Genomic DNA, 72,089 nt, shown 5'->3' on the forward strand with positions numbered 1-72,089 from the left:
AAGTGAGGTTGTTTTTCCTTATACTGACTATATAAGAGAACAAACGCCTCTGTTATTATGGATGCTTGTCCTCCTAATCCAGATATAATAACAGGCACTTACGTGCATTGTACATTACTTTAAATCATCAATGAGTGAGATTCATTGGTAAATCAACAAACTCGATGGATTGGGTAATGACATTGTATGTAAGGTGTGCTGTTGATTATAGAAAGAATCCGTGTCCCGTAAGAAGTCGGGTTGATGATGTCCCCTTGAGGAGCTCAAAAAGATTGTCATGTAAACCCTGCAGGTGGATTTATTCCGACATGACAATGAGGTTGAGTGGTACTACTCAAGGACATAAGAAGTTGATTAATGTAGTTATCAGTAACTTGACTTAATCAACGGACATTCGATATCTTAAACACGGGGAGATCAACAAGCACATAATATGGAGCCCATAAACGCTGACACAAAATTTGGGATTAGGGCGGTAGTGCAATAATGGCCTTTAGTGGAATAAGCCATTTGTTGACGGACTTGGGCCGTGTGTTCGGGGCGAACATGGGAAACCCAAGCCCGTCAGGAGGCCCAACCCTAATTTCTCCTCATGGTCTCTGTTGTAGCCTATAAATAGAATACTCTTTTTCTCTGGCCAAAATTCACTATTCACTGGTTCTGAAAAAGAGGCAAGAAAAGTATATCTGAATTTGTTTCTGATCTTGAGAGAAAGAAGGGGATTGGTAGATTGTTGCCCACACAACGTCCAATATGTTCCAAAGGAATACAACAGAAGATCAAGGGGATGATTTCAGATTCATAAAGCTTGGATTCTCAGAGTTATCAAAACCGGATCTCAAAGGTATGTTTTCCAATCACAAATCGTGGACACCCATTAATTCCGTTGCGCGTGGTGTTCGCGGTTTGTAAAAATAGTCATTATGAAATAACGGTTCCTACATTGGGAACATGGCAGCACAAGCCAAGGTACTCCAGACCAAGCGGGTAATGATGTAAGAAATATAAATGCTAGCAGAGATCAATTTGTTGGCAGAGAAGGTTGTGGTGTCAATGTTATCGGAAGAATAGAAATGACTGCTCATAGTGAGGGCGTTCTGATTCCCATGAATGTCAGAAGAAAGCATGGGTGTAGCAGCGAGAGTACTAGTGTCAAATATGGTCCCGCTGATGGTGCAAGAGAAGGGATACCGACAATGGGAAAGAGGCAGCGGGGGCCAAGGTATAAAAAAAATGTAGTTGAGGAAGGTCATGTGTAGTACGCTGGTCAAACAGAATTGGAAGAGAACATTCTGCTTTCCGTGGGCATGACATTCCCCAAATGGGATTTTTTCGTGCTCCACATGAAGAACTACGCGATTCAAAATAACTTTGAACTGCTGAAGGTGAAAAAGGATTGGGAAAGGATCCAATATGCATGCAAAGGTTCTGATTTGAGTAGCCTTGGGTCAAGTTGTCCATTTCATATATACTGCAACATGACTAAATGATCTTATGATTGGACTATTAAGACACTATTTGACAGTCACAAATGCGATTGTAATACGGCGGGAGTGTATAACTGCGAGGCAAACAGTGACTATGTCGCCATGATTTGTAGAGGGATGTTGTAGGATAAAAAAACTATAAATGCAAGCAAGGTGAAGGCCATTGTTAAAAACTGGAAACACGTTAAAGTATCGTACAAAGTTGCGTGGAGGGGAAGCGCAAAGGCACTGGCACAGGTGAACCGAATAACCCAATAACATTTAGCTTTACCATAACAATTTAATTGTGTAAGCCATTATAATGATTACAAGTACGTGCATGTACTCTGTTATGGTATCCTGAATAAATAATATTGTATAAGACAAGGTGATATATGTGACGTACAGTACATCTATAGGTAATACCCATACCTGCATATAATCTCCTAGGGCATTCTAAATGCCTTATGAGAGATAAGACAAGGCGATATATGTATACGACATTATAATGAGTACCCACATATATATACTTTCTTGTCCCCAACTAAACAGTGCAATATAGATGTGCAGATCCATGGGAGTTATGGGCAGTCATGGGCAGTCATACCAGCTACTATCAAGTTGTTCCAACGAGCTGAAGAAAGTTAATCCAGGTTCTTATACTGAGCTGAAGAAAGTTAATCCAGGTTCCAACGAGCTGAAGAAAGTTGTTTCAACCCCAGATGTGAAGAGGTACGGTATCATTTACACCAACCACGTCGAGAGTTGGAACAAAATGATTAAGGAAATGCGGTCGTGGCCCATACAAGCTATGGTGGAGGAAATCAGGCGAAATTTGACTGTACATTTATGCAAGTACAAGATATTGCGAGTGAGTGGGCATTGAGGTCAGCTGCCAGTACCTTTTGCAGCTGAGATGTTGGCGTATAACATGAAGAAGTCGAGGGAAATGTACGAGTTGCGGTCTTCAAGGACATATTTTACGATTATGACCAAGGAAGGGGGCTGCCACTCTGTGAATCTGGAGAGCGGGGATTGTACGTGTATATGGTTCCAACACTTGGGTATACCATGTCCCCACGCATGCTTGGCTATTAGCGTTGCTGGCCTGTGCCACATTTCATATGTTGATGAGTACTACACAACAAAGAACTGGTTTCGTACATATGAGGAGGTTTGGATTGGTATTCCCAGCAAGGAACAGTAGGAAATAAACAAAAAGGATGACCGCATTCTTTCTCCTGAACTGAGGCACTAACCAGGTCGTCCCCCGATAGAGAGAATCAGGATCCCACCACCCCGGAAGGGTCCAAAACAGAGGAGGTGCTGCATGCTATGCAACCAACGAACATGGCCACAACAGAAGCATTTGCAAGTACTTTATTGATGACAGGGGGGCTAGTAAACATCCTGCGAACCAGGAGATTGTCGACAAATGATTTAATATCTGAGTTTCAAGTAGCTCATACTATATTTTGGGTTTCACTATTTCTGTTGTCACACAAAAAATAAGCCAAAATTTAACTACATCATTGTATTTGTTTTGACTATGGCTACAACATGATTTAGAAACATATTTTGAAGGCATAATCATATAGTGAAAAATGATATCCAGACAGCAGTGTTATGTTGTCTTACACCTACGTGTTAGTGTCGCCTTATGCACACTTTTAATTACTGCGATTGTACATGTTTACTAAAACCGTTACTAAAAGTTACAAGTTAGGAATTCAACGAGTTTACCACCACCTCTTTCTGACGTTACTTGCAATTGCCCCACCTAATTTATTGAACTTTGGGGTGAGTTTTGAGTGGTCATTCTTTGCTTTTGAAAACACTTTTCCTTACCCCTAAATCCCCAAGGGATCCGAATCCCCAATTGGATGCAATGCTGCATTCTTCCTCCTAATCCCTAACAAACCGAAACTAATCATGAATTATGATAGAAGGTTGGTTTGTTGAGAAAGTTCCAGACCCCAAACTGGAGCAAAGTGTGGTTGTTTTTGTGCTGGGTTTGTCCATCAAGAAGGGACTCTAACTCAACAAATTGACTAACTGCAGTACGAGATAGAAACGAAGTGCTCTTCGGTTTAGGGAAGTGGAAGTGGTGAACAATTTCAGAGGAGAACAAATTGACGAAGAGGAAACATTCATTGGTTTAGACTAACTGCAAATGTTTGGGTTTTCATACAAAGTTGCAATCTTTAGTGTTGTTTGTCCTATGTGGTGTACTGGTTGTGCCTATAATGCAAGTTAGCTACCTTATCCATATCTGTTTTACTATCTTATCTTGGGATGTGGGATGATAAAGTTGAATCGTGCTCCTAAAGATTCAGACCAGTCTTTCGCGGTAAGTTTTGGTGGTGTCATTCAGAATCTTCCATGACACACTGTACAATTACAAGATATATATGATACTATCTTTCTCTACTCCAATAGAAGTTTGTCTCATAGTTTTAAGCAGAAATTTAGGTTAGATAACACAATGGAAATATCAAGTACTTCTGGGTCATCTTTTCCACCAAATCGGTGTGTGCAAACTTTAGAAGAAATATTGTTGTCTATCACTAAGTTGAAGAAGGAAATGAGTCTGGAAGACAAGATGGAGTTAGATATTCTCTATAGCAAGTTGGATATATTTGTTTGTGAATACGATATGATGCTGAAAAGAATAGAGGCGGCGGCAGAGTTGGCCCTTGCACAACAACGCCAAAGAATGAGGCGGGTGGTTTTGCGCTATTGTAAGCAGAAGCGCAAATTAAAACAGCTAAAAAATGTTATACTATATTTATCAGACGACATTTAATCAGATAGTTCGTCTTGAAAATATGTAACATGGCAGCCTCTTCGGTGCCATTAGAAAGAAAAGAATTCAATTTAGTTGTGGGGTTCTGTTGCTTGTTTGTTTAATGTTAGGATATTTGTAGATGTGATGGTTAATGTCGTTATCATCTTACTAGTTTATGTAAGTGTTAATGTTTCGGAACCCTAGCTTAATGTTTTGGGTCCGTAATGTTTTTCCTTAATGTTTTTCATAATGTAAATGAGTGCTTTGGAATGTATGCATGTGCTTAGGGTTGAATGCAGTGGAATAATCTTTAATTTCTATGTAGGAGTTCATTTCACTCGTCAACAAGCACTAGGCATTGAATATGTTACTATTGTAGTCCAATGTAGTGAAATAGGGAATCTCACCACTCCACAGCATGCATTGCAATCTAGTGACACTTTAGAATGTCTGACTACTTCCATAAGATGTTGTAAGGAAATTGTCCATTACAAATAAGAGATGCCATAGTACAAAAATGAAATGAAAACCCACAGAAGATTGGAGACATGCTATGAAGAGAGATGACAAGTGATTCCCATTGTGCCCAAGTTTTCCTCCAATCAAATGAGGGTTCTCTGTGGAGCAATTGGTAGCGGCATCTCCCTGTCGGACATAATCGTAAGAATATCTTGTGTGCCTAGCGTTGGGATTTCTTTGTCTGATATTATCTCCCTGGTACCTAAATTGAACTGCATGATGTTCCTATCACTATTAAGTGAACAAAGTTTGGAGAGGGTATAATACTGCATAAATGATGGCTGCGAAAGTTATGATATTTTCAAACCTATTACTCGTTGTTAAGTAACCAAGAAATCATATTCAAGGCGTACTTGGCTAGAAACAAATGTTTATTGGGTCCGATGTTTATTCGCAAGACTTGCCCATTGATGACATAGTTTCTTGGACTTGTGATGAAAGGATAGTGGAGCAAGAGTAAGAATGTTTCTCACCATTTCTGTTGGAAGGTACTTATTGTTCTTGTGCTTTCCTTCCAAAGAAGAGGCTTCCATTGTAGAGTTATTGGTTGAAGGATGTCTTGTCATAAGTTCATAGTCCATGTATTTTGTTTATAATATGTATGGTAGGTCATGATATATGTAACTACTTTGAAATGTTGTTGATGTCTGAAAGGGACAATAAGTTGTCTTAAACAAGATAATTATAAAAGTCTAGGTAAAGCAGAAGTAACTAATGACAGTCTAGTACAATGGAATTATTTTGTCCATCCCTGACAGTACACTACCCAATGGTTGTTGCTAAAATTTGCGCATGGTGAACACACATTCTACCAGCGTTTTTTCTCTACATTCTCAAATTGGGATTGGGTCAACCCACATTCTATAAAGTATTTGGCCACCCTATTTCTTAACATGGCCCTAGACCGGCTGAATGTTGGGGCATCATCTCGGAGTAACTGATCGGCATAAGCCAGTACGAAAACCCCAGTGTCCCTAGGATCCTTCTGCTTCTTACAGTCTTGGTATTTGATAATCCACTTTCTATGTAGTTGTGATTGAGGTACACAGTCTTTGTTGTGCATTAAGAGTGCGTACGGAAGTAGGGTACAAATGTTTTCCAGCCGGGGTGTAGGGTCGGCAATAACGTCCGCTAGCGAATCGTAAATCAAGGAAGTCCAAGTGTGGAAGCAAAAGATGACCATTATCCAAAGGTGGTTTGAGAGATCGAAGGCCATCATCAACCCCTTGGACCTGGTGATGTACGGGATGCGTGTGTTTGTGTGTTTTCTTCGAGCAATTCTTTGAAGGTCAACCTTAGGGACCATGACATGTTGGAAGCAAGTACATAAATCTTTTCTTCTGTAGTCAGGCTTCAAACAGTGAGAGTCTCCCCAATAGTGGCATACAAAGACTCCATGTATACCTACATAGTTTTTGAAACCATAATTATTCGGAGCATTGTTGACAAATCTCAGAATAAGTTAGAGAAAAGAAGTGGGTTTTGGGAGACATTACCAGCATCTGTGTATCTGGGATGATAGCGTAGTATTCTAACGGTTCAAGTATTGCCACGGAATCCTCATACCGTGCAAGTCTATTGTAGCGCCTGTCCAGAAGGGTCATGTACACCGAAATAATCTTGACCAGGAAAAAAAGGGTAAAAAAACAAGACAAATTGACTAGTTAGACGATACGGTAAGTTAAATATTGTGGGAAAGGCCAAAATGTAGCAAGTAGCATTCTACAAACCTCGTGATTTAGCCATTGGTACTGTCTAAGCAATTGGTAGGTGCTCAAGTTTATGGACAACTCCCGACCATGACCCTGACGGTTAGATCAGCAACATGCCCAGTCTTGAGAGTTTGGTCATACAACCACCAATACACCTATGCAAAGACTTTTGACTCTGTGCTTTGCGCGGGATTTGGAGGCAGACTATGTCTAGGAGTGATGGTGGGATTTCGCATTATTAATAGCAAACCCACCGACATAACTTCTAGAAGCTTATTAAGACACACTTCAGCGGTCCTCTCCTCCCTAGTATTTAATTTATTACAGTCCTTCAACTGCTCAACTTCTAGTAGACTGTCAAGCGTCTTTATTTGCACATGTCAGGCTCCACTTCCATGGTGTCTAGTTGCAAAACATCAGCCACAAAATTAAGGTCAATAGTGGGCTCAGTCTAACATTGTCATTGGTAACCTACGCCAAAGATCACAATTGTATTAGTCAGTAACTATGACGTCCCAGTAGGGGAACCTAATGCCCCAGTCCAAATTCTTTACGACATTCGCATATGGGACATATTATTTTAAGGGCCCGTTATTTTAATTTGTCCATATTTGGCCATACTTTATATTTATATATGATGACATCTTAATCCCAAAAGCACCCTGCAGAAGAATAGATTAGAACTCCCAAAACACATATGATGACTTTGAATAGTGACATAATGTCCCAGAGTTGTAACAGAGTTTTAGCCAGAGTCTGCAGGATCCACCTCCACGACACCAATTGGTGCATTTTGAACTTCAGCAACTATTCGCCCACCACCAGCTTCTTCTCCCGCCCCCATCAAAGTCCAAACTCCGACCAACTTTCCTCTGACAATACTCTTCGTTAGATATGCCACACTCTAACAGGTCCTTTGCTATTATTTGCCTTATATACAATTGCCTTTTTGCTGGGAAGATTGGTGACATATTTCGCGGTAGGCTGTCAGCAAAGACAAGTATAAATGCACAGTACTACAGCTGTTGGCATCGCCTTGTTTGCTGCAAACCAGAAACTCAACACTCCACTGACAACCCAATTTGGCAATGTTTATGCATTCTCCATCCTAGCTCAACAGTGCATAAGGGAGCACTGTCAATAACTTTTTCACCAGTGGTGTTGGGTCAAGAGGCCAGGGGCGATCATCGTTTGGATTCTCCAATGAGTTGTAGATTTAAACACTCCACGTCACAAAATTGACAATGATGAGGATCCAATGCACTCCTTCAGCATTGACCGTCATCATCAAACCATAGCAGTTACTTAAGTCTGGTTTCGAACTATCATGCCTAACCAATTCTATGATTCGACGTTTTAATGAACCCGCAACTTGCTGTTTTGCTTGATGAAGCTTCTCTCCAACCATCATGTTATTCTCTTCTAATATTGCTCCCAATATTCCGTATATCATACAGGTAACGCTGTCACAAAAACTAAATAATAAGAAACAAGGGAAGAAGAAATAAACCTAAAAAATAATGAAAGATAATATATACGGATGCGCGACTTTACCGAGAAGCTTGATTCTTCAACTACAACATACATATCCTCCATTACAGCATAGACATGTCCTACGACAGTATACCACCGACTGAGCAAGTACATGTACGAATCTAGTACCTTGGAATCCAAAAACATAAAACAAGCAGATGCTAAAGGCTATCTATATATATATATTTTCGTATATATATTAGTGTCAAGAAAACGTATAATTGAAAGAGACAACCACATCATTCATCCAGCCTCCCTTGTACAATCCATAGAAGCTGCTCATGTCAATATGAAAACCATTTCCATAGTGCCTAAGAATGTCACAGCGACTGGATTCCTCAACATCATGCTTCTTTCAGTAATACAAAACTTGGAAATTGGAGGTAGTCATCTTAGTTAAGTCAGTCCCAACCTTTTGGAAACTTACAATACCATGCTCTCTTTCTAGCAATCCATTTTCTTTCTTGTTTAAAACAACAAGAATTAAGTCTTGGCAAACATCAGCCACTTCATCCTCCAATTGATTGGATTTGATTACAGAAACAAATGTTTTGGATCTTCTTGCCATATCATCTTGCATAACATATGCAGCAACAGAATTGGGTCCCTCTTCTGCATCGTCAATCACTTTCCTTATCAATATTTTGACCACCATCGGTAACATCTATACTTTCAGTAGGCTGATTCAAAAATCATGTTGTATGAGCAATTGAGAATGAATTTGCAATAGAGGCAATTAATGTCTTAGTCCAATTACAGTATGAACATGGTGTCGGTGACATAAGTGTACCTTATGGTAAGGTTGGACTTCCTAATCAGAAATTGATAAGGATTTAATAGTACCACTAGCAATCCCACAAGCATCCTACGTACAAATTTAATAGAACTCAAAAACTAACTATAATGGCTCACAACTTGAACATAATGTCTAACGAAGATACTTCAGAAAAGGGTAGTCTTGCTGTGGTTTTTATAGAATAGACTTATTGGACTTCCTCTTCATGTAGTTCCCTGTCAAAAATAGGAAGAAATTCGACTGGACTACTTGTAATTTGACACACATACTACACCAAAATTGATTAGAACTAAACACGTTTCTATGATGTCTCAGAGCGTACACACAATGTCCCCTCTCATATCACAAACTTTTAATCCATATTAAGAACATAACTAAGTGTTTGTCATGTATTCAAATTTACCTCTTCCCCATCGATACTGGGTAACATTTTTTGCGAGCGATAATTCCTTGACAACCGTTCACCTGCCCTAACAGTTGACTTGGGTTGACTTTGATCACCAGTGCTCGAATTAATGACTAGAGCAATGTCCATAACAGTTTTTTGGGCCCCTATATTAGATAGGACAATATGAGTCTCTTCAACAGGTGATTGGTGATCAGTGGCCGGTGCTGGGTCTTCAGACTCCACGGGAATTTCATTAAAATTCCGATCCTGATTTAGATCAAACACAAAAACTGACTTTATTTTTTCATACTGTGCCTTTAAACTCTTGAAGGAGGGCCTTCATAATTTATCTCCCATTATCCTCGCAGCATTTTGCACTTGACTTACCGCCCGTCTGGACGCTGACAGTCTCTCTTCTGCAGCAGCCTCTTCCTCTGGTAGGTCACGGTTGACCAGTCCTGCTAGCTTTGCTAGGCCCATATAGTTATCCAGTTTGGGGCATTCAAGTTCGTCACAACCTGATAGAGGGTATGATTCAATACCCCTAACCCTCTAAGTTTTAATATCAATTTTGGCTACCCTCGACTTTTCTTTACTTTTTCTTTCTCGACAGGTAGAAACACGTAAGGTGTTGGACTTGGTGGTTTCTTTTGAAGTTGTCGACCGCGGTGACCTCCTAATGGCAGCAGTAGCAGACTCTCTCTCTAGTACTGGGTCCTTGGTCCCACAATTTGTTTGTGAAGGGGGAGATGGGGCTGTTTTGTTTTTAGAAGCTGTTGCTTTTTTTGTCGAAGGTGGTTCTTTGTTCTTCAAAGGTGGTGATGGTTGGGCTGGTTTGTTCTTCAACTGTGGGGTCGGTCTGTTCTTGGATAGTGGGGCTGCTTTGTTCTTCAATGGTGGTGGTCTGATCTTCGATGGTTGGCTGGTTTGTTCTTCAACTGTGGGGCTGGTCTATTCTTGGATAATGGGGCTGCTTTGTTCTTCAATGGTGGTGCTCGTTTGTTGCGGACATCCTAGCTTGCCTATGGGGGACTTAGTTTGCAGTGTAGAGGAACGTCACACCCTTTTCGCAGAGGTTTGTTGGGACTCATCTTCACTGCTATGCTCGTGTTCCTCTTTGTTCTCTTTTTTTTCTCCAATATCTTCTTTCACAAGACTAAGTTTGAGTTCTCTCTTCAAATAGCTTCTTAAACCTGTTTTGCCTCCCCTGGGACCATAAAGAAGGAAGTCCTGGATGACCTGCATTATCACCTGAAATGACATAACATTTCCCAAACATAAATTAGAACTAACAAACTAAATTGCCCATATGTTAAAGAGACAACCTAGGCGAGAAAACTCAAAACCGTGAAAATTATACCGCTACTGTCTCCCGGGCTACAAGTTGATTTTTCGTGATGATATTGTATGACTGGCTAGGATCGTTCCTCTCCCGCTTTCATAATAAGCACATAAAAATATAGGAAAATTGTCAATAATATACTAAAAAACTGTACAAGCAGTAATGACCTCATAAATACGAACCTCCAAAGCATATCTAACTATGACTTTCTCCCTAACCTCATGGGGAATACAGAAGGGAGTGATAACTTGTAGTTTCTTCAAGTCACTCAACTTTTTCTCCCACGTACTACCCCGACAACTTTTTTCGGGAACTTTCACCCCACCTTGTGAACCATGGGAAACTGTTTGGTTCTAACCTTGTCGCTTCTAGAGACGGCACGTGGAGGAATATCCACAGGGTGAATGCTAGGGCACAACCATGGAGGGTGCCAGTATACGGGTGGGTGGCCAGCCTTATACTCGTTATGTTTACCGATGCCGTCATATAGTGACTCCAACTTCTGCTTAAGCAGCTCATACGCAAGATATCCCCAAGGAAAACTATCAAACTTGTTCAAATTTTCGGCAATGTCAACCCATATGACATCGACTCCTTTCGACCCAGTTGGTAAAAGAAAAGCTCCAAGCACGTATAGCCTATTGAGGCGATGGATATCATTAGCCATATTTGCATCAAGTAATGCATTTTCCTTCACTTCCTCCCTAGCTCGCATAATATCTGTTAGTCAAATTTGACCACGTACGGAACTACGAGTGCTCGTAAAATATCTCTTTTTGAAATCACTGATGTTCTTGGGCTTCATTCTGTAATACCATTCCGGTGGAGAGTCTATGGAAAGCCCGGTGAGTAGTGCCACATCGGACATCTTGAAGCTTAAGAATTTGTCTCCAATTTGGTAAGTAACGGGAGCTATTAGCTTTTTCATAACCTCTACAACCAGTTGGGGTGGGTAAAATAAGTGTAGGACGTGCTGTTTGGATTCGTAGCGTCTGTATTTCCAACGACACTCCACAGAAACCCAAACGGAGATGACTTAAACCTTTCTTTTTCCTCGGCATCAAATACTGAGAACAGCTTCTCGCAAAGCATTTTTAGACAACAGCGGGAAGTTATCTTTGTGGCTGGCCCAGCAGTAGCTTAAGGCCACTTCTTCTTACCACTACTCAGAATAGAACAAACCAATGTGTAAACATACTAATACCCTTTAATCATAACCACATATATTCTACATATTTCATAACAACTAAGACAGTTATTGCCATTTGAAGTTGCACTTTAATATCACAACAGTGCAATCCGGTAGTGACTGATAAACGTAAAATGAATAGTTTTACCTACGAATAAACGATTCAACTCTAAACGCAAGTAAAACTAAAACTGAACTTGTACTTATTTATCAACATTTATTCTACTCTCAAATCTATCGAAATAGAGTGGAGTAAAAGATTCGTTCCACTCCTAGTTCTTTATCATTCAATGTTTTCTAATATTATTGGTCCTAGCCAAAGTTAATGAGAGTAATGTGGGAATTATACTACGATGTCAAGTCAAATACTAAATAAGATACGAATAACGAAATGACAGAAATACCAAGGTGTGAATCTAGATAAAGAATTAGGGGGGATTGAATCCACCTTGAATCCAGCTTATTAATAAACTAGTATAGATTGTTGTAATCCAAATCTTACGTTCTTACGATAAGAATTGGTCGTTCTAATCCCTAATCAATCATGACAATCTCTACCAAATAATGACTAGCATGTGAAAAGTTCAACCCATTCTCATGGAGAATCAACTACCTTCTAGAGTGGAATAGACTCTTACAACTAGTCCTACACTACACAATCAAGTTTTCATCAAGGCTTCATCAAACCCCTCTAATGGAGGTTTAGCCTTGATTCATCAAACTATCATTTCCAATCGAATTCAAACAAGACATAATATAAAGATTCTAACTTTAATAATATAAAGATTCTAATCAATAATTCAAAACTAAACTAATAACTATGAAATGATTAACAACTAAGATCGAAATTAATTCTAATGAATTTGATAATTAAACTAGATTATGATTAACTAATTATGAAATAAAGACAACTAATTTATAAATTTAATAATACTAAAACTAATAAGAATTTAATTAATAAACTAAATTGAGATGAAAATGAATACTTTATTATGAACTAATATTTGATTCTAAAATAATAATCTACTTGTTCTAATACTAATTAATTGAAAAGTAAAACTAGATCTAAAATAATAATTGAAAACTAATTAATGGAATAAAAAAACTCAAAACTAGATCTAGATTATCCTCTAATGGCTACTTTCTATCTAAACTAATTGATATTTAAGAGTTCAGTCTTGTGTGTTGAAATGGAGGAGACCAGATCCACATTTTCGTGCATGGGCTGAGGAGGCATGTTTTGGGGCGAAAAATCAAGCCTAAAACCCAATCTCTTCAGTCCACAGGGCCCTTTTCAATTGGATCTGACTTCAGCAAGATTTTTGTCTACTTTTGCTTCTTTGATTGGGTCAAGGTTTGGACCATTGGAAAGCTCTTTCTGAGCTGGTCGTTTTGACATAAGGTAGGCCCAATTCTGAGGCCTGAGTCCAAAGATATGATCTTTGGAAGTTCTGCTGACTTTTATGTGCTGTTTCTATGCCCGCGTTGACTTTAACTTTTCAGCTTTTGACCGGGCTTTATAAAGGCTTTTTCTCCTTGAATCTTGGCCTTTAATCATAGAACTTCTTAGCAACCAACTCTTGCTCCTTTATCTCGCTAAAGTGGCACATTTCTGCACATAATTGACTTCAATGCCTGAAATACATAAAAGTACGTAATCAACATTAACTCTTATTTATTACTCGCATAATTGGTCTAAATGTATTATTGTTAAGGGGTTAAAACTACAGTTTTGGGCTCTTATCGGTGACTAAATAATATCAAACAGAAACAAATGAAAATATTCTCAGCAAATATAACTTACCAAACAATTGGTTATGCAATAAATAAATATTAGAGTCAATATTATTGGATTACTTAAATCCAACTCAAGTACTGTAATAATACTCACCAATTTCATATGTATATAAGAAACATACATTTTAGGGTTTCTCATGATATGCAGGAATCTGAATAAATATGTGGACGACTAAATTGACGACAAAATTTGGTCACAGTGATATACAATGACTGAAATGAGGGGGAGATATTGTCAGATTATAGATAGGAGAAGAGGAAGTAGAAGTTGAGGTAAAACTGAAAGGGCTCCCATCCCAGTTCCCAAACTTGTTTCCCCCCAAAACTGAACGTAACTGATTTGGTACACCGGGACCTATTACAGAGAAATTATTGTCACGGTCGATGTTAGCCATGTGTCACAATCAAAATCGACTGATACACATAACCCATATAAGACATCATATAAGGCCCTAAAGACAATATATATGGCATGGAATAACAAAATAGAACAACCATTATTCTTTTCACTAAACAGATGGGTAACCATTTTTAACGCAGAAATGCTTGATGTGTTAGATATAGATATAAGGTTACACATAACTATTTTAACATTTTTTATCGGGTGGTACCTGGAATGTGATTTGCCCATTTGGTCAATGAAGAGACGACAAGTGATTCCTTAGGTCGGCCTAGGGATTTTCCCATTTGGCCAATGAAATGCAGTTGATACATATTTATTCATAAAACTAAATGTATTCATAAAACTATCAAATGCAGTTGATAGATATTTATTCATAAAACAATATGTATTCATTCTATGACAACACATTAATTTAGTCAAAATAAATAACAGACACACGAATTAGTAGTTAAATTGAGTTGCGGCGAAGTCAGACTTGAATGGAAAACAGAGTGAAGGCCACTTGTTGGGATTTGATATTCTGATAGAACTTTCTTGTCTATGAAGTTGTATCATATGATCCTGTTGTTCCAACTGAAAACAATGCCATTGTCTGTTGAGAGTAGATCTACGGATTTTAAGGACGCCATGACTGACGTGTCATACTGTTTGAAGTGCATAGTATTGCCTGGAATTGGTGCATTGTTTGCAATGCTGGATGCATAAGATATTGTGGATTCCCATTTCTTTTCCGTATTATAAATGGAACCGAGAAATGATCTCATTTTCAACTCTTGCTTATTTATGAAGTGGAGTACGTTTGACAATCACTTCATACATTTCCAGGGGAATGTCATATCCTTTGTTGTTATTGTTGGTGTCAATTATTGAAGAGGATGCCGCCTTTGTTTGTTTTTGGTTTCAGCTGGTATTTAATTGGTTTCCAAGGAAGTATTCATGACATCCTTTACTATGTTTCAGATTTTATTTATAACTGTTGAATGGTGTCTCCATGAGAAAGTTTGAACTTACCAAATAAGTTGGATAACTGCATTTGAACTTGAATATACCCGTTTAGCAAAATAAAAAATAGTTTGATATATTTGAAATTTAAATCTAACTGCTTAATGAACACAAAAAAAGATTTTTTATTTAGACCTATTAAGGCTAACTATAATGGCTTATAATTTTGTTATTTTGTCATAGAATGGACATGTACATTTGGTCTAACTCTGATTTCAATCTAACCGCTTACTTTATGAACAGAAAATTCATTTTCTATATTGACCTAAGAGGAGAACTAGTAATGTCATATAGCCTAGTTATATTGTCATAGCATACTGTTATTGGTTATTCCTTGAATTGTAATATGATGCAGACACTTGATTAATGGGGACTTTGCTAGAACTTTGTTTATCTAGTGAGCGGAGCGAACGTTCTGGGCTGAGGGGGTTTATGTGGCCAAAAAAATGATTTGGTTGGTTTCTATCTGTCCTAATTTTTCTTCTCTCCCTCTCCACGCCCTCCTCCCTCTCCAATTCTTCATCTCCAACCCTTCATCTCTAGTTATCTGATTCTCCGCTGACTCCCCCATTGCTATACAGTATACTAGTTATGTCTCCGGTTATTATTTTTAACCCTTATTTTTATTTTCTCTGTTGAATTTAAAGTGTATTTCACTTGTCACCTAAAATTTAACTGCCACCGTTTGATGGAGTTTTAATTCTTATTTTATCATCTAGGATTAAGACACGTGTACTCATTTGTACACATCCCCAACTTAAATGCACCTTTATGGCATTTCTGGAAATCTAATTTCATGCAGACACGTGGTCAACTGATAACTGCCCACCACTTCACTTATAGTCTGTCTGGTGTAGCAGAGCACTTAATTTTTGCAATTTTTAGGGGGAAAGTTTTGTGAACCGGAATTTGCATTGGAAACATTAAGCTCAATTTCAACTGACGTTCACTTCTCACATCTGATTTCTCACCTTATAAACTCTAACATCTAAGTTCTCATCCCAAATTAAGACGAAATACTAGACCTTTTCATTACTTTCCTTAATCATTCACCCAATTTAAGCAAGGGTTTGAGCAATCTATCTGTTGTTGCCATAACTTTGCTCCATTTTTTTTTCGCCCTTTTTTTTTAGGATCCCCGCTACAATGCCAAACCCTAAAAGGTGTGTTTTTTATATACGGAAATTTATTGGTTTAGTATGATTGACAATGTTAAGTTGAACTATTGCACAGTGAAAATTGCACAAATTTTAAGATTAAAATAAGGCTGTTAAAATAAGGGTAATATTTGGTTGCCTTTTCCAGGATTTCATACAATTTCAGTTAGTGATATTGTAATAAGGGAAATGTGTTTGATAATGTAACCAGTTGATAAGAAATTCCTTTGTTCTGATGTATGCTTTACCAGTAACTGTAGAATTAATCGTCTATGCTCTCTAGGATGTTTCAAAGTTGTTTGTTGTCTATTTATTAGTGATGTTGTCTAATTTGCTTACAAAATGTCTTGATGTGTGCAGTAGTTCCAAGAGGAAGGGAAAGAAAGTTGAACATCTAGCGGGACCTGAAGTAAGGATTACTTCTCGCTGCTGTCCTGGAAAGCTTCGAGAGCAGCTGTTTGATTTATTTGATAATGATGAAAGAGAACATTTTCAAACTTCTTCATTTGGTTTTCTTCTGAAGGTTGATGGGACTGTGGACTTTAGGGATTTTGAAAAAACCCGCGTACAATCATTTTAGCCACCCTAAATTGGTTTAAGAGTTGCTGAAAATGAGAATTGCTCCAGGAACTTTCAGTGTTGGTGGCAAGTACATCTCATTCAAGTCGTTGGATATGGCACTGCTAATCGGGCTTTTGACCAAACGTCCACCTAGCTGGTATTATGAAATGAACGAGAACGAGCCGAGTGATTTCCGGATGAGGTATTTTCCCTTGACAGAAGCTCGTGCTTCATTACGTGGTCAAATTAAATGTGAAGATATTCTCAAGGCTAGAGAGACAACCAAGTATAATGCCTTAATTGATCCAAACACGGCTGATGATATCTTAACAGGCTTTTCTGTCTTGGTGCTTTCCTGATCCCGACTGGGTCAAAAGGGGTCAGAGTCCAATGGATTGACATTGTTACTGATTTGGAGAAGTTTGATTATTTTCCTTGGGGTTATCTTGCCTACGAACTGGTATACAAGGGAGTTGAGTCGTTGTATGAGAAGATGAATGCCAACTTTGCAGCGTTTCCTACCCGCCCTTATACCGGGACGCTCCATGGTTGTGTCCTAGCGTTCAACCTCTGGGTATTCCTCCACCTTTCGTCGCTGGGGGCAAGACGGTTGGATCCTCTCGACTTCCCGTGGTTTAAAGGGTGGGTGAAAATTCCTGGATAGAGTTGTCAGGCCATTGGGTGGGAATCAAAGCTGACTAAGAGGGGAAGAGTGGATGTTGTGGTTCTCGATCGCCTAGATATTCCAGAGGACATTAGGAATAAGGAAGTGGTCAGATCTGCTTTGGCGGTTTGGATCTCTTTGCTTAACCATTCACGGTGTTCTACTATTTTATGTGTACTTTTTTGAGAGCAGCTTGTTTTATGATTTTCATGCTTTGTTATGACAACGAGAGTTGCTCGATATGTCTAAGGATTACGATCTCCTGGCGCAAAGAAGAAATTCGGAGCAGGATACGTTATTGGTATAACTATGAGGGGTTCTTATATTCTACTCGTTTTTCAATACGAATTAGACATTTTGGTCTACTATTTTGACATCTAAGTTGTTTCATTTTAGGTGATGAAGAAGACGGCAGAAGATATCCTCGCTCTTGCTCACGGCCGAGCGAAAAGGTATGTGAGAAGAGAACTGACTCCGGTGGAAGAGGAACTAGATAGTGATGAGGAAGAAGATGAAGAGGGAGAAGAAGTTGTTAGTAGTGAAGGTGAGTCCAAAAAAGTGCATACCAGGAAACGTACAAGATGTGAGTTTGTTCCCCAAAGAAAGGTTGTAAAAGTAGAAGCTATTAGAAAGAAACAACCTACCCTTGTTAAAGAGAAACAAGCTGTCGTTGTTAAAAAAAAACACCTCGACCTTCCACTAGGAAACTACCCCAACTTCCAAAGATGAAAGAACGTACCCCTCCAAGAAATAATCCTACTACCATAACCCGAGAAGTACAGACAGTGCTTGGCACCAGAGCCGTTAGAAGGGCAACACGATCGTCGGCCCCCCTTGGAGTAAGTGTTGTGCCCCCCCTCAACTTATGGGAGGAAGAGAAAAGCTGTGTCTGAACAACTCCAGGATTCGTCAAACTATACCGTGTCTGATAGCTTGCCTCTTTCTAAGTACCCCAAACACAAACATAGCGCTAAATCCCAGGCTGGAGAAACTGGAGTTATTATCCAGCGTGTTAGGGGGAATGAAGCAGAGCCTTTATCAGTCACGGAGGAAGATGAATAGTACCCTATTAAATATGCAGAAAGGCCACTTAATCTGGCAAGACTGATCAACAATCAACAATTGGAGGAGGAGGCTGTTGCAAACAAGAGAATGTCATCCTCAGCACATGTGGTGAGTCGAGTCCTAGTGGCTACAATGAAAAAAGGAGATCATTTTTTGGGTTTATTTGCAGCGACCTTTGATGCCTCGGTGGCTGAGTATGAAAAAAATAACCTCCTCACTTTGTGGGTTTGATCTAAATTAGGATTTGTATGACATTTCGAAGGAGTCTGAAGCGGGTCATAGCACTGACAACCAAGTACCTACTGAATTGGTATGTACTTTTTCATTTGTTATGGCAACAGTTATTGCAAAATTGGAAGGATACAAATTCGCAACTCTATCTCCCTCTCCCTCTCGTGTTGTGCTGTGCAGGTCTTTCAAGAGACTCACAACCCCAGTGTTATTGAGCCCCACCTATTTGTTGTGGAGACTGCGCAATATATTAACCTTATCCCCCCTAAACAAATGGATTGGTTGTTCGACAAGTAGCATGCAGTTGTCTGGGAGTTAGCCTGATGTTACTGATAGAGGAGGAGAAGACTTGCTGAAAGATGTTTCGGCTGAAGAATTTAACAAGTGTTATACTGAGCAGAGTCAACTTGAGCTGGCTGTTAGGGCATGTGAACACCTGAGGGGGAGCATGAGTGACATGGAAGTCAACCAATCGTATGTGTCAAGGAATCAGCAATTGCAAATAGAGGTAGTGGGGTAATGAGAAGACGCTTCTTGAGATTGAGACGACGGGTATCGATAGGGAACATGCTCATCAAGAGAAAAATTTATGTAATGAAATTGTACAAATTTCGGCTGTGGATGTCGTAAGTGCATCCAAGGTAATTGAAATTGAAATGTGTCCCTATCACTTATTTATCTTCTTAGTGGGGATTAAATGTTTTGTAAATAAGTGGGATATTATGTGGCTTCTTTGAGACATCATAGCTACTTTATGAGCTTTTATCTAGTTTTATGCAGGTTGTCTGTGTGACTCCTAGTGATGGTGAAGTAGAAATATTTCCAAATTGTGAGGACAACTTAGAAGATGGGGAACTAGAACTTGATCCTAACGAACAATACACTGATGATTTTGCATTTGATATGGTAATACCGATGTTTGTGCTTCACTATTAATTACTTTTTTTTTTAAATATTGTCGTGTCTATAGGTTATTATTATGTTTTTTAAAGCTACTATTTTCAAGGAATTGGGGATGCAAGACAAAGAAATATGCCCTATGCTTGCTGTGAGTGTTCAGGGTGGTGGTGCTAATGTAGTAGAAGGTGTTATTTCAGAACAAAAATCTGTTTGTGGGAACACTATTTCAGAAATTCAAATTGCACCAACTGCTCCTGTAGAAGGGGAAAATGCAGTCAAGGTACATTATTTTATTTTAATTACCTCCCAAATTACTCTTAAGTTATCTTCTAAATATAGATTAAAAGATTGTTATTTTAGTGGGATATTATGTTCCTGCTGTGTGACATCATAGATGTCTTCTGACTTCATTCCGTTCTGACACAGGATGCTTGTGGACATCCATTGTGGATGATCGTGGTGATGGAATTTCTAAGAATGGGGTGGAAGGCTGCCTCCTGATTGTTGATACATAGCACTTACAACCACTTCCAACCATTCCTAGTCGTGGTCGTTTTGAGAGTAAATACGCCTTCTATTCAACTACATAAGATTTGAACACAAAACAACATAAACATACAACAATAACTTTTCCTTTCCTTATATATCAAATACTATTATATATTTCAAAACCATATTTATTACATTTTTTTTCCCTTGGATATCCATGGATGCTTGGCATGGTAGTGGAAATGGCAGTGCTTCTGGGCGTGGTGGTCTTTCAGAAACATCATAGTCTTTTGGACTTTCAAATTTGCCTAGGAACTGAAGCGCATAAACCACGCTTGGGAATAGAATAAACCTCATTTCTTTGGCCTTTTTTGCATTGGCGTAAAACATAGTGTTATAGTTGCATCCCATCTCATACAGATACCTACCTATGAAATTTACATCGAAACGCTAATTCCTGAGCAAGTCTATGTCTGAAACTAACTTGTGAAATTCTCGTTTCACCACCACCTCCATATTGAGCTCGAAGTTGTACAACTTGTTAATTGTCACCACGAAAATCTCCATCAAATGGGCCAAAGTCTCTAGATCCAGACAGTGAGGGGTCTGGGGATAGTAACTATGAAAATGAAGGTATCCATCATTGTTACATATAGCCACAACTGCTTCTAGTCTCTTGTCAATAATTCAGTACTCGTCAAATGACCCATCTCTACATGACTTTTCCACCAATAGTGGGCTTTCATTCTATAATAATTCCTCTCTTGAGTATTTTCAGAATCACCATCATGGTATAATTCAGAAGGACTTTGATATGCTTTAGTGACCATGGTTGAAACAAAAACCCAAAACACATCTATATAAGTTCATTTTAGAGAGTGTATGTAACGCCCGTATTTAAAATACTTATTTATTTATTAATTAATTAATTAATTAATTAATTAGTTTAAAATTCTTTGGACTGGATTTGGGGATATGTGGGCCTGGTTTCTGGGCCCGAGTCTGTGTTGGGATTTGGTTTCAAACCCAGATATATATTCATATTGTTATGGAGAATAGGGTTCGGAGATAATAAAATAATAAAAATGGAAGCGACTTGTTTGCTCGAGCGTTGGAGCGCGACGACTCGGACTAGGAGGAATTCGTCAAGCTGTTAATTAAGGTGAGTAGTTAGTTTTCTTTTCTCGTATATACACCCAGATAACCTTACTGTAGAAACACGTTTCGTTCATTTTTTCATGCCTGCTCATTTCTGTTCAACCATGGTTATTCTCTGTAAGGTTTAAACTCATTAGATTTGTTATTTGTTAGGACTGTTGAAACCTCTAGGTGGTTGTAAAGGGAGGCGCGAGCCCCCAAACCTCCTCCCTTGTAAATATTCATTACTGTGATACTGAGGGCTTGGATTTTTATTTGTAATTTTCGTTGTTGTGAACTGTTTTGGTTGTGTTGCGAGTTGTTGGTTTAATCAATGGTGGTAGTGGGGAGTGTGTGGGGGTAGTGAATCTTTGAGGGAGGCGTTAATGGCGTCCCCTATCATACTGTGGTTTGAACTTTTGTAGTTTTGATTGGTTGGAATTTGTTGGTTTGATGGGTTGTGGGTTAATGTCGGAGGAGTTAGGGATGGATACTTGGTTGTTGTTTGGAGAGTGGGGGCTGTTGGGAGCCTTGAACAGGCGTCAATGGCAGTTGGGGTTGAGTTTTTGAAGTGTGAGGGTATCGAGTTTTTATTGTATTGAAATATTGGGTTTTTCATCCGGGTCAAAACCGCTGGATCGAGAGAGGAGGACGAGTGGTGGCCGGCGCACGAGCTGGCGGTGGAGAAGAGCTGCTGGTAAGCTGATGGAGAAGACGACTTGGTTGGACTTGGGCTTGGGCTTGGGTCGGGACCAAGTGGGTCAGTTTTGTTTGGGCCCGATTCTATTTTGTTTAGTGATGGGCCGATATTAATCTTTTTGGTTGGGGCCTGTTCTAATTTTTATGTACATGGACCGGTTCTCTTTTATTTTTGTGGGATGGGCCATTATTGTTTTAAGTGGATCTGTTCCCTCTAGATACTTCTAGTTGGGCTAAGTCTATTGTCGGGCCGGTTTCTAGTTTGGTTTTTATGTTGGATCCAGCTAACATTATTTGAATCCTTTGGTTGAGTCATAGGCTTGGCTAGTTGGGTCCGAACCATTACCTTAGTTATGACCCTATGAGCCATGCACCTTTGCCCTTAGCCATGAACCACGGTTATGACCCTGAACCTGTTGAACATGGAAACGACAGTTTGACTTTGACAATAACAATTTGACTTTGACAATGATGTGTTGACTTTGACAATGACGTGTTGACTTTGACATTGACCATTGACCGTTGACTGTGGAATGTTGACTTTTTTTTCCAGTTTTTTCACATATTTAATTATATGGACAAATCAAATGATAGAATGTTGTAGAAGCTTGTATAAACTTGGTTGTCATTATCTAAGACAGATGTGACGTGGATAGTTTGTCTTTTTGACCTGGGACAAGAGTGAAATTTTAGGAGATATAATATTCCTAAAGCGATATAAAAATGTTATGCGATATGTTTGGAGCTATTGTGACGTTAGGGGGTATGTTGAAATTGTTGTTCTGTTAAAGGATATCATATGATAGGATATCGATTAAATGCAATATCTTTGAGAAATTTATATAAGCGCTCCATTATTATATATGTGAGATGCTACTATGAAGTAGTATAGTATTGGTGAATATTTTTCCACGGGATTGTGTCTTAGTGCAATAATATATTGGCACGTGAAAGAATGAAAGGTGTTATGAGATGTATTGAGATATTTCTAAATAGTGTGGCTTAGTGCAATAATTAATTGGCATGCACGTGATATAGTGAAAGGATTATGAGATATAAATGTATGACACTTGAATAAATTACGTAACAAAAATCCTAAAACCTAGCTACCACAACTCATATGATTTGGCCTTTGTGATGGGCGTATGTGATATAATTGGCCCTTCGGGCGTTTCAGTGAATCTGAATGGCCCTTCTGGCGTAAGTAATGTGATTAGCCCTTCTGGCGTTCCAGTAAAGCTGAATGGCCCTTCTGGCGTTTCAGTGAAGCTAAATGGCCCTTCTGGCGTAGCCGAATGGTGGCTTGATTATTCCGTTCGCAAAATTAGAACGAGACGCGCAATATTTTATGCCGAATAATGGCAGTACTTACATAATGACTTTCGTGTGAGGGTTACCTGGTGTGCGGCATCCCGCTCAGGGTTGTTACACACGGAGTGATTCATTATGTAAGGGGAGGCATGTGGATGTACATGTTCGGCGTTGGGAAGCGATTGTGGTAGCCAGGAAAACTAGGTAAGACATAGATACGACGTGATTTTAGAGACACGCAAATAAAGCCTTAAATAATTTAATTATGGTAATGTGTTCGTTAATGATGTATCTTTAGATAGATGATTGTATATGGTTTTGCAGAAGTGTGGGTCAAACTAATTACTTAGGTAGAGACGACCCACTCTATAATTGAGCATAAAATGCGGTAAGTATAGAATATGCTTGGCTGGTTATTAGTTTAGTTAAAACCTAAGGCGCCTCGTGGAGGAACTAAATGCCTTTTATTATGCGTATGGTTTGTTGTGTGGTTAGTGGGAAGTTAAAGGCCTCCGATGGAGGAACTACCTACTATACCTTACTTATTGTAGTTAAGAATGTTGTATTAGTTGTTGGAAGTTAAGGCGCCTCGGTGGAGGAACTAACTGCCTTATGGATTGTGTATGTATATGTATAAATATATGTTGTATTTTAGAGCTACTCACACCAAAGCATTTTTATAATGTCACCGATTTGCATGTTTGCTTATCGGGTGTGTTCATTAAATGAACATAGTTGATAAGTCTTGACAGGTTTAGTGTTGAAGAAGGTTGGTTGCTGCTTGTGGTTTGCGTTAGCGTTGCATTTCAAGATATGTTTTGTCTTCCCTTGAGGTGATATAGATTTTCAGTTGAGACAAGGTTATATTTATTTTCATTTGTAAATTTAAATAAAGAGTTATTGAAAAGAGATTTGTAACCTAATCTTATTTGTAAATTTTTATAATGAAGAGAACTTTTGTTTAAGTTAAAATTTTTATTGGTTTTTAATTATCCGCATATTTAAACTGTTTATGGGTTTTTTGGAGTTGAGAGTGGGTCACACCTCGAAGATCGAAGAGTCGGGAACAAATATTGTTTTTCCGAATTCTGTCGAAATTCGGGGTGTGACAGCGTACTACAGTTTAACTGAATTAAACATGATCATATTAAGACAACTTATCTCCTACCTACGACACCATATAAGTCCACTTTAGACAACATACTACAGTTTACCTGAACTAAACAAGATCATATTACGACATCTTATCTCCCAAGTAAGACACTATATTTGTCTACTTTAGACAGCGTACTACTGTTTACCTGAATTGAACTTGATCATATCAAGACATCTTATCTCCTAAGTACGACACTATATAAGTCCACTTTAGACAGCGTACTATAGTTTACTTGAACTGAACATGATCATATTAAGACATTTTATCTCCCAAGTACGACACTATATTAGTTTACTTTTGAGAGTTTACTACAGTTTACCTGAACTAAATATGATCATATTAAGACATCTTATCTCATACGTAATCCACTATATAAGTTCACTTTAGAGAGCGTACTACAATTTAATTGAACTGAATATGATCAGAGTAAGACATCTTATCTCAAATGTATAACAATATATGGTGCTATAAAATTCGTATTTGGATAACTTGAAAATACACGCTTAATACGGTTTTCATCCCTATTTTGTTTTACTTTTACAACATGTGGAAAGAATCCAATGATCAAAGTGACTTGGGACATTTAGGATGTTGCTATTAAACTGGCATTTAACTCGAATGTAACAGAAACATTTATAAGCGTAATCAACTTAAATGTAAACAATTAATTTTAGCCTATTATCAAGCACACGGTTACTTGCAGTGCTTCTCCAAATGATTTTCTTAGATGAATAACTCTAGAATGAAAGATAATGTATCTTATCAGAGTAGAAATGGAGGGAAAAAAGAGAGAGGAAGGAAATTGGTTCGTAAGAAATGAAGTTTTTATTAGAGACTGTGTACTCAGGAGTGAATGCTGTTGAGAGAGAAGAAGAGACGTCCAGTTTGGGTATGAATAGGAGAGAGAAAATAACTTCTGATGTAAGAAAAGTGACTAGAGGATGGAGATGTTCAAGGGTTTATATGTAAATTCCTATTATATTAATTTCATTTTTTTCAAATAAAAATAACTAATATGTGGAAGGGTATTAGGGTTACTTCACATTATCTTCAAGTGGGGCCATATTTGGTAGTGAAATAAAACTTGTTTAGCAAATTCAACATGCTGTTCTGTCTTCATTTCTTAGTCAACGTACAATCCATACATTTTCCGTAACTGATAACACAATTGGATAAATTAATTTAAGTCATTCCACCCCATTCTAATGAAGTTTACTTATCCCCACAAAAACTAAGGGTCATTTCATCTTAATTTTGAGGCCACACAATGTGCTAATATCATTAGAAAATAAAAATATGATTATGAAACGCACACGCTAGTGATCTTTTAAAAAAGAGATGATGTTCTTATTGGAAAAATGTTTAGTATGATAAACGTGTCTTTTCAATATTCTGTATTGAATTTAAAGGAGATGATTATATGAACTCCATTTTATAGTTATTTTAAAGTTATTCCACTTTTAAAAGTGGACTTACAAGATGAATTGAGAGCTAATTTTTTGTAGAGATATACATCACATAATGGAGTACAAAAAAAAAAAAAAAAAAAAAAAAAAAAAAAATCAATTGAATATGTTTAACTTTGTTAAAAATTGTTATGAAATTAAAAAAAATCTGAGCTGTTGGATAATTTCATAACATTCTAAACGATTTTTGGAAAAATTGTATATCTTCAAATGAGTTGATTTTTTGTGAGGATAATCTCTATTGTGTGTAGAATATCTCCACAAAAAATCAGCTTCTAATTCATTATATTTAGTAGTAGAGTAACTTTGGAGTCACTTTAAGTAGAGTTTATATAACCATCCCGAACTTAAAACAGGGATATAATTTTTTGATATCAACAAAACCTTCCTACTTTCTTCGCTTGTCAATGTTGCATAATACACTTTGTCGCACTAAAACATTCATAGGCATTACTTTGTACTTTGTTTGATCAGTGATTCAGTGGAGTTGCTATTTACCATTGTTGCTCTTCTGACTTGTATCACACCGTCACATAATATAAGGGATCTTCAGTGATATATTGTATAGGTATAATTTACAGGTTCGGGAATTGGGATACCCAGTGATATATTGTCACGATAAAAAAAACATTTTATTGTGATTAGCTATGGAAAATAAATTGGTTTATTTTAAGGCTAAATCTATGGTGCGCAGGTCGTATGGTATGCTATCAAATATGGGCCACTCATACCAAGGGGTGTGTGTGTATTACATGATAAAAGTACTGATCCAAAGGCCCACATTACCTGCGCACTATACATCTCGCGCACTGAAGACATACTCTTATTTTAAATAAATGCAAGAACTCATAAAAATGCATGAACTCAAACTGGTTTACTCAATTACCGATTACTGGGATGCAATCCCAACAATTATAGGTATTTGTTATTGACAGACCCCATTGTGTTGTTGTGTTATTACAAAAATTGGTCCCAAAAAAATTTATTACCTCAAGTTTAAGCGTCCCAAAATTGTTCAAAAACGATATGGCCACACCGTTTGGACTAAATCCCAAACGGTATGGTTTTATTGTTTAGACTAAACCCAACGATATGGCCACACCGTTTGGACTAAATCCCAAACGGTATGGCCACACCGTTTAGACTAAGTCTCCAACGATATGGCCACACCGTTTGGACTAAGTTCCAAACGACTTGGTCACACCGTTTGGGATTTAGTCCAAACGATGTGCCCACACCGGTCAAGAGGCCAAGAAACAGAACTTTATATTTTTTCAAAGTTCAAATCCCAAACTACACCGTTTGGACTAAGTTTCTAACGATATAGTCACACCGTTTGGACTAAGTCCCAAACGGTATGGCCAAGTCGTTTGGAACTTAGTCCAAACGATGTGGCCACACCGTTTGGACTAAGTCCCCAACGATATGGCCACACCGTTTAGGATTTGAACTTTGAAAAAATATAAAGTTCTGTTTTTGGCCTCTTGACCAGTGTGGGCACATCGTTTGGACTAAGTCCCAAACGGTGTGGCCAAACCATATTGTTGGGTTTGCACAATGAATCGACTCCAGCCGGTCGCTTTTAAGCTGGAGTTTTCGAACCAATTTTTCTCGACCAATAGCAGACACTGTAATAATTGTTTTTTTTTTTGGATTTTTTGGGACCAATGGCACACTTGTAATAATTGTTTTTTTTTTGGGTCTGCCCAACCCAATATGGGGTTTGTGAGTAATAGGACTCTTTATTAATTAGAGTTCGGTTCCTTATCGAAAACTGGGTTGACAACATAAGTGACCTGTAAGTCTGTAACACGGTTTGCTAAGTATGTATAATTGGGTATTTGTTATTGACAGACCCCATATTGTGTTGGGCAGACCCCAAAAAAAAAACAATTATTACAAGTGTGCTATTAGTCGGGTCATTCATTGTGCAAACCCAACGATATAGCCACACCGTTTGGACTAAATAGCCACACCGTTTGGACTAAGTTCCAAACAACACAAATGTACAATCCCACATAGACACTGCATTCTGCATTTATAGTAAATCTATAAAGTGGGAGCTAAATTTGGCAAAAGGTCTTGGGTAAGCACTGGTTGATGTTAGCGCACTTCTAATGAAACTAACTACTGTCAGTTATAGAGGAAGCTATCCTCATCATTTTAGTAATTTCTTAGCAATGTAACAGCGGCTACCAATAATATTTTATTTTCGTTATTGTAGTTTTTTCTGTTGGCCGAGGTTAAATGTTTAACGCAACTTTCACTTGTGATTATTATACTACAAATCATAATTTTCCAAAAAAAAAACATATAGTTTTCTATCTACTTCAATGACGCAAATAGACTTTGTTCCCTAAAAGAGTGAACAGATCTTAGGCATCTTAGGATCAGATCTTAGGCATCCCTAAAAGAGTGAACAGATCTTTGGCCCATGCTGGATTGCACTAAGACTGATTCGAAGATAAAGCAGGTCTGAGCTTATAAAATGTTATTCTTTTATTTAGTTCCAACATACATAAACGATTACAATACACAAAAAATAGTTCTGCATGGCAGATTCTTCAACATTATTACATGTATACCTGTACATTTATCAAAAAAAAAAAAAAAAAAAACGACAGATAGTTATGTGCATATGGTCAACCAAAAATACAACAGGGACAATATAACAATTGAAGACGTGAAAGCATCTCAAATTAAGAGAGACAAAATTAAGGGCCGTGATGATGAACACATACTGGTTAGATTACATGAGCACAGTCCCCTGCTTCACAGATAAGTACCGCATTATCTTTTTTAAGATTGCTCGCTAGCTGGGGCTGTAACTTAGGATACTCATTCCTGACGAAAGACACGGCTTCTGCAGCATGATGAGACTCGACAAATGCAAGACAACAGCCTCTAAACCCAGCACCGCTGAACCGTGCTCCAAACACTCCAGGAGCTCTCAAAAGAATCTCATACAATTGTATTAATGGCTCGCAACCTGCAATTCATGACAACAGAAGTTTTGGAGAGCATGCACCATGCACACACCTAAACCTAAGGATAAATGCGAAAAATGCAACTATATGCAACCTTGGTACATAGACCTACAAAGGGCAAGGAAATTCTGGTAATAAAAGAGTAATAAAGTAAGACAATAATGGACATACGGAAATTCACCTAATTGCATAAGCAGTTTCAAGGTATATGGCAATGAAAAATTAAAACAAAATTGGAGTCCTAAGTCACTAGTTTTAAATTTTGTATCAAAAGCACTATCAGTAACAAAGTAGCAAAGATGATAGGATAAAGAGATGAGGAGAAGGGGTGTCCTCACACATCTTCATGGAAACTAATTTATCAACCCTTAGCACACTTCCAGTGGCCATTTAGCCTACACAAATTAACCCAAGTTTCTTCCCCTTGACCAAGATAATAAAAGAGGTGACAACACAGTTAAATATCAAGCCCGAGGTGTACAAGAAAAAAATCGATTCTAAGAGATAGAAAGCCCTCCCATGTTGATCAAAATATTTGAACCTAGCTAATTACCAAATTAGACCCGTGGCTTCGATAAGATACGCTAGAGGCCAAAGTAAACAAAGTTTCTTTTAACAACCACTATAATCATTGCACATCATCTTCCACATCTTCGGTAGCTCCTCATTCTCTTCCAAACGGTCTTTATGGTTGCCTGATGCGCATGTTGAGTCAACCATGATGTGTTCGCTAACCTTGATGCACTGTAATCTTCCTATCAAAAAAATTCTCGATATCGTCTGGTTGTGTCCAGAGTTTGTTGAAAGAAGCAAAGAAAATTTCCCACTCCTCACTCAAGATAGAACCTAAGTTGGAAATTTCAGTACCCCTTTTCTAGAGATTCTCCGCCACATACTTCTCAAGTAAGCAAAAATAAAAACAGTAATCACAACGAAATAACATAAAAAAGAAGAGTTATAACCCAAATCTTGCAAGAAAATTGATGAGATGCAGATGCAGAGCATGGACATTGAATCAGTCGATGCATTGAAAAGATTTCAACATCAACATGTAACACAAGTTTTATTAAGATTTATGCATTTCCGTAGTCCAAATAGTGTTTAAAAATAGGCTAAGAAAAATGGACAAGTTTTGAGTTTTTTTGTGTTTTAAACTTTTATTATAACTAGGACTTCAAGTCACATTGAACAAGTTTAAGAAATTTTCTTAGGTTTACTAAATTAAGTTTCTTGAGAGTCCGAGTTATAAAAACGGTGCCTTTGTAATCAGAGAATGGAAACCTGTACCGTAAGCATAAACTTTATGTTTGACAAAAGTTTGGTACATGAGATATCAAAGATTACAATTCAGAAAAATATAATATGAATAGAAAGAAAGATGATAATCTTCTCTCTCTCTCTCTCTTTTTTGTCCTTGGAATTCCACTACTGAAAATGTTTTCAGTAACTTGTAGCATGTAACATGATGGACGTGACTGAGATCCAGATTATGGTACATGGGGAAATTTATGCTACCCAGGCAACTCAAAAAGCATGACATTTGTAATGGTTACTTCAAGTATATGTGTAAAATTTCAGATCCATAATTTGTTTAAGAAATATTCAAGCATATCCAGAAAGCAAAAGAGTACAAAATTAGTATCGCGATCCCCATGTGTATACATAATAACATAAAGTGTCCTCATATAGAGTGTCTTATTACTCGGTGACATGGGGTGAAAAGCACCCACAATAACTATAAAAGCAGAGGAAGGGAGGCGGGGATGGGGGACTTATTTAGCGGATTGAGGATATAGGTATTGCATTACTTATTTTTATAATACGTATGTAACTAAACAGCCACCATGTTTCTTTTAGCCAAAAATCCTTCTTGGAAATGCAGAGGAGAGAACCAATCAACAGAACAGCTTGTATCTTACCACACTCATAGTTCTGAATGGAACTCAGACCAGAAGCAGAAATCAGCTTTCCAAATTCTTCCCATTTCCCGGATGCCCATGCCTCAAGTCCTGCAATCGTCAGATAAACCAATATTGTAGGATAAAGATAGTTGTAGCAGCCTGCAACATTACGAAGGAATTGCAACATATCCAGTTTAGGCGATACCTTTAGTTACCCTCATGTTTTCTGAGAAATAGTGTTCTGCTCTTCTGGCTAGACTGGATTCAAGTTTATACTGCAGAAAGAACGGAAACAAAAATATTGAACCACTCACAATTTATCTATAGTTGCTGGCGTAAGAGTTTCAGAATATCAAATAGACAATAAAGTATTTAATCATATACCACCATGATTGAATAAATAAAATAGCTCAGTGAGCAGACATAAGCAATTGATATATTCAAGTTAAAGACCTCCTTTTCTTTTCCTGCCCAGTATTTTCATTATTCCACATTCTAGAGCCATAACAATTATGCTACAAGAATTTATACCCTACTGAATTTTTATTCATATATTTCTTTGAAATTTTGCATGCATGTTTTATGAAGGTGCATAACTGCATTGATAACAGATCAAACTATTACGAATAGAACAGGGTATTAGAAGGAATCATGTAAAAAATCTTGTGGTCGGAGAATTCTCTTGGATGTTGGATATAAAATGTTCTAGACAAAATAGCATAACTCTTTATCTGTTCAAACAGTAGGATCACATATTCTTGTACACAAATTGACAGATGCAACCACATAATCTAATATTAAAGTCGGTAAAGAAACAGGAGAGAGATGTACATACTTTACAGTCATTTCAAATTTTAGATTTATGAAATTATGCACAGCAAATACCACATGTTTTACTCAGCTGTATAAAAAGAAGCTAAGAAAGAAGTGATACAGAACCATTTACACTAAAGTAAATAAAAACAAGTAATGGTGATACCTTATTAGCTTCATATGCTGCTGGCTCAACTATTTTGACAAGAAAACAAGGTAATCAGTCTCCAAATGAGATAAAACCTATGTACTTCAAAGTTGTATTAAAAGTTTGATCAAAATAATGACCATTGCAAAGAAGAGGCTCCATCTGTCCATTCCCAGAAGCTCTGCAAGAACAAAACGTATTATATAACTTTCAATATGTACATGCTCAACACTGAGATTATGCTAAACTCTGGGAAATAAATGTAACATGTACATCTGAGTAAATAAATATATCTCAGGAAAGAACATCTAAGAAGAACCCCAAAAAGATTAGGTTATTATTCCCAACTCTTGGAAATAGATGATGCACAATGCAGATAAATTGTACTTTGGAAAATAAACACTCATTCCTATAATCTGGAATGGTAAATGGAGGTATCATGATGACTTTGTTGGTAAATCTGTGTATGCCGTTATGTTCAATTGATCATCTGCATTTATTGAAGAAAGATTCAGTCTGGTGCTGACAAAACACCGAGTATTAGAAGGATGAGATTGAACTCTCATGCTCCTAGAGATGATAGTATCATTGTATGTTACAATTGTGGTTTGCCTAGTCTTTACAATAACCGATGTCAAACATCAAGGAATGACAACTAAAAGAAGAATCAAGCAGCTAATGTAGTTGAAGTGGAAGATGATGCTTTGATATGTTCGATGGAGAACAACAAGGAGTATTGGGTGTTAGTTTCTGGCGCATCATTCCATGTGACCTCAGATCGAGAGTTCTTTGAGAACTACACCAAAGGTGACCTTGGAAATGTCTTTCGTAGTGATGACCAATCTTGTGCCATTGTTGGCAAAGGTGATGTCCGTGTCAAGTTGAAAGAAAGACATGACATGGTTATTGAGGGAAATTCATTACGTTCCGGATTTGAGAAAGAATTTGATTTCGGTGGGGCAATTAGCTAGTGAAGGATATGTTAAAATCTTCATAAGGGATACTTCGAAGGTCTCTAAGGGTTCTCTAATAGTTGCTAAAGGCGACAAAGATGGTACTCTCTACATGACCACACATGGGTGTGGGTCGATTGTCGTAACAAATGGCAAAAAAGATCCGAATATTTGACACCGCAGACTTGGTCACATGAGTGAGAAAGGAATGCAAGTCCTTCACTCCACTGGTAAACTCCCACTGATTGAAAAGCAAAGAAGGGTGAGTTTTTAGAAGATGGGTCGAACTTATATAGCTAGGAGTAAGCTTGAGTTGATTCATACGGATGTTTGAGGTCATCTAATGTCTCTTCCCTTGGCGGGAAGTCATACTTTGTGACTTACATTGATAACCATACTAGGAAAGTATGAGTCTATTTTTTGAGACACAAGTCCGAGGTATTAGAAGTGTTCAAGACGTAGAAAACCATGGTTGAGAATGAGACATGCTTCAAGGTGAAGAAGCTGAGATTCGGTAATGGTAGAGAGTATTTTGATTCAGGGTTTGAGGAGTATTGTGCCGACAGTGGCATCAAGATGGAAAAGACTTTGCTATGAACACCTCAGGAGAATGTGCAAAGTGGATGATTAGAACATTGACAGATAGGGCTAGGTGCATGCGTACACAAGAAGGCTTGCCTGAGCAATTCTGGGCAGACAACATTAGCACAACAACTTGCCTAATCAACCGAGGACCGTCAGTACCTTTGGATTTTAGGATTCCAGAAGAGGTGTGGAGCGGGAAGGATGCGAACCTTTCCCATTTGAGAGTGTTTGGGTGTGTGTCCTATGTGCACATTAATGACCAAGCTAGGAGTAAGTTTGATGTCATGTGTACCTTCATTGGATATGGCGATGATGATTTTAGTTATCGCTTTTGGGATGATCAAAACCGGAAAGTTATTCGAAGCAGAAATGTCGTGTTCAATGAGATGGTTTTGTACAAGGATAGAAATTGTACAAGGATAGAAATGAAGCACAACCCATGAAGCCGGTTACAGAGAGTGGCATTGAGAATGTTGAGTTGGAAGGCTTTGATATCAATTGTGGTGTTGTGGAAGTTCCACAGTCAAATGATGATAGTAGTGACTTAGATGAGGAGACTACAACACTAAATCCATCTTCACCTCGTGCACTAAGGAGGTTATCCAGGCAACCTGTACCGAGCTTGAAATATCCCTCCACCTATTTACTTACTGATGATAGTGAACTCCATTGCTATGATGCGGCATTGGAGGTTGGTGATGCTAGCAAATAGGAACTTATTATGCATGATGAGACTGTTGGCCAAAGTACCAATTGACATGACTCTACAGAGCAAATGGGTGTATCGAGTCAAAAGGAACATAATGGTTCCAAGAGATATATATGGCAGTGATATTCTCCCCAAATACTTTTCAGTCAGTGTTTAGTTTTGTTGTAATGGAAAGTTTAAATCTTAAGCAGTTAGAGTGAAAACTACTCACCTCCATTGTGACCATGTTGAGGAGATTTTCACGCGACAATAGGTGGTTTTACTAAGGAAGAATAGAGAGAATATGACACACAAGCTAAAAAAGAGCTTGTATGGTTTCCAACAAGCCCCTAGGCGGTTGTACATGGCTTGCACACGCCCAGATATATCCCATGCAGTGAGAGTTGATTTGAGGTTTATCGCTAATCTTTACAAACATCAATGTGAAGTGGATATCGAGATATTCATGGCATAATACTGCGACATGCTTTTGTTATGGAAGGGGTGTGTTGAATACCAAGTTGAAGATGTGTTCAACTTCGGTGGGTCCTCTAGCTTGAAGACCATGTTGGATGAGCCGATCTTCACATTAGTGGATTGGATTGGAAAGAGTGGTTACAATTGAGGTCTAATGGAGTTGCATTTGTCAACAGCTCCAAATGGGAGATTGTTAAGATGGTGTATCCCGTTGAGCTTTGCTCCGGTGGAATCACATCTTACCATGGAGATGTGTGCAAGGAAGAAAGTATGTCACAAGAAATGACATACCCAAACAATGTCATATGGATTTAGCATCATACCCATTTCTACTGATCCCTTTTTAGATGAGTAAAGTATGTCACAAGGAATGAGATACCTGGACAATGTCATTTGGATTTGGCATCGTACCATTACCATTTCTTTTGGAGGAGCAAAAATATATCACAAGAAATGACATACCTGAACCTATACCCATACCCATGAATTGTTTTTTCTCCATTTTTCCATGTACACATATAAAGGAAATAGAGTTAGGGTTTGAAAGATAAGAGATAATTGTGAGAGATTTGGAAAAGTGGGAGCTCAATTGAGCTAAGGTTTGAGTAAGGTTGCTTCTTGTAAACTCTCTAATACATATTCTAGTGGAAGCTTGGCTCTGTGTGGATGTAGGCAACAATTACTGAACCACTTTAAATCTTGTGTCTCTTTGCGTTTACTTTCGCATTTATTACTTCATTTTGTTTGCTTGTGGATAAATTAGTAGCCTCTGCTCTATTGAGTTTGTTGTGATAACTACCAAGATTCTTGGGGTAGGTGATATCATTGGTGTGAGCTCTAATGGAAGTCATTTGGGTTTAAAGTACATAGGTTGAGGTGTTACCTCCTAGTGGAAATCACCCAACAGTAAGATCTCATTTTTGGAAATTTGAAAAGAAACTAAAGGCTTTGAGAAAAGTCACTACACTAGTATAATAGTTTTTACCAGTCCCTAAACTAAGCAATGATTCCATTGACTTATTTACATTTTAAACGGTTGAAGTAGAGAAATTATATATATAATTAAGAAAGAAATGGGAAATATTTAGATGTATACAATTAGAATCCTACTCTACATGCGCGAGATGTACAACAAACCTACAAAAAACAATACAATTCATTGAAAAACACAAACTAGAATCCAATTGAAATACGAAGACGTGGAATGGCATAACCCTCCACTCATCCCAAATCATCAACTATGGAAACATTAACCCTTTAACCAAATAATCACTTCCTCCACCGATAAGAATCTGCCATTAAAGTGTATACTCTTAGGCCCCACAGGATGGCAAAAGGTGGTATGATAGTCCACAATTTTCTCCCAACAGAAGAATGGATTCTCTAGATCTAGGATGCTAAGAATTCATTCAGGGACGAACTACCAAAACCCACAGACTGATAAACAAAATGACAAAGAACCTCTCAAGAATAATGACAATGGATGAAAGTCTGGCTAACGGATTCCCCATCTGACATACACATAGGACAAAAATTAAAGATTCCATCCTGAGCAGCAGGCAAGAAGACTTTGGAGGGAGTATTGGATATCCAAATGTGGGTGCTTGGAAAGCTCTGTAACATTGTTAATTTCTCCATAAACTCGAACTTATGTAAAAGAGTCCATTCTATTAATATGAGAGGAGTCTCTGGGAGATAATATAAGTGGGACTTGAGACACACCTAGAATGGGGTCAACACTCACCCTTAGGGGGCACACTGGATATCAACAAGGGTAGGCACATTTTACTTTTGTGCAAACTCCACCTGACAAGACTCGATACCGAGACCTATTATCAACCTTAGCTCTGATACTATGTTAAATTGTCAATTTTTTCATAAGCTCGAATTTATTTAGATGGGTCAATTCTACTAATGTGAGAGGAGGCTTGGGGAGATAACATAGGTGGGACACACCTAGAATGCGGTCAACAAGCTCAGGATGACACTACATCTATCTGAACACAAAGATGAAGACAAAGGGCAAAATAGAAAGACTTGGGAGGAAATTCTGCCAATCTTGTTGACTGCCCAAAGACAACAATCTCTACTTGATATCACAAAATAATAGTATTCAATCGCTTCAAGAAGACAAAACAACTCACGATATCCATGTCAGCTAGCACTATCAATACTCAAACCCCACCCAAGTTTCCTATTGTCTAATCTCATGAAATTGCAAATGGTTTAATCTCATGAAATTGCAATGGTTTAAATTTTAGAGACCGAGATAGCATTGTCTCTAGAAAACCAAGTACAAGCCTCTTCAACAATAGAGTCATCCAACTCAAAACCATGAATTTTTATACTGAATTGTAAGGCTTTAAACATGCCAACACGCTCCCTCACGTGGCATTATAGGAGCCTAATATGTGGGCAACATACTTGGTAAACGGGCCCTTTGGGCAAAATACAATATCCTACTCTAATACCATCTTAAACTTTGGAGCATCCACCTCAAAACCATTTTGGTGATGAGTGTAGAAGCCCATAAACTTTTAAATTATGGTGCAAGGCTTTAAACATTTATGAGGAGCTACACTAAACATCTCAACATCCTCCAGCCACCTATCCTTCCAAAATCTAATCCTAGCTCTAGTCATAGCCTATAATCCTATATTTGGTCTCTCTCTGAAAAGCATTAAGGCCTCTCCTAATGCCTCTCCAAACATAACAACATATGGACCCACCAATTACCCACTATTAAACCTACAAAGCCATGTACACACATCAAAACCAAATGAAATTGACCCGAAAACTTCATCTTTCTTAGACGTACACTCTCGTCCAAATGAGCAAGTGGTAGCAATGCTTACCTCAGAGCTGCCCTTCTGTAAGTTCCTGATACTCCTCTTTATCCTTTTAAGTACACTCTGTGGCATCAGAAAAAGGACTTATGCCACATGAGTACACTCGAAGGGGTGCTCTTAATCAAAATAGTCATCGTGGCATTACCAACCTTGCTCCAAGTTACAAATCCATGTGGAACTTCTATGCAACCTGGTCCAAAATAGCCAGACTTATTCTCCCCCCATGGGGGAGACCCAGATATGTTGAAGGAAAGGTCCCAACACCACACTTAAAGACCTCAGCAAGCCTACCAATATCACTAGTGTCGTCACGTCGACTTTGAGCCCTAAAACTACCACAAAGCAGCAAAGAATCTCACAACGAAACCTACGTGGAGTAAGGTTTCTGTCCAGAAAGACCACGCCGTCATCTGCATATGACAAATGGGTTACTAACACTTTTGGTCTATCGTAAACCCCTCAACCACTCAAAGAGCATTAGCTGTACAAATGATCCTGCTTAATACCTCAAGAACCAACACGAACAGGGAAAGCAAAAGGGGGTCACCCAACAAAGCTACTCAAGTGAAGTAGTCATGATCAACCGCCACGTCGCTCTCATGTAGGTGTTCTGACTTCTGACTAAGCCTCAGGATAAAAGGTAACGTCTGCAGGTGTATTTGAAGAGTTGTAATCTATTAGAATGAGCAACAGCTTCGCCAGGTAATGGAGTTGACTAAACAGTGTTATACTCTTTTGTTTTTCTAGTCACCAAAATTATTATACATTTATCAATTTATACTTAAAATTAGGCTTAGCTTTCAAGTAACCAATCAAGAACCGGAACTAGCAGGTATTAGCAATTCTTAGATGCTAGGCTTCCACATATTTGAGAATCAGCTTTACCGAGTAGGATCTGGGTCGAATTTGAGATATTCCCAGACATACTCTAGGGCTAGCTGAAAAGCAGATAAACAACTTGGCATGTTCATCTTCTTCAGGACTAAGAGTCTGTGACTACCATAATGTTATGAAAATAGTATTTTGGGTGTTCTGAATAACAAGCAGAAGTCTTACTCTAACAGAAGTCTTGCAGCCTCTCGGCACTCAGCAACTCGCTGGTTATACCCAGGATTACTAGTTAATGCCTGCTTTAATCCTGAAAATGCTAAGAGTATCTTGTATGTTTTTTGTTCCTCAGAGACTCCATTCTTTTGCAACTTTGGTGGGTGTATAAGCTTGTGTTCCTTCGTCTGCACAGGAAGAGCTAATTAATGAGCAAAAGTCAATGCAGAAGAGAAAAAGAATTAAATGTATGACAAACATAAACCTTAAAAAAAAAGTTTCAGGATGCACAATGATATGAATTCAAATTGGTAGTAAACAAGAACAAGAAAACACCTAAGGAGCACACTCATTGAGGGTCAGGAGTCAGGACACCTGATCATACAATGCACAGAGGAAATTTGTTAAGGAACAAGGGGGGTAGGGCAAACTCGCAATGCAGTCTTGAACCTCCGCCCAAATGCTTGGTCCAGTCCTGAGAAGAATCTGCCCTTGTTCGGCCTCGACAGATTCTTGATCAAAATGGGATTTGGGAAGACGAGTTCCTAATTTTTGTTTTCATATATTTCACTCTTCCACCACTTCAGATCATAAACCTGTGACTCTGGAATTTATGCATTCCTTTATGAGATGCTACAAATTTTTTCTTGAGATAGTCACCCACAAGAATTTTCCTTGAGAATTTAGTATGGGGTTGGCTGTAGGAATATGTGGTGGTAGACTGGTAGGGAGATCAAGCTATATGTATGCGGGGTAAAAAAAACGCTAATAAATCTATGTTAAGATTTGAAACTTTAAAGGTCCCCGCCCCCTCTCTGTTGAACTGAACAAACAAGTTTGGTTGGTTGGTATCAAAAAAAGTTAATCATCTCAATATAATCAAGGACTTGAGTGCTCTTGAGGAGAAACGGAGAGATGACATCTTACCACCTAAAATTCATCTCACACCCTATCAAGATATTGATCTTGTAATAGGAAAAAGCATAGTTAGTAATTCGCCATTTAATTCGCGAATTATTCACGTATTATAAGGATTCCCGTATAAAATGAAAAAGATGGCGAATATTTGAAAGATGCGGTTTAATACGCGAATTTCTTGGGCCTGCCAAATTATTGAAATTAAAAAAAAAACGGGGCTTTTATTGTAAAAGTTGGAAACTGGAAATGGAAACTCTCGTACTTTAATACTTCAAAAACTCAACCGACTAAAAAAGTAGAGATTAAAGTATCCCTAAATGCTTAGACTAAAGAATAAGAAAATCATGTGTTTAGTTCTTGAAGGCTTTAAGCCATAGCTAGAAAACAATGCCACAATTTTTTAGTTCTTGAAGCCATAGCCTTGAAGATCAAAACTCCAAAGCAATCTTGTTTACCAGGAATGGATGTGTTGGTTGTACGTTTTTAATTTTGTTTGTGTTAGTAATAGTAAGTAGAGCCAAAAATTTGACATTTGTATTACTTTTTCATGAATAAAATTGTAAAAATCAAAATAAAAACGTTATATACTTATATATCAAAGTTTTAAATGTAAAATATATAGCCAAATTTTAAAGGAATGCATTTGTATTATACCCGTTTAAAACACGTATATCGTATTTTTGCCATTAGCATTTTATTTGACCGAATATTTAAAAGTATTATTGTTAAACATTTCGAATCTTAGGCGAATAATTTCTGTATCGAACTTTTGCCGTCCACGAATTTACTAGCTGTGGGAAAAAGTAAACTTCCAAGTAAAATAAGAATACCCATTTGTTTTAAAGAGAAGGGAAGCCATGCTTACCTTGCAGTTCATGCAAGTAAGACAACCATGTCTAGAAAGTAATACGGCCGACTGATCCAAAATACCATTTCTAACGCCTAAATATTCATTTTCAATCAGCCTGCGAAACAAACGGTCGCAACTATGAGGAACAAAAATTAGGAACAAATAATATTGTAGTGCAACATGGACAGTGACAAACAGAAGAAGCGTTAATAAGAAAAAAAAACATTCCAAGAGTTGCTTCTATGCCACCCAGGCTAAAATCACGTGCCACCCAATATCAAACAGCAACTGTACAGACGTGTTTTTTCAAACAATACACCAAATCCAATGGTTTAAATACCAATTGCATTTGGATGGTAGTAAATTTCTGAGAATAATCACTAATCATCCGATTTTGAGGCATCTTTCAACCACAAAGACCAAGTGGTCATAGAAAATGCTTTTGACTTTCATCTTCTAAGTAACTTAGTGAAATGAGGCCACATGTATGTATACCATACTAGCATTAGTTTGTGAGGTGAATTCCACAGGCATTTTAGCCTGAGGTGACACCAATGCAACTGTTTATCAGGTGCATGTGCTCTCAGGTATTGTCAGGCATGTGCGGAGCCATGTGAGACCCGCACATAGTTAATTTTTGCTTGATAATTCAGGGATGCATTGTACAAAAATAAGCTAGATCGGAAACAATAGATGGTGGATTTTCATTTTGTAATCAATCTTCGTAGTCTCTAATTTAATCTGATCCTCTGATAAAGAGTTACACACCAAATTTTCTTGCTTGCATGTAAAAATCCTTAGTTTCCTACTTTCTATCCAAATTATAGATGAAAAGAACATCTGATAATGATATATACTTTTAACTTATTTTGATCAGTAAGCACTATTATTTGTTAAAAACGTTACCTATCCAGTTCAATATTTTCAGTAGGAGACACGATTAAATTATTTGCACATTCCAGAGCCAACAGGTAAGCTACTCCAGCCTGAAATACCAACAAAAGACTTATTCAGAAAATGAAATAAAACATCAACATTAGCCATGCAAAGAGAGGAGCTGCCGTTCCATGTTATTCTAATTAAGACACAATTATTAGCAATGCATGGAAGAAAACATCACGCTTAATCAACATTACGCTTGATGATTTGAATTTAAGACACAGTTTTAGATAGAATCATACGGAGTGCTATGCTCGTCCAGTCTATACTAGACATTTGGGACAAAGCTTTGATGTTGAGAATGATTGAAAATGATTGGATTCAAAGAGAAACCTAAAAGTATCTACACAATTACTTCTGGACGATTCTGGGAATCTTTTTCGTCTAAAATGGAAGTTAACTGCTTACAAAGTGATGCCTTTGAGAGGACTAATGATATAACTAGGTTCAAACTCACCTTATTCTGAAAATTTTATTCGCAAAGCAATTATACCTTTAACATCCAGCTTTCAAAATTTTCTAAGGAACATAGGATATTTTTTCACAACTAAAGTTGGTTTTCTAGTTGCTATTAAAGGTTCTCTGCTTCGTAAGGGAATAATAACTCAAACTATATTTCAAAATTTATACACAAGGCACCTTCCATATTGTTATAAAATTGACTTACAGCAGCTGAAGAGCTAAGGCCTGAACTATCAAGTCCTTCAGAACCACAAATGAATCCAACGATACCCTACAACAGCAGCAGCAAATATACTGGCATAAGCATATATTTTCGCAATACTAATACACTAAAACTATACTGCAATGCAGTGGGAAGGAGCGAAGAAGAGAAAAAGAGAGTATGATCATTTATGTGATGTCGTTGCGTCGTGAATCTATTAACACTTTCAAATCCTCCCAACCACAAATTTCCAAGACCAGCAAACCAAAATTTCCAAAATTAGCCCGGCTAACCGACCAAACTTTATTATCACATTACAAAAATTTCATAGATATCAACTAAAAATCCCTATAAAATAGATTCACTTTTAAAAGTAACATTATACAACATAACTACTACTTAAATATAATGATATCACATAGACAACTCAATTGCTATAAGTAAGTCTACAACCCATCACGACATCACCTGATCACCGATCACGTCGACATCACCGATCACATCGAATCAAACCGGAATTATAAAAAATCGTAGAGTAATTAATTTCCTAAGTTACATTGACACGGATACGGAGTGTCTAACACGGCGAAATATCAAAAACTGAGGTATATCACACAATATGTGTTCGCATGTGTCCGACATGGACACATGGATACATATCAGACACGGATTATTTTTGAAATATGGTGTCCATGTAACATAGTTCATTTCTAATAAAGTGTGGATTATATCATTTGCTATTGTAGTTTTTTTATTAATTTGTTGGCATGTCGTCACCAGCCACTACGTGCTAGGCTCTAGGCCCCCTGGAGGAGATTCCTGGCTCCGCCACTGTCCCACCGTGGAGAAGAACTTCACAAAAAACCAGCCCCATTGAACATTTTGAACGTCGCCAAAATAGGTTCAAAAGTCGATATTTTTAGACCGTTGAAATGAATGTATACTTTGAGAACAATTTTTTCTTGTGGTTAGGATTTTCCTAATGAGCTGATTTTTTGTGGAGGCAATCTCCCTGGTGGAAAGATCAGATCAGCCTATAATTCATCTTTTATAGGAGTGTTGTATAAAAAGTGTTGTAAACAGAATATACACCATATATATTTATATTTATTTGACGGGTATAGAATGCCTTTCAACCTGAGTCATTTGTTTTTGCACTCTTTGCAACGCATACAAAGCTCCTCTTGCATAATTTCCCCAAATACACTCTTCATGGATTTTGGAACAGTCATTTGCTTTCTCCTTTGCTCTTATGGCATGCTTTGGTTGTTGAACATCATCCACCCTACAACCAAAAAACCAATTGGTTGCATAATAATCCGCTGAATATAGTCTAAAAGAAACTTTTACAAAGGAAACTAAGAGTGGTTTTCATCGCTTTAAGTAATACAGGCTATGCCTAGTCAACCTTTTATGAAAATTTAGGGCTCAAGGTAAGAATTTAGCAACCTTCCATAACAACATTGTCTCAACTTAGTCATACCCTAAGTGGTTATTCTGGCTCCGTATACTTCAAAACTTTTGTTCCTACTGACCACAATAGAAAACTGATAGAGCTAGTCCCAAGCCAATACCAAAATAAATAATTAAGCACCAGTTCTTGGTCGATTTGGATTAAAGTAAGGACTAGCTTCAGCCATTACATGCGTGCTGCAAATCAAACAAGCAGCCAAGAAGGAAGCCAAAAAGGGTCAGACATCCATAGCTAATCTGGTTCATGGCATCCCAAGAAAGAGGTTACTTACTTTCATTTAACATTCCGAATCATTTGCATATAATTTTAGGGAATCGTTAAGAAACTGTCCAGCAAAGCAATGAGGACGACTTCACATACATCTTCTGCTAGCGATACTGATATTTCCGATGTATATCCACCTACCTGGCTACTTTCCTTTTCTGTATTTGGCTTGCCCTACTTTTCGAAACATCAGAGTCCGATATATCAGTGCATATCAATATTTTGGTTTTGCTGATAGAGAGGGATTCTCCTTAACATCGAACTAATGTTCTTCAACAGTTCAAACTTCAGCAACAACTCGTAGACATTTTTCTCACAGAAATAGTAATTCAGTCTTCTAAAAGGAAACCAAACTTTTATCGACTTAACATATTTATCAAATTTTTAGTACATGTGCACCCTTATATTCAGCCCAAAAAAATACCAGTGTGCTAGTAATTGTGGATTAAAACAATAGAGACGACATATATCAGACTATTTTTCAACATAGAAAAGATTAGTTGAAAGTAAAAATGTAAAGGTGATTATTTTGTTACTTGAATTGAACTTTCTTTAGAAAATTGTATACACTATTGATAAAGAATACAATACCTAAATCTCACTTCTCCATGAAACTGTCCAGAGCGAAGTACAACCTATACCAAGACCAACATTACTTCACCAAATAGAAAATGAAGATAATAAAAGATGGGAAATTTTGAAGTAGAATCAGATCCACAATATAACTCAACGTACATTGCTCTTTTTTCTTTTTGTTTCCACATTGGAAATCATTCACTGATTGTTGATCAAGGCTAGACATAGTTTTAAGCATCAAAACAAATTCTGATATGCTCTCTTAAGTTTGCATAGAGACGAAATCACAACAAAAAATAAAATAAAATAAAAATGTAGGAGAATATGACATTAAGCCTTCGACGCTACGTGAGAGATGCTAATATCTCACAGTCTAAATCACAAGACCTGCGTGATCACCGACTTTGTAATGAGCAATGCTCAAGTGGCAAGAGATCAGAGGTTGAACTCGACCACCAAAGTCATTTTATCTTCACCGTTACGTTTATATATAGTGCTTTTATCACTTTAAAAAGCGGACAGAAATTTGAGCAAGGGAACATGACTTTGTGCATAATTATGATAGGAGACGTTCATCACTTCAGTTCATATGAAGTTATCAAAGTAAAATAAATAGCTTGTAACTTTAGGTTGCTGAAATGATCAGCGTGAATAGTGGTTAGATAAGGTCATCCATTGAGTGGATTTAATTTAAAACACTGACGTGAATTGAAGGCAGAAGCAACTCCAATCAACACATCAATTGTAACTTAAGGCTAAAGTCTAACCTAGTTCGATGGAAAAGGGGATTTTAGTATAACCCTAAAATCTAAACGCTTTTAATCCGGAAATCACTCTAATCTCAATATCAGTCCCCTAATTTGTGACACCAAAGGCCTTATTTATACAAAATCAATCTCTAGAGATCAAGGAGTCTTAAATAGAAAGCAACTAAAACTAAACCAAATCAAACTAGTATAGTAACTACTAAAAAAACCAGACTTCTAATATGCATTATTCCATCAAACACCAAATGTGAAACGAGAAATGTTTTTCAACACTAGCAGTTCTTCATATTATACAGAGTAAAACATTATCACCTGAGGGTCACCAGATGGGATAAACCCCAAAAGTACCCCCTTATTGATCGTCATAGCTGAAACAATTCCACCCTGTAAATATTCAAAGCATGGAGCAAAAACGAGAGTATTAATAAGATTACACTTTGAACTGAACTTCCCATAGGTAATTAAATTGAGACCAACACAAACTACAATTTGCAGAATAGAGACCAATGAGGGGGCAATGGGGCATTATATTAGCACAACCATCACTCTAAAGATCAAATTCAGGCCAACAGATTGTGGGTAGGTAATTGGGGTTAATATGCCTTTATGAGATCGCTAGTATATTCAAAGCCTTAGCCTCTATACATTATCAAAAAATTATTAAGAACACTAATTATCAAAACCAACTGTATCCTAAATTTTGTTGGTAAAACAATTTATTCAACCAGGATGGAAGAGAATGTACATGTTACAAATTGACAACAGCATATAACAATATAACATGTATATCAGGTCAGCCAAAGCTCCTCCCTCAGCATTTTACTAAAAATTTTGGAAATCTTCAGGCCCTTTTTTTTTACTGTGTTCTTCAATTGTTTGTCAGTCTAAGATAGAGTAACCACTTGTTTAGAGGAATATTATGATTCAACAGCAAATTCACTGCCCCAAGAGGAGTAAAAGACATATCCTCACAGAAATTTAAGAAGTTCTCATCCTTGTCTAATTCTTGCAATTTATTACAATTCACCATACCTCCAAGAATCTATTTTCGTTATCTTTAGAAAGCTCATTCCAATGCTTAGAAATTCTCGAAAACCTAAAACTATGTTTGCATGTATAGTGTCTCTCAGCATGGGCACCACCAAGACTACCAAAGAGAGGAAAATAACTAAAAATTGTCTCAAGGTCAGTTCAATCTCTCAATGATAAAAACCAGGACCCAAAGTAAACTCTAAAAGCCAGGTTCTGAATTTCTCAGCATCTATCTTTTTAGTACCATCTTAGGTTATTAAGTGATTTGTGAGATAATGATATGGAACCATATCACTATTCACTATGCCATCAAAATATGTTACTCATGCTAAAACTAGTAGTTAAGCTCAACAGAAAACCACGAAAATGCATTTAAAGATCAGCATGCCTATCACTAATAAGCTTCATATTGAGTAAGTGATCAACACAATCCACTAATAACAAAATCATAGCTAAACTCAAGTAGACAGTTATGGTCGAGCTGAATATTGAGCAACTACGAAAAATATGTTCATATAATGACTGCAGTACAGTAAGAATGTTAAGACTTAAAATGGATAAACCACAGAAGTAACTAGACCAACCTGATGATCAATATGAGCCCCCAATGGGCATATCCTATAAGGAGAGACGACAACCCTAACTTCGGCAGCATCCCTTCCACTCATTCCCGACACCACTGCACGTAGTACATTCAGCTGCGAATAAAAGCAAGAGTGGCAACTAACAAACATCAAAACGCATTACATTATCAATTTCCATTCACAAATTACTATTATATAGGCACAAATTCTCGAATAGCACATTTTGCATACAAAATACATAATTTTTAAGCCTTGATTGTTTCCACACACCACATTCATCAAACAAATATTGCACCACACAAAAAAAAAATGTCATTTCTGAAGTAAAAACAAAATTTAAGACTAACAACAAAAACCCATCATGAAATCTTCAAACAAAAAAAAACGGTTACCTCAGCTTCAGAAGGCCAAGAAGGAAAACCCATGTTTGACATTGCACTGAAAAATGCAGCACCAATTAGTAAAACGATGGGCTAATAATGTTGTGTAGATGAGAGATAAGTGGGTCAAAGAGAGTGAAACTGATGGTGTTTGTTGAATCTGCTTCAGTTTCGGTTCAAGTGTCAAATGATTAGAGGTTGTACCTCGTTTTTTTTTTAACTTGCCCATTGCTGTCGTGACTCGTGTGGGTCATTTTTCCATATCTGTTATGTAATTAATTATTGCTATTATTTTGGTAATTATTATAACAGCTTTTGGCCCAAAGAACGTGTTAAAGATACGGACGATTGAATGAATAATACCATGTGTTATAAATGCACAATTGATTCATTGAAGATAATATACTACGTCCAATTTGATAACAATAAACAATTACACCATTCTTCCCACTCCCAAAAATGACATCAAGATTGTACAATATAGCAACCATGGTAACTGAACACAAGAAAACAAGTACTGGTCCAGAGATCCAGAGCAAAAGAGGTAGTGCTGCATAGAAGAGTCTGTTGCCAATTGCGTTAAGAGTGAACCCTTTCTCAAGTAGGTCAGATACATGGAGTGTTGATGAGGAAGTTCACTTGGTTAATGAATCTGATTGATAAGGAATAACATAAAAATGCAAAGAGGAAGATTGAGAGGAGGATGACATATTTCAAGGCGACCATGAATTCTCCATGGCCACCATAGATGGTATCACTTATATCAAGTGGCTTCTTTACACTGTAAGTACTACTAATCACAGCAGCAAGGCCAGAGCATAGAAGGATTGAAGTTGTGGCCATCAGGGTTGAGCCCATAACAGCATTTCTAAGGGATTGCACAGCCAATATGTTCTTCTTATCATTATCCTGCAAAAAATATATTAACAGCAAGATATAGAAACAATTTAGACTCAATTCTTGCTTGTGTCTTTTAAGGAACAACATGAAAATAAAAGTTAAGGGTGTTCTTGCTGCCAATGTTGTTAATATTTTGTTAGGTTGTTGATGTTACAGGTAAATCCCCCGCCCCACCTTAAGGCCTTAATCCGTCCTGGATGTTTGAGTTGGTATCACTAGGGGTGTTAATGGTTTTGGTCCGGTTGGTTCCTAGTGCAGTGATGTAAGAACCAATAACCATTAATTTTGCAGGTTTTAGTTCCAGTTCTTCATCTCGGTTTTCAAGAGATTCATTCTTACACACATTTTTTTTTATTGTTATTATCATGAAAATGCATACTAAGAACACAAAAATATATACCACACGAACAGTCATTTTCCAAAGATGGATAGAAGAAATTATATCATTAAATAATATGTATGTGAAGTTAACAATTTGAGGATGTTAACTATAATACTTTTAAGTATAGTATTTTTAAAATTATTTATATGTTAAGTATCATGAAAACTACATATTACACTAACAAATGGTATTTTATAAAAAAATAAATAAATTGAAGTCTTAAGTTTTTATATACTTTATTTCAAATTTGTTAGGCTAATATGATAACTAACCTTCGGTTTTGGTCTGGTGTTTTTTTTTGGTTCCGGCACTACATGGTCTAGTTTTTTAGTACCCATATATATATGGTTTCTAAAAATATATAGAACCTTACCATGATTTTTTTTACCCCATTGACACCCTATTGAAGATGCTCTTTGACAAAGGCAGCTGCGTTGAAAGACTAAAGCATCAGTGATTTGTGAAGCCAATAAATCCAGGGGCGGAGTGAAGTAGCAATCCTTTATCAATCAACAACCAAGAATGGCATATCATGAATACGGGAGTGCCATGTATTTACAAAGCAAGGAGCTCGGAAATACTTAATGTTGGATGGGACAATCATATGCTTCTTGTGTGCACAAGTTATACTTCACTAAACCAATCATGATTAGAGCACAAACTAAAGAAGCACAAACATAGGCTTATAATACCTTCATCATGGATGAAACCCATAGTCGTCGGCCAATTGCATTTGTGCCAATGATTGTAGTAAGGGGTTGGGTTCGAACCTTATGCCACAGCCAGACATGATATGAAATAATGATCATAAAAGCCAATGGCACCAAAATTAGATCCAAATAGCTCTTTCTGATCCATTCCATCATATCTTTCCCTCTATTTTTGGTTAGTTTGTTAGGTAAGTGAGCCTTCTCACAACATTGTAATAACTCTCTGATGCTGATGCACATCTATTTATATGCAAAATAATGAAATGTACGTACAAAGACGTTTTTTTCAATTCAAATGAGTGCGCATAATGCACAATAACAAAAGTGTGACCCATTTTCGGGCTTCAGTACTGAACACACCCTGTTTGTTGACATATTTACTTAAAACGGCTCACAAATTATATATACTAGCAATAATGCACGTGCTCTGCACGAGTAAATATGTAGGTTCTTCTCAAACACATCAAGGAGAAAACACATCTTGAACAATTAAACTTAGCGGTCTCATGTTCCTGCAATAAGTAGCAATAATGCACGTGCTCTACAAGTGGATTCCATAGGAATGAAACTTGTTGAAGAGTATATGGACATAGTTTTTGTTTCTAAAATTATACATACTTATTGCATGCTCAAACTATATGAACTAATAGGACATCATCATGACAAACAAAAAGAATCTGTATATTGAGATTTGTAAGATATTATCACTTATCAAAATTTGTCATTTGGTTGTAGAGGCCGAAGTTTATCATGAATATCAGGCTGACTTATGTATGCAAAACCAACCTCCTCATCCTGAATTATAAGTCACTGGAATCAGTCAAAATCATAGTACAGTTGCAGCAATCATATACACATGAGAACCAAAAGGGCCGATAAGTGAGTATTAATTGCTCCCATATACATTAGCATTTGCTCTTCCATTATACTTCCTCTGAAAACCTAATATCGTTTTCATGGAATTCCGATCGCAGTATGTGAGTCGTCAATCATCCCCTTTACTTAAGCCCCTTTGTTGCTGGCCCAAGCCAAGGCATTCTTAATTCCTTCAGAGTTCATCACTAAGTTGGAGTCCTTCTCCAGGTAGGTAGAGCTAGCCTTCTAAACAAAGAAAAACTTTTCGTAATCGTAATAATAAGAGAAGTGTTGAAGCAATATAATAATCATAATATATATTGTTGAAGCAAAGCAAATAACTCTAGAAGTGTAGACACAGTTTAAAACCATGACCTCAAAATGATCTAAGGCTAATGGAACCAATGGGCATAAAAAATAAGAGAAAAATAGTGTTGCTAAAACAACAAAAAATATGATAGTTTCTGCTGACCTAACTTGGGCAATATCCATTCAAAAACATGTAGTAAGCAAGATTCTCCATAACAGGCTCTCATAGCAGCAACAAATACTGTGCAACAAAAGCAACACAGATTTCCATCATAGGGCTAACCAAAATGAGTCAACGATTTAACACCAGCAATTGGAGTAGGACTTGGCAGATAATAAAAATAAAAAGAATATAATGTGACTAAAATAGGAAATCAGCTCACGGAAAGGAGTAGGAAAATTGGATCCAAGTCAGTTCCTTTGACGTGGTCAGGACTCAGGACCATTCACCTGTTCTTTAGCACCTGTATTTTCAATTTTTTTTAATACTAACCAAGCACTCCATGACCACCATAATCAGCGTAGTACAGCAAGGTTTGGTCATAAGGGTCACTATCAACAATCTAATTTCCAATAATTCGAGTAGAAGTAGTTTTATTTCCTGTAAGAGCTGGCAAAAAGTTTTGAATGGTGACTTCTTCTCTAAGTATGATCCTATAATTAATTAGGGGAATATCCCCTTTGGTACTCCAACATAAACATCCTCACCGCGAGACTATGAAACCTATATGAATGAAGTCCGTCTAAATATCATCCAATGTTATAGGGTAATGACTACTCATCTGGTATTGGCTATTACATAACCTTTCAATAATTTCAAGTTATAGAAGAACCATGAGAAAAAGAAAAGAAGATCAGTGTGAAAGGTACATGGTCACAAAAATTTGCAATAAAAACAGTGTACCTAGATGATTAGTACTTAGAGTTGTCCGCCTGCAAATTAGATATTCAACATTGGAATGCTGCACTTGATATATTTAGCAGAAAAGGTAACAAACCAAACATCTTGAAATTCAACACACTCGAGGAAGATCAAATGACCTTTTGCTCATATCAGTGGCCACAGTTTCCATAACCAAATCCATAGTGGATCCACTGAATGACCTGCATCATAGTGATCACTATTATTTACTAACTAATAAATTGTATTTCTTAATAATTAATTAGAAAAAATAAAACACTAATAATACATGATTAAACATAACTTGCCTAGTGTATATTAATGTAATAACATATTCTATTATAGATTATGGTGCCATTTCTTCAATTGCCAAGCTAGAAATATAGGCTTCGCTTTTACGTAAGAGGGTAAAAAAAGAATGGAACTAATATGTCTAATATAAATCAATTACCTATAGTTCCATTATTTTCTTCCTTGACTTACATGCCGAGATTTTGATATAAATTGATAAGGGGGCAAACATAAGAAACCAAATCATTAAAGCTAGGGGCTTGGCCTCGCTAAGAAGCATTAGATACACGTGCATGCCCTAAACCCTAAACCTCATATGCAGTTCCAATCAGCTGGCCTTCCAAAATCTCAAACCATCTAACCATTAGTTTATACTAATCAAGTAATTGGTTGATATAAGAAATAGCATTTTCAGTTTTTAGTCTTACATGATAAGAAATAACGTTATTATATGATAAGAAATAATGTTTCCAGTTTGCAGTATTATTGGATAAAGAAAGATATGATATTTCTAATTGGATATATTATGTGTTATTAACACACATTCTCCACATTCACGTATAACGAAAAGACAATTACCTAACCTATTTCATTTTCACTTAAGAGTTCACTGTGCACAACATTGTCAGCAAAACCTTGTGATAATGAATCAAACCCAAAAAAAACTTGAACATGGATGAAACAGAAATAAGCTATATATTAAACATACCGAAATAAGAAAAGGTGTAGGCGTACCTTAATGAGTATGCATGTTCTACTGCATCTCCAAGTATTATTTTAATATACAGAACACTATCCAAAGCTAATCCCCTCCTTCACCGACAACAAAAACTATTTTTTAACATCGTCGTTAAATGGGGTTGGAATAGAGGCGGAGGGCAGGAAATATGAAAACTCTTGTATTTATGTCTCGTAAGAGAAAGAGAGAAACTTACACTTGCTTCTCACTTCTCTGGTCAAGGAGAAAATGCTCATTAGTCATTACCACCAAAGGTCTGAAGTTACAAGCAACATGTATTAGCCCCTAATTATTACACAACTGAAAGGCAAGGAAAAAAAAGGTATAGAACTAAAACCTTTAGCTCGGCAGTCCTTTTGTGTTTCTTTTTGCCCTTATTCTTCAATTTCTCTTGAATTTGACCATTTCCCTCAGAGACAGTCTCGTCGGCATAAGGAGTAAAAATAGCTTTAGTTGCTTCTTTTACAACATTAGTTGTGCCTGAAAATGTTAAGGGAACCAAGAATTAATAAGTCTATATAAAGGAAATGTACGACATATGATTAAAACTACTTAATGTTATTATTCTAGGTACTGAATCAAATCAATCGGTCAAATCTATCAAATATTTGCTTGATGGTCAACTGCATATGATTTTAGTACAATCAAATTATTGAAAAAGGGGAAAAGATAAGTTTTGTTTTACCCTTCCGCTGCCTTCCTTTTGCCCATAGCACTGGAATTATTCGGATTTACAGTTTCACACAAAGGGATCAACTCACATGTTCTTTACCGAAACAAAAAATCAACTCACCTGTTGCGTCTCCTACTTTTACATTGGTTTCAACTTTCAAGTGTGCTAATTGTGGGGCAGAATCCTCTCCAACATATAAGCAAATGTTGTACAAATGTAAGTTCACGATTCATAATCTGCTTTTACCAGGAAGCCCAACTTGTTGAGGCCTTAAAGGACGTAAACAAGGGGAAACACTTTCGGGCAAATGATAGTGCGAAGAATGCTTTGGTCACCCAGAGTGCACTCGAGTAAATGAGTCACACTAATGTTGTTCATTGCTTAGAAAACCTTGGGCATTTCAGATATTTGAAGGATATTTGTGCTAGCACTCAAATTAGCTCTTCTGATGGCCCTTAATCAAGTTTTGTTAATTGTGGGTTTATAACCTAAATTTCATTTGATTCACCTCTTGCAATATCTAAACATTATCAATCGTATATGCATCATAAAAACTTAAAGGACAATGCAAACGAAAAAAAAAAAAGGGTCAATCCACACATACTGCACATTTGCTCTAAAAATTGCAAAATAGTATAAGAGCATTAAGCAATAATTTTACATTATTTTTTTCGTTTCCTTCCAAACTTAGCATCATCAGTACTGAAAGACTATCTGGGTAAAAAGAGCAGGGGAATTATATGAAGTCAAATACAAACACATTTTCACAACTTCTAGCTAAATGATAGGTAGGATACAGAAATGTTCTAGTACCCGCGAGAAAGAGTGCAAGCCCTCTCATGTGTAATGTATAAGATATCAGACCGACCACTCTCCGCAATTGAGTAGACGGTGGAATCTCTCCGAGTTCTTCGAAGGTATTCAGCATTTCAGCATTTATCCCCCATTGTTTTAAACTCATGACCTAATACTGAAAGAGATAATTCTGACAGATGAATTTTTTTTGGTAAATGCTAACAGCGCAGACCACTACCTCCAAACGACAGAGCCATGACAACTTTCAAAAATGTGAGGGGAGATTTGAGGGCTCATGTTAATCCATAATGCTAAAGAAAAATATAATAGTGCTAATTATAGTCTCGTAGAGGATATAAAACAACATTAACTAACATTGGACTGGATTGAAGGAAAAACCTAATGATAAAAAGCTCCATAAACACCATTAGGAAAACTGAGAATGCATGATAATCTTTAGAGGCATTTCATCAAACAATATGTAACTAAAAAAATACGAAACACTAATTAAAATCACATACCTTAAGAAGAGAAGATTACACATCGCCTAAAAATCAGAGAACTGTGAGGATTCTCTTGACATTAGAAACCTGAAACAACAAAGTAATAAATAAGATAATAGAACTGACCGACGATGGAATTGAAGCATTTTTCAACTTTCCATGCAGTCCAAAGCTTTTTTCTCTTTTTCTACGAATTTACAAATTGAAGAAATCAATTCAATGTTTCAATTACCAGAGTTATCAAAATTTAACTTAAACAAAAGCTGAAAATAATGTCATCAAACCACACTATCAACAATCTAACAGGGGAACACCTTTTGGTGAGAGAGGATGGAGAAAAGCGCAATCGAATTGGTTAAAAACAAAGTGAAGGTCAGGGTGAGGATGTTGTTAGCTTACGAAGAACCTTTGGTAGCGTGATCACGACCGAGTCTTTCTTTCTGAGGTCCCATTCAAGCTTTCAAGAAAAAAGAAGAGAATGAGAAATACTTAGACTTGTAGATCAGGACAAAACGAATGGATTAGATCCAGCCATCGTAGCTATGTAGCTAAGTTTCTGAATTGTTTGTTGAGGCCATCGTAGCTATGTAGCTAAGTTTCTGAATTGTTTGTTGAGGTTAAGAGACCGGAGGTTAAGTGATTAGAGGTTTTTTTTTAATTTAAGAGACAGAGAAGAGAAGGCTATTGATCCCAAGTATTTCAAGAGAGGCAAGAGATAATACGATTTTTTTTTTACCTACTGTTTGCAAAAAAAGATGGGATACGTAGAGATTGAAAGGGAGACGAAAAGGGAAAGGATTAGTGTATTTATGGTAATTTAAGTCTTAATTAATGACTAATAAATATAGGCGTACAATTCATATAGTTATATAGTGCGTGTATTTGGTTTTCAACCTGAATTTACACAAAACTCCTTTGTGATGGTGTTATAATTTAAGGGTATAAATGGAAATAAAAGTTGATATGACAGAATAGTCCTTTTTAAAGGCATTGAATATTTTATTTTAATATCTAATCAAGGGTATTTAGTGGTAGATAAAAGGTTGGTCTAATTTAAAAGGTCAGGTTAATTATGGTGTACTTTACTAATAGAGATATATACAGGGGCGGCTCAAGGCTATTCCGGGGCCTAAGCGAAGTTCGAATAGGGGGCCTTCTACAATTCATACCAATAAAAATTGTTTACAACTTATTGCTTTATTTATGTTATTTCATCATATGAGTGCAAACCCTCATCCTTTATCTGGGTTTGGGACCGGCAATGTATTATCAAAATACTTTGGCGGATTTAAAAGTTTTTTTTTTTTTTTTTTTGCTTTTTCAAGAAATTTTTACATGTCACAAACTTCAATTAAATTTCATTTTTCTTACTTTTTGAGCTGCAAAATCACTAATTAAATCTTTGTATTTAAGTTCTTCTAGAAAATCTCTTTCTATAGATAATGTAGCTAATCCACTCAATCTTTCTTGTGACATGGTTGATCTTAAGTAAGATTTAATTAACTTTAGTTTTGAAAAACTCCTTTCTGCTGAAGCAAGGGTTACAGGTACTGTCAACAATATTCTATAAGCTATATAAGCATTTGGAAAAGATTGTATTCTTTTTAGATAGTTCAATATTTTAATTGCGGATTTATTTTTGGTATCTAAAATTTCTCTTAGTAGTTTTAATTCTAAAAACAAATCTGTACCATCAATATCACAACTCTCTCCATGTTTCAAAAAACTTTCAAGATTAAGACAATATTCTTTTAACCTATCATCATCTATTGATTTCAATTTTTTCACGTCAAATAAAAATCCGAACGTTTCTTCAAAACTTTTTAACTGTTCAAATCTATTATTAAAAGATGATATCGCTTGATCAATTATATATAAGAAAAAATTAGTTCTAAATGACTCTTCAGGTGTTTGAGTTACTTCATTGTCAACATTCTCATCAAATTGTCTCTTTCTCCGAATTACACGTTTTTCACGAAATACCGGTTCTATATCCATTTGACGTGCAATATCCATGGATGCTATTTTAGCTTTTTCAAATCCTTCTTCTCTCAGACTTTTAAAAAAATGTGATTAGACCTTTTATTTGATTTATAGCCATGTCAATGGGCATATCTTTAGATTGTAAATCCTTACTAACCAAATTCACAAAGAGCTAATATATCATACCAAATAACCATTCCAAACAAAAACTCATAATTTTCTAAATCATACAATGCTAGACTTTCGGCTTCACTCTTTGTTTTTGGATCCTCGCTAATTTTTGCTAGCTCAAGTAGAGCATCCCTAATTTCTGGTGCTTGAGTAATCAATGCTTTAACACTCTCAACTCGACTTTCCCAACGTGTTGGTGACAAAGTCTTCACCGTATATTTAGTTAAATACTTACATAAAACATCCCATCGTTTTGTAGAGGAAGAAAACAAACAATAAATACGTTGCAAAATTCCAAAAAATGATATTACCTTTGAACAAGAATTCGCCATATCACATAATACTAAGTTAAGACTATGACGTCGACATGGAGAGTAAAATGCTCTAGGATTTATATCTAACAATCGTTTTTGGACGCCTTGATTTTTACCTTTCATATTTGATCCATTATCATACCCTTGACCTCTTATGTCGTTAAAATCTAATTTATATTCTTCTAAAACACGTAATAGCTCATTAAAAAGTCATTTACCCGACGTGTCTTCTACTATTATAAAGTCTAGAAAATACTCTTCGATTCTTATGAGACTTGAGGAAACATCTACACAACGTAATATGACAGTCATTTGTTCTTGGTGACTAATATCAGGAGTGCAATCAAGTATAACAGAATAATATTTTGCTTCCTTAATTTTCAGAATAATTTTATTTTTTATTTCAGATGCCAACAATTGTATCAATTCATTTTGTATATTGTGACTAAGATAATGAACCTTTAATTTATTATCATGTTTGATTCGCCGGAGATGTTCTTGCATAATTGGGTCAAACTCTGCAATCATTTCAATTAAGCTAAAAAACAGACCATTATTAGCTTAATAAATTTTCTCATTCTTTCCACGAAATGCCATATTGTTTTTAGAAATTGTCTTAACAACAGCAATAATTCTTAATAGTACATTACTCCAATGTTCTTTTTCCATATCAATTTGCTCTTGGATATGCTTATCAATTGTTGTTTTGCTGTTTAATCTTTCGCTTAACTCATCCCAAAGTGTCAAATTATCAATATGACCAGTAGAAAGTTCATGTTTTTTAAGTTTGGTACCAATATTTTGCCAATCATCAGTCCCTTCACCGTTTAATTGAAATTGGGTGCAACTTGAGTTAAATAACTTGCAAATGAAAAACAAAAGACCTTATTGCAATATTTTGAATAAACTAACCAATTTCTATCAAACTTCTCTCCATTTGGTGCTACTTGGGTATAAAATTTAGCTGAAAATTTTCTTTTTGTCTTCATATCAATAGGAAATTCTAAGTCACTAACTCTAATTGGACCCTTCTTAACTAACAAATCTCTTGGTTTTGTATCAATTTTACCCCATTGTCCAGGGTCATAAATATCTTGAACTAAAGAGTTGGATTGTTCATTGAGGTTCTCATCAATACTAGCAAGCAAATCTTCTGTTGAGTTATCATTTCTTTCATTTGTTTGATTTTCTTCAATGTTATCTTGAACATAAACACTAGGAGCAAAATTTACATTAGGATCAGTATCAATGTGTTCTATATTTTCATTATTATCCACTTCTATTGGTTGGTCAGGTTGTTCATTTACTATATTATCACTTAAACTAACCGATTCACTTTGTTTATAGTTTTTTATAAATTTAAAAATAGCTCCTCAGCTCTTTGAGATTCAATCGCCTCATCTACTTTTCTCTTTTCTTGACGTTTTTTATTACCGGATTTATACTTTCGGTTCATGTCAAAACAGTAAAATAATATGCAAGCAGCAAGCAATAAGCAATAAGTCCTCACATAGTCACATAACATACCAAAATATAAAATAAAATGGAAACAATCACCGTGAGACGAAGCTTAATTGATAGGCGAAGTCGCGTTTGAAGTATAGGGTAAAAAAGTAGACAATCCACGAGACCACGACAATCACTTTGGCTAAGCAAGTAAGCAACTAGTCCAATTATACCTTAAAAACCACTATCCACTATCCAAAAAAGAAAAGAATGAGTTTGAGTAGAATTAAATTAGAATTTAGAATATAACAATTTAACAATTAAAGTAAAAAAAGACACCAACCTTTTCTTTTCTTTTATCTTTCTTGAAAATGGAGAGAAGAAGAAGAATATAGAGAGTCAGAAAGAATGAGGGATTATAAAACCAAAGAAAACAAAAAGAAGATGATAGAGGTAAGAGTGTATTGTTGGTTTTATAAAGAGATGAAGAAGAACGTTGATTAGTTATGGAGGCGTGCATTATTTTGCTTGAGAATTGAAGGCGTGGGAAATGGTGGAGAAGCTGAAGGCGAGAGAAACGAAGGGTCTGTTCTCTGTATACCGTTTTTTTTTTTTCTTTTCCAATGTAAAAACGTTTTTTTTTTTTTTTCTTTCCGATAGTGGACTGGACTGGAATATATTGGGGGCCCCTTGAGCTGCGGGGCCCTAAGCCGTTGCTTATTTTGCTACATGGATGAGCCGGCCCTGTATATATATAGCTCACAGAATATGTCATACACAGAATTAATCCTCTTATCTGCCTGTAATATCTATCAAATATAAGTATAGGTTGCAAGTATCAAAAAAATGCGTCCAAAATGTTTAAATAAGGCGGAGAAATCAGAAGACATGCAAATACAAAGCATGCAATATGTAGGTATAATAACGCCAAAAAAAAAAAAAAAAAAAAAAATCAGTTCATTCCAACATAATTCCAATGTCTTGCGACAGTTTGTGAAATATATATATATATATATATATATATATATACACTACATCTTATTATATTATATAACATGTTAACATTCCATATATTTTCCTCACAACGCTTGGAATACTAGCCGCAGGGCAGCCTCATCCTCCCGACCGGCTAGGGCCCCGAAAGTTGGTTAAAAAATAGGGCCTCATCCTCTAGACAATTATATTATGTATTATCTTAGTAAACACTAGACATGTAAAATGATTTAGCTTAGATGGTACTGAGACTAGTTTTCAAATGGTTGTTCTAGAGTTAGAACCTTCTTAACATCATTTATTTTTATATTTTTTTTGGAGCCTAACGTTCAGTTAGACCCCTTCGTTGGAATTTGGCTTGGTCCCCCAAAGTGTCAGGGCCACCCCTAACTAGCCAGGTTGTATGATATATGAATTACTGGTTTTTGAGACCTCCAAAGTTATCATCTATTAAAGCTAATGTCATATATCCAATCAAAAACAAGAAATCTTACTATGTGAAGCATGAGAATAGTATTTTTAGGACACACTAATAGCACGTGTCAGATGTTTTATATATCTTTACTAGTAGTATCTCTTATAACTAATATGAATTCTTAAATTCATCCGGGTATTTTTCTTACACATAATACCCCTCCTGGATGAATAATTAAATCAAATACTTAGATATTTATTAATGAGGAGTACTTGGTCTTTTTACGCCTTTGTAAATTCTTACTACCAATATTGTCCTTAAATTAAAATATTGCTTACCACCTTTGAATAAGAGTAATCGGTCTTTTCATAAGGGGGTAAATTAAAAAACCAATTCCACGCCATTTTGAATTGTACGCCACACCATAAATGACGTTTAATTAGCAATAATTGGGTAATTTAATTAGACGTTAAAGAAAATGAAAAGTGGATAGAATACGAAGGGATGAAAACTCAAATATTATTTTCTTCTCGCCCTGCATAAACCCAAAATCTCCACACTCTTCCGACTCCTTAATCTCTCCATTGAAACCCAACTATTCTTTGTTCATTAAAGTTTCTTCACTCTATAAGATCTCTTCGTATCCATCACTCTGTCACACGCCATGGAGGAGGTGAGATACTATTATATTTGTATTCATATATTTGTTTTCATCTCTTTCAGTTGTTTAGCGAATTTGAAATCCAATTCTTTGTGGGATTATCTGTCAAGTAAATTCTTAGAAAGTTATTTGTAGTCAAATTGTTTTTTTTTCCCCAAATAAGCTAGGGTTAGGCAGACCCCACCTGCATTAAATTAACTTTTCCTTACATATATATTACCACTCGCATCCTCTTTTACAATTTCCTGCACAGGAAAATCTAATGGATGTGCAAAGTGAACCGTAGAAAATTCACCATTTCCATGCAAACTAGCAAAATAATCCGCTACCCTATTCACTTCACGAAAAACATGAGTAAAGGTTATGAATCTGAATCCATCTTTCTTCCTTTCAATAGCTGCCATCACATCTCGACAGTACAATGTGGTTTCTCTAATTTATTTATCGCTTTGATGGCTCTTAAGGAGTCTGATTCAATTTCAACTTCTAAAAAGCTTTCTACCAAACATCTTTCTATACATACCTCTATCGCTTTCCGTTCTTGGAATAAAACTGACGCAAGTCCTCCACTTCCACAAAACGCAGCCAATACCTTTCCTTCATTATTTCTAATGACACCTCCATGACCTGGACCATTGTCATCTAAAACACCATCTGTGTTAGCTTTCAACCTATTACCCAAGGGGGGAATCCATGAACAGTTTGTATGTAACTGCTGTTTGAAATGAGTAATAATACCTAGTCTGACAAACAGACGTCTTCCACTTGCACTGTCACTAATTTTCGGTCTAGTAACTTGAAGATAATTCCTTGAATCACGCACTAGCTTATTAAAGACCACCTCAAATGGTTTAGCATTGTGCTGAAATCTTCTTGCATTGCGTTCTTTCCAAATACTATCCACCGAAGCACAAATGAATACCTTCAAGATCTCTCCCACATCTGAGTTTTTACAGCTTCGGATAATAGAGAACCATTCTTTGTTCGCACTGCTCACATCAGTGAAGATACCAAGGAGCTGTTTTACTCTATCAAATAGATACCTTGAATAGGGACATTCAAAAAAAAAAGATGAGCTGAGTATTCTCTGCTGCTTTCGCATAGACAACATGAAGATTGGTGCAGAATTTGTTTTTGAACTAACCTGTCTTGAGTCGGCATACTATTTGAGAATAGCTGCCATGTTGTAAATGAGTGCCGCGGCAGAACTAACCTTCCCCATACCAAACCGTACCAGGATTTTTTCTCCCTTTTCCTCGACAATGCTTCATATGCGCTCTTGGAATTGAACCTACCACTCTGATGAGGAGTCCATACAATGAAATCACTGTCTAGATGAGAGTTAATTTGCACCTCCAAAATGTCCTTCTTCAAATCTGCATCTTGCATACCTTGTACTTCTTCATTCCATCTGCCATCAGTAATAAGCACCTCTACTATAGCATTCAGCTGAAAATCCCAAGCTGCTCTCGCCTCTGCATCCTCAATCAAAGGAGAACGTGCACACCATATATCGTTCCATAATAGAGTGTTTGCCCCATTTGCTATTTCATATCTGATAACTCTTTTAGCCTCCTTTCTAGACGCCAAAATCCTTCTCCAATTCCATGAGCAGTCTTTTGGTATACTCATGGTCCAGAAGAATTTTTCTTTGATGTGCTGCTTCCATGTCTAGTTAACCCATATCGTATCTTCTCTTGTGACCAATTTAAAAATCAGTCCACAAAAGGCACCAATATTCCACCGTTGTAAATTCATTACCCCCAGTCCTCCCTCCTCTTTGGAAAGACAAACCGTACTCCAACTAGCTTGATGGTGCCCTTTCTTTACTGTAGATCCAGTCCACAAGAATTGTGCACAAATCTGTTGCACATGTTCAAGAACTGTGGAAGGTAAAATGAAGGTTCTGGACCAATAAGTATGAAAAGCAATAAGGACAGAGTTTATGACTTGAAGTCTTCCTGCATGAGATAGCAATTTTGATTTCCAATTCGAAATCTTGCTAGTAACCTTCTCTATTAATGGTTGACATTCCCTTATTCCCAGTCTTGCCGAAATGAGTGGAAGCCCACGATATCTCACTGGAGGTTTAATCAAGTCAATCCCCATAATCTCAGCTAAAGCTTTAGCATCCTACTGATTAAGACCTCCAGCTAACAAAGAAGTCTTATGATTATTAATCCTTAGCCCAGTTGCCTCTCCAAAACCTTGTAGACAATCTTTAATAGCTTGAACTGAAGCACTATCGCCTTTACATAACATTAACACATCATCAGCAAATGCTAAGTGTGTCAATCTCACCTTGCTGCATTTGGAATGAAGCATAATGTTTTTGTTATTGATGCTCTGCATGAGAAGCCCACTGAGAATTTCCATTATCATCACAAACAGATACGGTGATAGAGGATCACCTTGGTGAATGCCTTTTTTGCCCGTAAAAAAACCTTCAGGAGCGCCATTGATGAGAATTGAGTACGATGGAGTAGAAATGCACATCTCAATCCATTTATACATAGCTTCAGGGAATTTAAACACTCTAATCATGGCTAAGATAGATTCCCAGCTCACCATGTCATAAGCTTTCCTTATATCAAGTTTTATCGAACATCTGGGGCTACCATACTTCCTGTCATAACTTCTGAGGAGCTCATGAGACAAAAGAATATTATCCTGTATTGATCTGTCAGGAATGAAAGCCGACTGATTAGCATGAATAATATCATTGATGACAACCTTTATCCTATTTGCTATGATTTTAGATATGCACTTATACACTGTGTTACAGAGCGCAATAGGACGAAAATCTTCAACCTTAGAGGGATTGTTAACCTTAGGAATGAGGCAAATGAATGTGGCATTAACGCCTCTAGGAAATTTGAAGAATTTAAAGGCATTAAGTATAGCATTAGTAAAGTCATGCCCAACAGTAGACCAGCATCTCCTGAAGAAATATGGAGTGAAACCATCAGGACCCGGAGCTGCATTCTCATTCATGCCAAACGGCGCTTCCTTAACTTCTTCAGTCGATATCTCCATTTCCATCTATGCTTGCATGGCAGGTGATAGAAAGGATTTGAGTTTTAAGCAGTTGAAGAAATCCTCTCCACTTATCTCTCCTGCTTCAGTTCCCAGAATCTCACCATAATACTCAACAAAAGCTTTAATTACATCCGTTTGTCCTGTAACAGTACCTCCATTCGCATTCTGAAGACACTATATACCACTCTTTGCCTTCTTTTCCTCAAGAGCTTTGAAGAAAAAGGGTTAGTTGCAATTAGTGTTACCCCGTTTTCAAAAATATTAGTGATACCCCCCCCCCCTCCCCCATTTAAGTGATCCAACGGTCAGATTTCTTCATCTGAAAAAAAAAAATCATCTCGTAACCGTTGGATCTTGCAATTAGGGGTAACACTAATTGCAACTAGTAATGGGGGGGTAAGTCTAACTAACCCGAAGAAAAATGTTGTACACTTATCTCCCTCTCTTGTCCATGTTTCATCCTGTTTGGATTTAATCTCCGCAGCCTCCATTCTAGCTAGCTCGCTATATTTCTCTAGAGCAATTTTTTCATTTTGCCCTAAGAACTTGTCCCATGGTTTAGCTTGCAGCTGTCTTTGCACATCATATAGAAATTCCCTTGCCTGCTAAACTCTAGTATGGAGATTAGCAAAATTATTTCTAGCCCATGGTTTGATCCTGACCTTCAACAGTTTGAGTTTTTGCATCAGAATATACATGGGATTGGAGTACAACTGAGTTGCCCATACTTCAGCCAGCATGTTCTGGAACTCCTGATGCTCCACCCAGTAACTCTTGAATCTAAACGGTAACGCTTTACTTTCATAATCATACCAGAAAAGAAGAATTGGAGAATGGTCTGAGATACCATGAGGTAATAATTCCACCATCGAAGTAAGGTAAGTAACATTCCATAAGCTGTTCACCAAGCATCTATCAATCTTAGTCATTATCCTGCCGTTTCCTACCACTTTGTTGTTCCACGTGTAGAAAAACCCATTAAAGCTCAAGTCAGATAATCCTGATCTTTGTATACATTCTACAAACTCCATAACTTCTCGAGGATGCATCGGACTTCCTCCCACCCTTTCTTCAGCCTTACTTATGTTATTGAAGTCACCAACAACATACCAAGGACCAGTAACTATTGTTTGGATAGTGTTAATATCCCTCCATAGATTAAGTCTAAGAGTCTTAGAATTTCTTGCATACACCACAGTAATAAGGAATACTTCATTAGTCAGCTTGAACAACACCTGGCAATGTATGAACTGGTCTGATTCCTGTAGTTTCACAATCTCTATCTTGTATGAATCCCAACACACCCAGATTCTGCCTGCAGGATCCTTACTGTAATTATTTATGTGCTCCCAATGCGGACAACAAATATTACGAATAAGATCATATTTCTCTTGCCTTACCTTTGTTTCAAGTAAACAAAACACACTCAACTTCTTGTTTACCCTAACATTATTAATCTCCCTCGCCTTCTCAATATCATTGGTACCTCTAACATTCCAAAAGCACATGGATGTAATCATCTATGGTTTTTGTTCTTGGAGCCCTTAGGTCTGCCCCTACCCTTCTTTCCTTTGCTCTGAGGCTTTGGTGTAGTTACACGGCTACTACTCTCACCGCATTCTCTACCTGACCTTGTCTTCACTCCACTGGCTGGCGCAACATCTGGCGTGCCTTGTGTCATATCATAGCAAGGTTCTATGATTTGGTCATGAAAGTAAACCATGCAGTTTCAGTTTCAGGCTCCTCAATGCCTAGAGTTTCCTCATTCTCATTTATATCAGTCAGTAATTGGAATCTACTTGCTTCCAAGTTAAAAGCCCTGTGCAATTCCTCCTCCATTAAATCCAAGATGGTTGGATTCCATACATTTTCAGGACTGATAAGCGATTGCTCAACTGACTTATTTCCATGTTTAGGATTCACTCTAGTTTCCTGCCATTCAACAATGCTCGTACTCCCACTACTCTGCAAACCACTTCCATGGGCCTGACTTTCTACTGCTATGCCATTTTGATACATCAACCTAGCCGTTTTTGCTGTCTCTAACCTACCGGGTTGGCTTGATCTGGATTTTGACATTGCTCTTGCATCATATCAGTGTTTCCATTACTTGTAGACGCTTCCGGGTTAATCTGTCTCCATTCTGCAGCTTGATTGTTTCTCTTAAGTCTTTTTTTTCTGACTTTTAGACAACTTTTCCCTGTTGCCTTGAGGTTCTTGTACTTCAGTTGTAGCTTATTCCTTGCCTTTATTTGAACCTTGTGTTGTCTGATGAATCCCCTGGGTTGATTCATTGTTACTCCCATTTCTCACTCGTCTACACTCTACCACTAGATGACCCACAATGTTACAATGATTACACAACTTGGGTATAGTTCCAAATTGAATCTTCTGCCAAAATTCAACACCTAGTTCTGGAACTTCCACAAATATCTGATCAGGAATAGGATTTGATAAAATCAATTTCAACCAATACACTAGCATAATACCCATTTGTACGTTCCAATGAGTTCATATCCACTCTTATGGGATGACCTAGGCCTCTGCCCAAGCTCATTAGAATGTCAACTTCCCAATATTCAAAAGGGAGTCCAGGGAACTTGACCCACACATTACCAGTAGTTTGTCTGTAGGACTCAATATTAAAGTTAGGAGACCATCTGAAGAATCTAAGCAATTGTCCCTGAATATACCATGGACCTCCAAATAAAGCTTTGTTAAAGTCTGCTTCATTTTCAAACCTGCAAACAACAAAACCTTTACCCAAAGGTGAAAGCTTTACATTCCCTGTTAAATCCCACTCACTGCTAACTACCAATCTAATGGAGCTAAGATTCAAAGACGTAGCATCCATTCGAGCTATCAAAGCAAATTTACACGCCTTAATACCCCTCTCCACAGCTTCACGAGAGATCTTAATCGCCGGTTTGTCTTCCTTTCTATACGGCATGGGTAGCGAAGTTACATCAACAGACTGTTTCAACCTACCTTTTGCAATGTCTGCATAAGATACCTTTGATGAAGGTGTTATTTCGCAGTGAGTGCTATCTTCTTGCTTTGAGACTTCCACCCCACTTCTTTCAGGAAAACTTTGATGTCTACCAGCTCCAAACCCAAGAGGAACTGAAGCCATGATGCTACAAACTACTACCCTGGTGATGTAAGCAGAAACCTCTATCTTCAAAAGCCCGCTCAAACCAAAAAAGACTCCACTTTTAAATCCACTACCGAACTCACACTGTCTTCAATGAAGGATTTTACCAATAGTGGAAATAAAAAGTAGGTGTTAAGGATAAGAAAACAACACTAGTAAAAAAAAATTCCTAATCTGTATGTAAAAAGGAGCACAGGATCAAAAAGTTAGTTTAAGTAATCTCGCTCCCTTTTTCCCCTAAAACTGTCCCCATTGTAGTCAAATTGTTTGTTTACATTTAGTATGTTCTAATGTTCATTGTAGGGTCCAAAGAAAGAAAATAACTATCCAATATCTTCTCTGGATCCCAAGTAATTTGACATGCTTATGAAGTTATTTTCTTCTTCCCCAAAGCTCTGAATACTTAACTTTTTTTTTTTTCTTATAATGCTTTCATGAACTACGTCTCTATGCTGATTTCGTCATTAGGATTTAAACCATTGGTTGAGCACATGATTTATAGTTCCTTCCTTAAACAAGAGAAATGGTCCCATGCAAATTATATGTTGTACAAGACTTGAATTAAATGTATCTATATCCACATATAAGGTCAAATTATGTAAAACAATTAGGATGAAAAGCACATGTACAAAGTCTGCATACAACAGGAGATTAGGATGATTGATCTTTCATTGCATAAATTCTTATGGCTAACATGAAGATTAGAGATATCAAAGCTCTCACCATCAGCAATTGCAATGAAAAAATTAGATACATGATGATCAACAACGATAAGGTTAGTAGAGGTTTCTAAATATGGTTATTGGTATTTGGGGATTTCATGGGGTTTGCAAATTGAGTATTTGTGTGTATATTGTCATGATTTAGCCACAACGATATTTTTTTTCCCATTATTGAAAATTTCACTTCAATTGGTTTATTTCATTGCTTCTCAATCTGAGCCAGAAGCTTTAATATAACCAACTTTGGTTTTTCTTTTCCAAAGCAATTTTTTTATTTCTCCTACTTTCGGCTGATTTGGGAAGTTATATTTGAGGTCGTGTCATTGTAGTTTTTTTTTTCTTAGTATATATCATATTCTTAGTTCTGTATATTGATTATGAAATTCCATATTTTTTTTTTATTTTTTTTTTTTTTGCAATGGATAAATGTCAGTGTTAATATGAATGGTAATTATCAATTGCTACCCTTAACGTACACATACTTGTTGCAATATTACATTATGTTTTTTTTTTTTTCGTGTCGCTCGAGAATCTGAAAAATAATATTTATTCGTAATCTATCTTGAGTATGCAATATATGCGAATCAAAGCACGTTCAAAGACTTGAAACACAAGTACGGCAAATACAAACCACTAAGTGCCAAATGGTTTCACTATCAGTAATATCCCTTCTTTTTCCAGTTGTTGTTTAATTAATTTTGTTGAACAGAACAAGTTTTTATTGAAGAGAAAGTGGACAGCAAACACCCCCGTGTTGCCGTGTTGGTTTTCCTTGAAAAGAGCTTCAAATGGGTGTTTTGAGTGAACCCCAAGTTTAATTAGTTTCAGCACATTTTGCTAAAAGAAATTGTTTTTAAAGGAGAACAAATAGAATTTAGAATACCCATCTGTTGTATATTGTTTTGATTTTATTCCATTTATTTTAAAATTTTACAGTTAGTGATGTTCGAAGAGGGTGGTTCGGCAAGCTTACTGATATGATCATCAACTATAAAAATTTGACTGATGACTTGATTTGAGAGAGGTAGAGTGCCATATATCTCATAGTTAATTGTGTTTGCTTTGTGTGGACTTTTAGCGATATTCCATGTTGGTACCTTGCTTTCAATAGGATGTTCATCAGACGAGTTATTTGATTTAAGTTATTCATTTTTGTGTAGTTCTTCTGTTTGGTTGATATGAATTTTTATTTTTTCAAATTGCATTTATGTATGTGAGTCCTATAGGATGATTGCTATTCACAGCTTTGAGTGTGGCATTGCTGCTCTATATGGTGGTTCTTTAGCTTAGGAGATAACCCCAGTAAGACTTCAATTATTATTTCGGATAGTAACAGATTTTACCATTTGTATGAACCTTCTTTACTTATCAGCTTCCATGACGATTCCGGTTGAATTTCCTGGGGGAGGGGAAGACCCTCCACATAAACCTTACTTGGTTAAGATGGAAATGTTTCCATTTAGAATCTTTATACATAACTTTTGTTCTTACCAAGAACTCACAGTGTTGTCCATTCACTATAACGTATATATATATATATATATATATATATATATATATATATATATATATATATATATATATATATTTTGTATGAACCTTCTTTACTTATCGCCTTCCATGACGATTCCGTTGAATTTCACGGGGAGGGAAGACCCTCCACATAAACCTTACTTGGTTAAGATGGAAATGTTTCCATTTAGAATCTTTATACATAACTTTTGTTCTTACCGAGAACTCACAGTGTTGTCTATTCACTATAACGTTTATATATATATATATATATATATATACAAGGTGTGAGTTTGTTGTCGTAACATGCTTCTTGATTCACTAATATTGTGAATCTTTAACTCTTACTTTAGAATGTAAATGAAGTTTACATTTGCTTTCCTCCCCCTACCCTTTTTTTTTCCTTGATTTTTTTAAAAAAAAATTTATTTTTGAGCTTTGAGCCATACAATTTACTATTTTCCTATTCTTAGGATTTGAACAAGATTTCAATGCAATGATTGGAATGGACTATGTCAAGATGAGTTTCACATGAATATGCCATACATATTAAAATGGTATTCCTTGGTATAAGGATGGAAGAACACTGCATTTATATAATGCTTTAAGAACATACACAAACGCGTATTTGGCACTTCGTTTAGGCTGATCATTTAGTTACTTTGAGCATTGTTATAGTGATTGCGGAATCATTCATACAGCATTGATGAGATCTTTTTGCTGCAAACCATATTGTTGTTATTGTTTTAGTGGTTTGGGGTTGCTGTTTGTGAAAGTTAAGTTAACGATGGATATATATGATTTCATATATATAATTGATTTACTTTCTAAGCCCATCCACTGTTTGTTGGTTTTAATAATATACTCAGAGCTTAGTTTCTAGATAGTTGGGGGTATAATAATTAGTTCAAGAGTTGGATAATTTGTCGGTACGACAATGCTTATAGTGTTGGTTTAGGCATCTACTTTGTATATATTGTTAATACATATTCGAGTTATCCAATTTTTTCTGAGTTATATTGTACTTGTGTCTGTCTTAATTTGTTTTATTTTTTTTTTTTTATTACGTACCAGATAGTTTTAGCTGGGTTTTAATATCTACTTTTTTATGTATTGCTTTTTCAAGAAGACCTACTCCCCAATGTGCATTGCCCTAGGTAGGTCCTTTGAAAGTTTTAACTTTTTAATTCATCTAAAGCGTTCCTCTATATCCATCTTCTTCTTCCCATTCTATTTGTGAATTAAGTTTGTGGATTTTTTTTTAGGAATATAATAAGTGTACAAATAATGGAACATTTTGATTAATTTTTGGTGTGGTGGGTCCAAAAAATTATATTATGTGTAGACTATTTCAGTTTCGGAGTTTAGGTGGCATTGATGCAACCATTCAAAAAGACTGTTGTGCTGAATATCGTCTTGGGTTTCCAGGTAACGTTGTTCCTCACATACTTTGGCAGTTGTTGTAACAATTTTTCTACCTAATTACCGGCTACCCAACTGATTTCATGAATTATGGGTGTAAGTGAACAAATATCCAATAATGGACATCGATAATGCATTGTGTAATTCATTATTGTCTAAGCTACTGATTTGTTACATATATCAAGGAACATACTTCTCTGAGATTTGACCTGGTGCTATAGGTAGCTTCGACACTGTTGGCAAGAACAACGTTTTCTTACGAGTTTTAGTTTCTTGGAATAGAATCCGAGTTTTGCAATATGTGACTATGTGCTATAATGGTGCTAAATAACTTGAGCATACTTAAGTACTTGCAATGCATAGTAGCCATTGGTATGTTTTCTTCTTCGCTGCCTAATTATTAGCTTAGACATCTGTATGTTATTTTAATCTTACTTACTTCATACGTTGATTGTGTCTCTTTGGTATACAACATAGAACTACAGTTGCCTCTGCAATTTTCTTGCGTTGTGCAGAGTTTAATCCGACGAACGAGGTTTAATGATTTTTTTTTTTTTTTTTTTTGGAAAAAGTTAGAGGTTAAGGGTACCTCAACCTTTGTAGATCGTGGTCTCAAATACAAAGTACCTTTACAGTCCATCTCCACTATTGTAGCTAGCTTTTGATCTAGAGAAGGACTATAAATTACAAAATTATCAACTTGTGACTTATATACCCCAGCCAGGTGATCCGCTACCTGGTTACATTCCCTAAAGACATGATCCACTCTGATTACATCAAACATACTACATGTCCTAGCAATATCAATAGCTACATTTAAGCAATACCATGGTGGTTGCTCGGATCCTCTCATGATGCAAACCACTTGTAAGGAATCAGATCGTGCATATAGCCTCCTGATGCCAAGTTCTACTGTGAGCCTCAACCCTTCTGCCATTTCTTTTAATTCATGAAATAGGACTGATGTGTAATCATTTGGCGTGCAATTTCACAAGTCAATTGCACTAATTTTGGTTATAGACAGAAATTTATATGGATTTTTTCCAAGAAAAAAGTTAATTTATATGTTGTTCCCTGAAGTGAATTTTTGTTAAGAAGAAATTTGAATTTTTGCCTGTACACGTCCATTCACATGCGTAACCAAAGGAATTGATATTGTACTGTGTTCCTACATCAATATTAAATATACGAATTAGGTTTTCCTGAAATCACTACATCAATATTATGTTTGACGTGTTTATGCTTGCTGGGAAGTTCTTGTGTTTAAAACTGTGTAATGGATAATGTATTGTTGCAGTTTGTGATCGTTTTTTTTAACTGGATGTAGATTACTTATCCTTGGAGGCTACAAATTTTTCACCAACGACAAGAAAGAGGAGGTAAATATAACTAACTTAAATTCTACTGTATGCATTGTACACTGTTGGTTGCAATGGTATGAGTGAGGAAAGCTTGCTTCCCTTATTGTTGAGTGTTGACTACACTGGTGTAAGTGTGGAGAGCCCACTACTACTGATAAACACCCAAAATTGTAATATTAAACCCCATAGAGACATATCAATTTGATTAATTATGTGTTTAATAATCATGAAATAATTATATTTTTGTACTTTTGCAGGTTTTCGCAGTAGACATGAAAATATTAGTTAAACATGCGTTAAAGCACGGGAACACTGTATATATGAAGTCTTCCAAATCAGCCATGTGAAGCTCAATAAAGACGGGGAGGAAAAATGTCAACTTTCGGAGCTCATATCTCTTGAACCTGGACTCCGGTTTAAGCAAGTAAGCTATCCAGATAATCAGTGTGACTAGCTCTACCTCATGCCAGAATTTGAAGAAATCGATGTTCGGGACCACTAATGGACATAGCACATGGACCCACCTTTCGGACCCACAAGAAGAGATGAGTCATCAATCATGGAGCATGTCAAGACAAAAGTGCCAAATTATTGGCACAAATAGACACCTTGCATGTGGTTAAATGCATGGTTATCCAAAATAGTATAATTTTGGCATGATTTGGTTTTGAAGATAGGTTTGTAATAAATGTAATAAATGTGGGAGGTGATTTCATGTAGGAGGAAAAGGGAGAAAGCTTAAGTGTGGGCGGATTTATTGGGGAGTGAAGAGCTTAGCCACATTTTCATTCACTTTTCATTTTTCTCTCATTTTTGCATTTTCACTTTCTTGTTTTCTTTTCCAAGTTCTAGAATTCTTCTCTTGTAACACTAAGAACACTTTAGTTTCTTGAATAAACTCTTCATATTTTAGGTAAATCAGCACTGATTACTCTTCTACTTATTTTGTTCTTAATACATTATAGTCTAAATTAATTTAAACTATCCATCCAATGATCATGAGCTAAAACCTTCATTTGTGGAGGGTTAATGATGCTCATGTGAAGAACAACTTTTGTTATTGACTTCTAGTTATTTATTTAGGACAAATAAGCTAGACTTTATATCCTACCCCAAAATGGTAGTTGGTGTAGAATCTAGTTGGGAATTGAGGTGATTTCTTAGAGATAAGTCA

The 72,089-nt window shown here is 36.7% G+C and overlaps 2 protein-coding genes and 1 long non-coding RNA gene across 18 annotated transcripts; all 3 read right to left on the reverse strand.

Annotated features, from left to right (window-relative positions):
- Window positions 1-28,247: 28,247 nt before the first annotated feature.
- Window positions 28,248-48,876, reverse strand: GALAK (galacturonic acid kinase). 4 transcript variants are annotated; one of them, XM_086601670.1, is made up of 17 exons: window positions 48,639-48,876; window positions 47,028-47,573; window positions 46,677-46,722; window positions 46,285-46,398; window positions 44,981-45,052; window positions 43,917-43,960; window positions 42,725-42,872; window positions 41,591-41,656; window positions 40,891-40,970; window positions 40,000-40,099; window positions 38,229-38,404; window positions 31,761-31,801; window positions 31,639-31,667; window positions 30,865-30,934; window positions 30,678-30,767; window positions 28,513-28,760; window positions 28,248-28,356 (listed from the first exon to the last, which is right to left on the reverse strand). In XM_086601670.1, the coding sequence occupies exons 2-16, from the start codon at window positions 47,153-47,155 to the stop codon at window positions 28,516-28,518; spliced, it is 1,449 nt and encodes a 482-aa protein (XP_086457796.1). In that variant the 5' UTR covers window positions 47,156-47,573; window positions 48,639-48,876; the 3' UTR covers window positions 28,248-28,356; window positions 28,513-28,515. The 4 variants fall into 4 exon arrangements, with proteins under 4 accessions (XP_086457796.1, XP_086457795.1, XP_086457797.1 ...); XM_086601669.1 differs by having other exon boundaries at window positions 28,248-28,760; XM_086601671.1 differs by lacking the exon at window positions 48,639-48,876 and having other exon boundaries at window positions 28,248-28,760; window positions 47,028-47,678.
- A 440-nt stretch (window positions 48,877-49,316) lies between these two features.
- On the reverse strand, window positions 49,317-54,531 carry LOC147509336 (uncharacterized). Of its 13 annotated transcripts, none has more exons than XR_015218471.1 (8): window positions 54,037-54,531; window positions 53,741-53,809; window positions 52,089-52,231; window positions 51,948-52,007; window positions 51,748-51,843; window positions 50,862-50,924; window positions 49,984-50,061; window positions 49,317-49,757 (listed from the first exon to the last, which is right to left on the reverse strand). It is a non-coding gene; the product is annotated as an uncharacterized LOC147509336 (long non-coding RNA). The 13 variants fall into 13 exon arrangements; XR_015218460.1 differs by having other exon boundaries at window positions 49,317-49,754; window positions 51,748-51,825; window positions 54,037-54,065; XR_015218459.1 differs by having other exon boundaries at window positions 51,748-51,825; window positions 54,037-54,065.
- Window positions 54,532-63,349: 8,818 nt separating this feature from the next.
- LOC147509337 (uncharacterized) lies at window positions 63,350-64,252 on the reverse strand. Its single transcript, XM_086597782.1, has one exon. It carries the CDS (start codon window positions 64,250-64,252, stop codon window positions 63,350-63,352), a length of 903 nt encoding a protein of 300 aa, XP_086453908.1.
- Window positions 64,253-72,089: the final 7,837 nt, after the last annotated feature.

Source organism: Coptis chinensis, chromosome 3, assembly GCF_015680905.1.
Source record: "Coptis chinensis isolate HL-2020 chromosome 3, ASM1568090v1, whole genome shotgun sequence".
Lineage (NCBI taxonomy): Eukaryota > Viridiplantae > Streptophyta > Magnoliopsida > Ranunculales > Ranunculaceae > Coptis > Coptis chinensis.

What these genes read in the sequence shown, in the direction of transcription:
- GALAK (XM_086601670.1), bottom strand. Translation starts at nt 47,155, where the DNA reads ATGGTTGCTATATTGTACAATCTTGATGTCATTTTTGGGAGTGGGAAG. An exon ending in AAACATGAGGGTAACTAAAG is followed by an intron (nt 30,768 to 30,864) that starts GTATCGCCTAAA and finishes TGACGATTGCAG; the next exon opens with GACTTGAGGCATGGGCATCC. An exon ending in CATTCAGAACTATGAGTGTG is followed by an intron (nt 28,761 to 30,677) that starts GTAAGATACAAG and finishes CATGAATTGCAG; the next exon opens with GTTGCGAGCCATTAATACAA.
- LOC147509337 (XM_086597782.1), bottom strand. Translation starts at nt 64,252, where the DNA reads ATGTGCTTTTGGAATGTTAGAGGTACCAATGATATTGAGAAGGCGAGG.